Here is a 72,089-nt window from a genome sequence, read left to right as displayed (position 1 = left end):
GTACCACACGAGAGCCATGAGTGTTCAAAGAGATATTGAAAAGTTACCATGGCTTCTCAGTAACCTTACGTATGATCTGCGTCCTCTGTTCTTCATTACAGATACACAGTAATTTTTGCACAAGGTAATTTCCCGAAGGATCCATCATAAGTTCCACTACATGAGTAATGGTCTCATTAAATATATATTGATCATTTCCTGGTGTACCCTCATCAATCATTCTTTTCAGGGAATCTATGCGCCCTCGAGCTTCTGCTAGGGAATTACTTGGTCCTCTCCCTGAAGAATCATTTTGTTTGTTTGAAGATTCAGGTTGATCGAATGCTTGCGGCTCATTCTGGTTTACGTTGACATAATCATGATTGAGGCACCTTTCTTGCTCACTTACTAGAGAGAGGACTTCGTGAATACCCGGGAGAGGGTCTATCATCATCACCTGAGAACATACATGAGAAAATTGTTCTTGATTAAGACCCTTTAAAAATCTAATAACGCGATCCCTTTCTTGCCTGTTCTTGATCTGATTGAGAAGTACTCCTCCACAGGAACATGCTGGTTGGCATTGACACTCGGGCATTGGTTGTAAACTATCGAATTCGTCCCACAAAGACTTCAATTCATTGAAGTATTCTTCTACTGCCTTCGTACCTTGTTGCACTTTCAATGTGTCATCATGAAGATCCAAAATTCTGAAATGGGAAAACCTTTCTTGCAAGTCTTTCAAGATATCTTCAGCTTTGTCCATCCTCAAGACAGATTGCAAGATTGTATCAGAAATGGAGTGTTGCAACCATGACACCACCATTGTGTTGCATTTCTCCCAAGCTACATAGGATGGATCATTGAGTTCCGGCACGGTGATAGTTCCATCAACAAAAGCAAGTTTGTTTTCGGAACGTAGCGCATCCTTCATATCTCTCAGCCAAGTATGAAAATTCCTTCCATTTAATGGAGGTGATATAGGAACCAAAACTGGGCTTTCATTGGGGTCAAGATAAAACGGATTATTCTCAGGTGAATTGGAGTTCTTATTCTGGGTTGCCATTTTTCTCAGAAAGAAACAAGAACAAAAAGAATAAAATTTTCTACCAGAGTGATAGAACGAGACTTGGTGTCTTGAGAATCACTGAATAATGGGCATGTTTGCCCCAGCCATGGCTACTAAGGTTGTGTTGAAAATGAAAAGCATTGTTTGTTTGTTATGTTAATTACTTTGGTCATGAGATCAATATTTTGTGATTGATATGATAAGGGATAAAGGATTGGGTCAACAAATGGCAGTACAATAGTTAGGGGTTGCCCCCTTTTGACTTAAACACAATCTCCGCTTACCATCTAAATTTTCTCTCTTTTTCATAAATTAATAAAAAATTGTTCCACTCCAATTAAGCAAGTGAATAACTACTTTCTTTTAAGAACATTTATTGGACCCATAGACCCTCCTTTCTTAATTACTTGCTAAATATTAGAAGTTAAAGGGATAAGGTAGGGGTGTTTGTAGTCTGGATTTGATAAGTTTTGAAACAAAAATCATCATATCCAATCCTTTTGGTTTGATTATTTAATCATCCATTCAGCTTGAATTCTTTTTTTCCAATCCGATCCAATTTTATTCAGTTGGGATTGGATCGATTTTTGATTTTTCGAAAAGCCTATTAGTCATACAAATCACCAGCTATATCAAAATAAAGTCATAGAAAGTTACAAACCATTGAAAAATTCAAGTCTTCAAACTAAAAAAAGTCCTAAAACTCATGAAGTGTTGAAATAGAGTAATAGACAATAAAAAAACTAAAATAAGGCAGTTTGCTATCAATAACATCCAAGATTCAATGTTTACAAAATAACAAGATTCTAAGTCACCATCTTTCTGTTCCATACTTCACTCTTTCATCTTTCTCAACGCTCACTTTGTGGTCTTCAAAGCAACTAGCAAGACAGCAATTCTTCAAATTAAAACAATTTAAAAAGAAAGTACTTTCAAGAAATGCAGAAGTTTTCTGTTATATTATTCTTCAACAATCAAAAAAGTGCCCTCTCACATTCTTCTAACAAGCCTTTTAAGCAGGCAATACAGAAAGTAACCAACACTGAATGACCATCAATGGTCTTAAAAACTGATACAAAATGGAAATAACCATAAACCAAACATAAAATCATGCAAACCGAAACGTTTGCAATTATTAAAATTCATAAAGGGCCTTAAAATTGAATCATCTGCAATTATAATAACTTATGGTCACTCAAGTGCATCATCCTCTCCTGCTAAGAAAAGATTCGCCCTCGAATTTGTGTCATCTTTATTGATGTCAACTTCTTCAGGTGGCAATCTAGGCGGTAACTCTTCCGGCATTACATCAGTGAATTTTGTCAGTAAAGATTCAATTTCCACGGGAATATGTGGTCAATTATCAATTCCTTCTATCATCACCAGTGCAAATATCTCAGTTGCACTAAATATCTCAATTTTACCCATGAATTCTAAAATTTCTGCCTTGGACAACACAGAATTCTTCGCTTCCTTCCTCCAAGCTAAAGGTGCTAGTGTATTAAGGTGACCATCCTTCTCGAAAGTGTAAGTATTTTTGAAACCATCATGTTTTGTCTTCCTATCAAATTGCCACGGCCTGCCTAATAAAATGTTACAAGCATCCATAGGAACGACAGTGCACTATATTTCATCTGAATATTTTTTCCAAATTGAAAAACACACGAGGCATCTTTTGGTTACCTTCACCTCATTCCCTTTTTTTAGCCAAGACAACTTATAAGGTTGTGGGTGTTCTTCTGTTTTTAGCCTCAATTTTTCTACCATAGTGGTAGAAACCACATTTTCACAACTCCCACTATCTGTAATCACGCTACATATTTTTCCCTCGCTAGTGCATTTGGTGTGAAAAATGGTATGCTGAAGCCACATTTCATCATTCACTGTATCCTCATTCAAGACCCTCCGAATGACTAGTGATTCTCCAGTATCAGCATAGACAATCTCTACCTCTCCAGATTCTGCTTCTTCTTGTTCATCTACATTGTCATAGATTGGATCTTCATAAAAAATTGGAGCCTCTGCAAATGTCACAATCTATTTATTTGGACAATATGCAGTAAAAGGTCAAATCACTTGGCACTTGAAACATATCTTCCATGTACTACCTCCTTTGCTCGACCCCTCCGTGTTTGGAATATTTTTTTGAGGCATAGAACTCTTTCCAGCAGGTGAAATTGTTGATGAACTCACTGATTTAGCTAAGAATTTCTTTCTAAGAAATCTTGATTGAAACTTCAAACTGCCACCCTTTCTTTTACATTGTCCTTCCACTTCAAGGACAATTTGAACATATCTTCATAAGACCAATATTGTTGTAGGTACACAACATCAGAAATTTCATCCCGCAATCCACCTAAATATCGAGCAATCACCTATTCATCTTCTTCGACCATGTCATAACGTATTCGAAGACGATCAAATTCAATGGTGTACTGTTCCACCGTAAGGTCACGTTGCCTGAAATTATGATATTCAATAAATGCCTCTTGTCTGTATTGAGCGGGCAAAATTTTTTGTTGCAATAATTTCTTCATCTTGTCCCATCTTTGAATCTTAGACTTTCCGTCTATAATTCTTTGTTTCTTGACATGTTCCCACTTGATTAAAGCATGCTTTCTCAATTTGATTGCCACTAATTTTACTTTTTGCTCATCTGTGAGGTCTTTTAAATCAAAAATCCTATCGACGGTGTGTAATCAGTTAATGAATACATCAGGGTGAGTTGATCCCTCAAATTCTTGAATCTCGATCTTCATCCCAAAATTGGATGTGAAGGGTTGATCACCAGTTTGACCTCTCCTTGGTCATTCGCGGTTCCAAAATGGATTTTCGTCCTCCTTTTCCTCTAGAGATGATAGTTCAGATTCTCGTCTCCCTTCTGACCCATGTAACTGTGCCTCTACAAGAAATTGTTTGAGTTCTTGGATCTGTTTGTCCTTTTCCTTAATTTCAGCATCTCCCACATCAGTATAATAATCGTCATCGGTAGGTTGATCGCATCCTCTGCCGCCATGACCTCTTCGTCCACGACCACAAACTCTGCGATTTTCCTGCTCAGCCATCTATAAGACAACCTGAGCTCTGATACGAAATGATGCAGAATTATAGGGAAACTAGACTTTCAAGTAAATGCAAAAGTTTTCTACTATATTATTATTCTTCAACAATAAAAAAAAGCCCCCATCCACACCTTCTAACAAGCCTTTTAATCAGGCAATAAAGAAAGTAACCAACAATAAAGGACCATCAATGGTCTTAAAAATTGATACAAAACGAAAATAACCATAAACCAAATATAAAGTAATGCAAACTGAAACGTCTGCAATTATTAAAATTCATAAAAGGCCTTAAAATTGAATGATCTGCAATTATAATAACTTATAGTGACTCAAAGTGCATCAAAAAGGGTCATTATATGTTCAGGCGCCAATATATAAAGATAGTCTTATAATTGAACCCAAAAGTGCATACTATTTGAAACAAAAATCATTAAGAAATCCAATAAGCAGAAATCATATGGGCAATGTAACAGCCCGTTGTACACCGGTATTGTTAACATTGATTATGATATTAAACGCAGTTACAATCACAGCAATTCATTTATAAAAATGCGAATAAACTTTTCCCGTTATTACGCGAGGATTTAAAACAATAACAAGCGTAATAATTAAAAGTTGTGACCGTAACTGTAAACTCTTGCGGAATACTTATTTAAACTACTTCTATGTCTTATTTTACTTATCATAAGTTACTAAGGGGTTCCCATAAACCCACTTAGCCAATTACTAACTTTTACGTTTTTACTTACCCGAACATGGTTCACTAATTAAATTACTGCGAATGCAACACAAAAATTCAGATCTTCCACTCAGGTTATATTTTTTTCTTACTTAATTCCCTTTCTAAAAAGCTATCACACGCTATGATCGGAGCACGTTTGCTCCGGATATCGCCGTTTGAAGTTGGATAAGCAAAACAGCCAACCAACCCCAAAACAGCTCAAAACCTCTCTCACTCCTCGAATTACTGCAGAAAATTCACTCATCCAATTGCTCTCAAATTTTTATTCTACAAACTAGACACCTCAATCTTCGATTTGATATATCATACGCTTAATTTGACCAAGAAATGAAGCAGGAATAAAATTCCCAAAACTGGACCAAAACAGCCCCCAAGTGCAGGGCAAAACAGGGCAGTTGTGTTCACTGACTTCCACAGGGCTGCGCACAACCTATAAAATTCTAATATTTTTACACAATGTAGGGGACATCTCAAGCTTCAAAACGGCGTATGGCACGTCCCTATCGGACCTCTATGGAGGGAGATATGCTCTCCCGAAGTTCACCTAAAATCTGCCAATTCTACAGAAAATTCGCCAGAGTTTCCTTTGTTTTTCCTTAAATCCCCAAATTTACATAAGCTTGCTAATACCACAAATATACCTAATAATCCAATGGGTGGCACACACAAGGACCAGCAATGCCTTGGGGCTCTTACAACCCACAATATACAACAATTTCATATCATATACAGTAGTATACATACATGATCCATAACTCTATATATATCATATCAAAAAGGTGGCTCTGTGCCATAACTACAACATCCTACATCAACCTACATAAACATAATACATCACAGTGTCACAAATATATACAACAGACTCCCAAAATAAGCAGGCAACATCTATGCTCAGATCTACTCATCAACCACGGGCCTCTTGCCCCGAGAACGATCGTCAACTGCTGCGATACCTGAAATATGTCCCCATAACGCGGGGTGAGAATGAATCTCAATAAACTTGGGGTTTATGGAGCAGTCTCCACCCAAGAGTCCACTTCCTGCAAGAAAATATCAAGTACCAAGACATAGATAACACCATATAATCCATATTAGAATTTATGTATCATATATCTTTTCTGATAATTCTCATTTATTCTTATAACGTACTTTCTATTAATCTTAAGTATGTTCATGTCTTATGTATAAATAAGGCTTTCATCTTATATTCGTAATATCGTATCACATTCAATAGCATACTCATAATGATCAGAGAACTAAAGTTTCCTCGGCTATACCTTATGTATACCGTGATCATATCCATAATTGTTTCCTCTGTTCAGAAACCATAACTACACCTCCAAGGCTTTATTTCATTGAAGATCATATCATATTAACTTATCATAACATAAATAATATCATATGCATGCACTATATGAATGCAACTACGCAAAGTATCAATATTAACAACAATTATATCCATACGGAAACCATAATCGCCACTGATCATGGCGGAACAAAAAGGCTGAGAAAACTCCTAAACCGAAAGCTTACCTGTCACCTCTTTCCTGCTGCTAACTTGTTATTTAATACGCTGTACACTTGGTTGTCTCCAAGTTGTTCGTCCACCTACTTCGTTTGATTACACTCTGTTACCGTATATATAAAAGTACCATTAAGTTCCAATGAAACATACATTACTTGAAATCCAAATAATTATATTTCATATGTTAATTTCATAACCAACTTGACAATTTTATTTCCCTTGACAACTCATGCCATACCACAAATCTACCACTTAATTTATACTTCATAAATTAAACCCTCAACTAGTTAATTAACTTACCCTTTTTATAGTGGAATTTCATACACTTTAACATAGCTTCACATATCATAACCCACTTGAATCATACTTGATTATTCTAGGCAAATGCTATTAAACATTCACTTTAATTGAAACCACATAATCTATGCCCATTATTTCTTTATGGTCGAAGCCTATATATAAACATAATACACAATTCTTTTGTTGTCATGTTTAACCAATTAGCTTAATTCACATGCAACTATTCTTGACATAGAATTTCTATTAACTTGACCTAATCAACACCACATAATTTAAACCTCACATGATCGTAAAACTTCTTTCAATGATCATGTATTTATTTGTTCCCCAATTTTCATTAAACCTTGTATTAATCCACACTAACATATACCATGTAGCTATAAACCACATTAAGTCACTTTAAACCATCTCTAACCTTCTTTAATGCAATTTCCACATATTAACCTAATCCTAACTCACAAGGTTACATCTTTGTTTTAAGTGAAATTCTCACAATCCAAATTATCAATACTAAATCATGATTTATAATTAACATTTATGTCCATCAAACCTCAACTTACACACTCATTATCTTAATTAGCCTAATAGGCATATAAATGGATCCAATGACCTTTTTATCCTTTTCTCTCAATTAGGAAATATTCCATATTGATATATCATATCAAGTGAACACTAAACAACATTTAAATATCAAGAAACTCAATTCCAATGCTATCCATTCCATGTAGTCCGAATTATGACAACATAGATTTTTATAAAACATAAATTTTTCTATCCTTTTTAGTCACTTGTTTATCATTTATTCAAGTTCCAATCATCATTAACTTAATGAACAACCAATTAATAACTTCAAACCCAAAAATAGGCCATAAAGCCAAGACACCTCATAGAGAGGTAAAACGTGATTCATTTCCAATTTAAGCCATAGAACCGTTATATAGCTCAAACACATGAATCTTTAATCTATCATGATCTTATTATAAACCCACAAATTCACTTCCATACACATTATCATTCTTAGGGAAGATTTGCCTTAAATAGGATTACACTACAATCTTGTGACTCAACATCATTTTCTTCATTTAAATCATCCTTAGGTCACTTAAATTTTGGTAGTTCTATTTAGGCATTTTATCAAACAAGTGATTTGCATAATTCACCACTACATGGCTGATTTGTTCTTTGTATATACAAGGTTCCTCTATTTTTATTTTCAATAATTTCATGCATAACAAACTTCAAACAACATAACAACTAATCTTCACACATATATCTCATCAAATAGTCAATATACAACCCAACAACAACAGCCCCAACACCCATCGTAGACTAATTTCCATTCACCATAAATAAGATATATTACCTTCTTTAGCTTCTCACACAACTATTCATCAATTTCCAAGCTTTAGAAGTGAAGAAGACCACTTGAAACCCCTTTTGACAGCATGTGTATCGCATTACAGGGAGAGGATTTTCTCACTATAGAGAGTTTCTTTCAATGAACTACACCTAGGGATATGTTAACAACATCGTAACCTTTACTTTCTATGAAGAAACCTAAGTAGGAAGATGACTAGAAAACAAGTTGCACTCTTGCCCTTTTCTTTCATAGAGGTTCGATGCACATGGAGAGTAGAAAAGAAAAGAATGAGCTTGGGAGGCCAACATAAGAGAGCTGTCGACTTATGGGGCTAGAATAGCAAAATATATGTATTTTATATCAAGTTCCTTTTTGACTTATCCACACTAATTCTTATTGACTAACTTAAACCACTGGGACCTTCTTTTTTTTTTAAAAAATAACGTTAGCTGCACATTAAGGGATAAAATGAATAAAAGAGCATGAAACACAAAGCTAAATGTAACTAAATTAATATTTCTTCTACTTAGTAAAACTTTGACTTTTCAAACCTTATTCTTATTGGTTCAACTATTTGTAACTTTTATTGGTTACTTAAAACACACAATTAAAAGAATGTAGCATGGAATGGAATGCTACAATGAAAAACAAAACTACTTAATAGTCTTAAAAGAACTAGATGATTGCATTTTTTTTAAAGCTTTTTGACCTTTCACCACTTAAATGGGTACCTATTAGTCTCACCAAAAAATAAACTACACGGGCCATTCTAATTTCATAGCACAATGGGCTTCACCAAAAATTCATGTGAACACCAATAATTTAATAACCAATCCACTAAGTTTAAAGATATCTCATAACTTGTTAATTCACACAAGTAATTTGACCTATTTAAAATTCCCTATTAGTTGATATTAAATCAATTCCAACTTAAATAAATAAATCTCTCTACACATTATTGGATCAAATTAAATTCACATTTATCCCACTAAATTTACTAGATAAATTAATTAAATCATCTCATTCAAGTTTCGACTTAATTTTGCTAAACTATAAAATATCCCTTAATTCCCACTATATATATTTTTTCATATTCTAATTCATATTTTATAATTATATCTAGGTCATATTAGACTTGTCTAACATAAACTGTATATTCCCATTAATTATCATGAACCCACATTATTTTAATCTAATAATTTATCTCACATAATTTCCTTGCATAAGTGTTTAATCTAATTAAACACCTAATTAATTTCTTTTCTTTTAATTTACTAATGAGGGTTGTTATAGGCAACAACATTTAATTCAAAGAGTAAATACCTTTTTTGATCTTTAACAAATTTCATGATACCCGCTTTAGTCCCTAGCACATAAAAAGGCTATTTGTGGTCCCTAAGAAATTCAAAATGGACTCATTTAGTTGAAATCGTGGTCCATCACAAATTCAAAAAAAAACTCACATTAGTCCCTCAAAAGGACTAAAATGGGTCCATTTTGAATTTCTTAAGGACCACGAATAGTCTTTTTATTTGCTAGGAATTAAAGCGGGTATCGTAAAATTTGCTAAGAACCGAAAAGGGTATTTACTCTAATTCAAATAGTTTAATATCTAACTTCCTTCAAAATAGTGAGACAAAGTCGTCTAATAAAACAATATCTATTAAGGAAACCAATAAGTGAAAATTAATACCTTCCTATTCTGGTTCACCAATGAAAACACGTTTGATGTGTGATATTTTAGGGCAGTCTCGTCCAATTTTTTCCAGGCATCTTCTGCATAATTTAGGACAATCTTGAATTTCTATAACTTCAAGGTCGGTGTGGCGATGCATGTCATGAGTAGGGGTGTTCAAAACGTCCAAAAGAACCAAACCAATCCATAACCAAACTGCTTCATATTTTAAAAACCGATTATTTTTAAAAATCGGTTTCATATGAAACTGCATTTTATTTTATAAACTGGTTATTTACCAAACCATAAAAGTAATTGATTATCCAAGTGCTTTACAATTAAAGAACAATTAATTTGGTTGACGTTTGGAGAGACGTTGTGTGCAGTTTTCATGCCATTGATTGGAATAGCTGAAGCTTTGTTTTTCTGTTTATTTGGTTGCTTCGATTTCCATCGTCCTAAAAAGAGTATCTCTTCTTCTACATTTGACGATATTATCAACCTCGCTAAGGATTCTCCATGTTCGTCTCCTTTCTTTCTTTCATTTTTCATTTTTTCAATGTTTTGATTCTTTCCCTTGTATTTCTGTTGTTTAGGAAATGCCAATTTTTTTATATTTTTCAAAACCTGATTTCTGGCATTGCGGTCTCGCAGTTACTGTTAATGAAATTGAGGCGTTGCGTGAGATGTTCAAGAAGTTGAGTAGTTTAATCATTGAAGATGGCAATTTATCAAAAACTGGTTTTGAATTTGTTAAAAAATTGGTTTTGAACTTGATAACCGGTTTATGGTTCATAACCGGTTTAAAACCGGTTTTAAATCAAAACCGGTTATAAACTATAAACCGATTTTGGAACCGGTTTCAAACCAGTTCAGAAAAATTAAAAACCGGTTTTAAGAGAAGAAAACTGGTTCGGTTTGAAACCAAACCGTTTAAAACCGGTTTGATTTTTGTTAAAACCGGTTACGAACCTCTCCATGCACACCCCTAGTCATGAGTGAATTAAAATCGGTTTTAAATCAAAACCGGTTATAAACCATAAACCGATTTTGGAACCGGTTTCAAACCAGTTTAGAAAATTAAAAACCGGTTTTAAGATAAGAAAACCGGTTCGGTTTGAAAACCAAACCGTTTAAAACCGGTTCGGTTCGGTTTTTGTTAAAACCGGTTACGAACCGCTCCATGCACACCCCTAGTCATGAGTGACGGAGGGAGTGAAAGCAACTTTGGACAATTGACAATTATAAGTGTTTTGAGGTGAATCAGAGTTGACAGCCACTTAGGAAGCTCCTCAAGATTGTCACTGCTTGAAACGATTAAGCAAAGTAATGTATTCGCAGATGTTGTTATCCTGCATGTGTTTATCAAATAGTATAGTGACATTTGTTGCAATTATTTGCAAATTAGAAGATTGTAACTTGTGAGGATTTTGTTTTAATGTGGCTTACCAATTTGATAATTATCTTTGTTTCAGATGTTGTTCTTGAATAATATCATTCAACAGAAAAGTCCTGGTGAAAGTGTAATTGTCAACAACACTTCTTTCAAGTGGTAATCGGTTGTTATTATGTTTTCTTAATAGGTTATTGCTAAAAAATTTAAGGTTCCCTGTTCAACTGCAAAGTCAAAGATTAATAATACCTAGGATCTTGATTTTAGGTAAACACTCCTGACCTATTTTCCTGGAAATGGAAAACAAAGAATTGAAAACTTCACATGGATTGATTAACACAAACAAATTTAGAAATGGTGGTTTGATTTCTGGTTTGTGGGCTATGCCTCGGATTCATGGTTTGGGTACTGGGGGAATTACCGATGGCTGCTATTGTTTTGGTAATTGGTATATAGTTAGGGAAAAACTACTCTCCAGCGACAGGAGAGTAGTCTATTTTCATCTAGAGACATGGACTTTTATGTTTTTTGTTTTTTTTTTTTTTTTTTTTTATAATTATGTGGGCTCCACCATGTGATTGTGAGAGTGATAGGAGATATTCTTTCTTGTTGCTGTAGATTAGTATAGCCCATATAATTATCCTCATTGGTTAAATACTTAAGTTTTTGGGTTTTATAAGAGTTATGTTGTAGGAAAAGTGATTGTGTATGTTATAGAGATTCATTTTGCGTGTCGTAATTTTTTTTTTCTTTTTTCTTCAAAAAATGTGGGTCCCACAAAATGTTGTGTGTGTAGGAAAGTTTGTTGTGTAATATTAAATGACAAATGCAAACCCCTAAGCCTTTTTATGCAAATAACTTGTAAATTTGTTGTTTATTAGTTGCACGATATTTCTCCTGATCTGGCCCTCATGCAAAGTTTGTCTCTTGCAATAATCACCTCGAAATTATTTGCCAAACTCCATTCCTCTTTTCTCATATTTGGGTTAATTCAATTTAAGGCACTACAAGAATTAATGTCATTCAACCAACTCCATTAAAAAAAAATAAAAAAATCAGGTAATACACGTTAATGCTTTTTATTTTGTATTCCTATCACTTCTAAGTTCTAATCGTCTCTCTCTCTCCTTTAATAATTCTAAAATGATATTTATTGATTTTTAAAACTCTATTCTTTTTTGTTTTTTAATAGGTACCGTCCTCTGTTTGCCAGGTGACAAAATTCCCCTAAGATGGCTATCTCTTGTGTATATATTTTTCTGTGAATTTGTTAGTTAATTCAATTATTCTATCAGTTACAAAAAATTGGATCCATTTTGAAATTAGAATTAAATTTATTATTATGCAAAAACTAGACAAAGCTGGAATAGCTCAGTTGGTTAGAGCGTGTGGCTGTTAACCACAAGGTCGGAGGTTCAAGCCCTCCTTCTAGCGATATATATTTAAAAAGTTTTCAACGTTCTTTTTCTCTGATTCACATTTTCTCTATCTTTAAAACTTTTCGACATTCTTTTTCTCTGATCCGGTGGTTGGTTTGGTGCTATAAAATTTCAATATCCCCCCTCACATTTTCTAACCTTTTTTTTGGGTATTACTTTGTAAGAATATTTAACTTAGCGAAAGATACTTGTCTTTTGATTCTTAATTTTTTTTCCAGCAAATCTTCAGTCATATAAGCCTATTTAACCTAGTTAAGATAATTGTTGACATTCGTCTGTAATTTTATAGTTAAAGAATTAACACTTCATGATAAAAATATCCATGTCACAATATCCTTCTCTCATTATCTTAGGTTCGTTAGTGAAAAATCCTCAAATAATCTTTTACTATTCTGATTCATTTTTAACCAACACCTTTCAATCAAATTACTCAATAGTTTCATTACATATCTATTCTCATCCTTCTAGATTCGTTAGTGAAAATCCCTTTAATATCACTCTAATTGTAAAGTCTCCCCTCTACCCTACTACGATTTAGAGCTTTTTTTTTTTTTTTTTTTTTTTGGAGGTTACAAGGAATTGAACACAACACCTTACACTACACACACTCCTAGCACACACACCCCACACCACTAGGCTAACCCTAGTGGTTCGATGTAGAGCTTCTTTGAATGGGCTTCTTCTATCCATAAATTGCTTCTTTTTTATTTATTTATTTATTTTAAAGTGCTTTTAAATATATATTTTTTGGCTGTTTGGATTGAGCTTTTAATAAAAGCAAAAGCAGTAAAAAAAATCAATTAAAATCTTACTTTTTTTTAAAAGCTAAAAATTGTCGCGCCAAAAGCTACTTTGACGCTCTCCCGCTTTTGGGATTGGAATCCATTTCCATTGGAAATAGTGGAGAAAATGGAATCTCAAATTGCAAGTGGATAAAGACCCAAACTTTTCGAGTTTGAGAACCAGAAACAATGGCCCAAAAGAGCATTAAGAGGATGGGGGAGGTTGAAATGGAAATGGGTCTGACCAGAGTGGGTTGAGAGAGAAGTAGCTCGCTGGGTGAGAATCACTCGCAAATTGCCATCGGCACCTTCCAAGACACAGATCAGATCTGCAGCTCTCTTTGAATTGAATTGGATTTGGTTGTGCATCGAATTGGAATTGCTGGGGTTGTTGGTTATCGAATTCGAAGAGCGAAACTGATCAACCAATGCTTGTAATCTCTGTGAACCTCGTACCTCTGGTCTATTTGAACTCATTCCCTTCTTCAATGGAAATGGAATTAAATTAAATTGACTTTTAGTGCGTGGGAATTGTCGTGAGCGGAGGAGAGGACGATGTCAATGTGCCATGGAAATGGAGTGAGTAACAAGGGCACAATGGTCATTTTATATTAAAATGTGCATTTATATTAAAAAGTGTTTTTTTAATGATAGTTTTACTTAAAAGCAATTTTTAAATATTGCATCCAAACACAAAATAACTTTAACTTTCAAAAAAGATTCTTTTAAAAAAAGCAACTCATAAAAATCTTTACTCCTCTGAATTTTTAAAAGCAACTTATAAAAATCTTTTAAAAGCTCATCTAAACGGACCCTTAGTTTCAAAAATACACTCAAAATATAAATTTAATTTTTTGATAAATAGATCTTTACTCCTCTGAATTTTTGTTTTAAAACATCTTTAAAACAATTTACTAAATTAGTTTCATTATTTTCCAATTGTTATTATTATTATTATTATTATTAATATTATTATATAGGAGAATGATCCGTTTACAAACTTTTTTGACAAAATTTTACAAATTACAGTGTCTTCTCCCGGGAGAACATAGGGAAACCTAGTGTTCTCCCGGGAGAAGATAGTGTAGTTTGTAAGAGTTTGTAATCAAAAAAGTTTGTAAATATAACCTACCCAATCATTATATATACTAAGGGAATAAACATCAATGGAAAGTTTAGTGACGTGTCACTCCCACATTTAGTTTCACCAATGTGTTCACAATTGAGAAAATTTAAAAACTTTCTTCATTTGGTATTTTTGTTAAATCGAAAATGCAGAGTTAATTAAAATAAAATAAATGTTTTTCTTATTTTTCACCAATGTCTTCCACATCTTTATACATTGGTAATCGTTATGTGCATTGAATGTTATAATTTGAATTCAAATAAGAAAAGAGACTTTTCAAGTCCATTTTGGAAGTGGTGTATAAATAATGATGATGATTTGTCTGACTTTTCAATTTTTTAATTACTAAAATCAATATTCGAAAAGTTTACTTAAATGATATAATACTTATACAGGTGATAAAAAGTGAGCCAATAGTGATAAAAGAGAGATTGACGTCGAATTCATGTCAGAGAATTATAACACCATTAATTTTTTGAAAAGTTAATTTTTTAATTAGTAAAATCAAAATTCGAAGAGTTTACGTAACTCTTAAATGATAGTGCTTTGGAACACGAAAAGCTGTTTTCGAGGAGTCAAAACAACACTCTTAAATTGCTGACAAAATATAACTATGCAGTTGCTCCATAACCCAACTCCGTGCCAGTTATCCGTTTGCAAGTTCACAGTTATTATTCAAAAAACTCACATTTAAAACGATAAGCGTACAAACCAAATGAAACTCTAATTTTTTTATTACTGAAATTAAAATTCGAAAAGTTTCCATAAATGAGGGATGCATTGGAACACGAAAAGTCGTTTTGAGAGTCCAAGCGACACTCTTAAATTGCTGTCAAAATATAACTATATAGTTTCTCGATAAGGGAATAAACATAAATTGCTCTCAAAACATGTGAGAGAGTTATAACACCATTAATTGCTGGATTGAATGTTAATTAATGGTTAGTTGGAGTTTTTATTACTTGCGTTGAATTGAGATTGGTTTATAAAACGTTGAATTGATATTGACTTATAAATGAGAGTGTGTAGACTTGACAAAATCCTCACATTTAAAACGATAATGGTACCAAAGGAATATTTAATTTTTTAATTACTAAAATCAATATTCGAAAAGTTTACTTAAATGATATAATACTTATACAGGTGATACAAAGTGAGCCAATAGTGATAAAAGAGGGATTGACGTCGAATTCATGTCAGAGAATTATAACACCATTAATTTTTCGAAAAGTTAATTTTTTAATTAGTAAAATCAAAATTCGAAGAGTTTACATAACTCTTAAATGATAGTGCTTTGGAACACGAAAAGTTGTTTTCGAGGAGTCAAAACAACACTCTTAAATTGCTGTCAAAATATAACTATGCAGTTGCTCCATAACCCAACTCCATTTCACCATTCCGTTTGCAAGTTGACAGTTATTAACGTTGAATATACTTGTCAGAGTAGTGCCATCAAATATCTTTTTAAATATATTCATAAGGGAAATGATCGAGTTACAGCTGCCATACATCATTCAAATTCAACTCATCATGGAACTCGCACAAACGATGAAATTAAAATGTTTTATGATTGCAGGTACATTTATTCACGTCCAGTGTCTTCTGTTGTCGAGCTAACTTTGTAAAATTTTATCTGTTTATTTCAGTTCATTGCTTTTTAAACAATAGGTATGTCTCTGCATGTGAAGCGGCATGGCGTATTTTTGGATTCGACATTCATTACATATACCCTCCTGTTCAAAGATTGCCTTTCCACCTGCCCAATCAAAAGAGCATTGTTTTCAATGATTGTGCTTCAATCTCTGATGTAAAGACAATGGCTGAGTCTAGAAGAACAATTTTCGAATCTTGGATGGAAGCAAATAAAAAATTTCCAGAAGGGAGAGATCTTACTTATGCAGAGTATCCAACTCATTTTGTTTACGTAGAAGACGCCCAAGAATGGCGTCCGAGAAAAAGAGGATTTTCAATTGGAAGAATTAATCGTTTCTCATCAAATAATGGAGAAGATTCCTATCTTCGGATCCTGCTTACTTATCAAAAGGGTTGTACATGTTATGAAGATTTGAGAACAATCAATGGCGTGCTTTTTCCGTCATTCAAGGATGCATGTTATTCTTTGGGACTGTTGGATGATGACAATGAGTACATTGATGCAATTAAGGAGGCAAGTTTCTGGGTGTTTGCTTATTATCTTCGAAATCTTTTTGCTCTATTGTTATTAAGTAACTCAATGACGAAACCTGAAAATGTTTGGGATAAATGTTGGAATTATCTGTCCGACGATGTTCTTTATAGGCATAGGAAAAACACCGGACGTCAAGGTACGTGTTGTTTATTATTATTATTATTTGGTATTATATTTTAATTTATCTATTCGTGTTATCTTTCTCATTGTTGATTTGTTTTTTTTTTTGTAAATGATTTTATTTTCTAATGTCAGTGCATGTCATGAAATAAATCAGAAGTGCGCAATTGTAAATTGTGACCGTACAATCAAAAATCCGAAATATATTAACAATGATTTTTAAGTTGGATGGTTTTTTTGTAGAGAATTGGAACATCATTTCGTCTTTCCATGTTATCTATCTGTTTGTTATTTTTTCTTTCTAACTCTGTAATGTGTGTTATCAGATGCGGTACTTGATGAAGAGTCAATAAAAAACATAACACTTGCTGAAATTGATAAGGTACTGCAAAGCAATGGAAGGTGTCTCTCTGATTATCCAACAATGCCCCGCGTAATCAGTGAATCTTTGTTTGATATGCCAAATAGATTGGTTTTGGATGAATTATCATATGATAGATCTTCTTTGATGGAAGAGCATAAAAGACTTAATAGTTCTCTTAATGATGAGCAGAGAGTTGTTTATGACAAGATCATTTCAGCTGTTTTAGCAGGTAAAGGGGGATTTTTTTTTCTTTATGGATATGGTGGTACAGGAAAAACATTCATCTGGAATACTCTTTCAGCTTTCGTTAGATCAAAAGGGGAAATCGTGCTAAATGTTGCTTCCAGCGGAATTGCTTCCCTTTTGCTTCCTGGAGGACGAACAACTCATTCTAGATTTCGTATTCCTATTCAGATCACTGAAGATTCAACCTGTAATATCAGGCAAAATTCTACTCTTTCTGAGTTGCTGTCAAAAACAAAATTAATCATTTGGGACGAAGCCCCAATGGTACACAGATTTTGCTTTGAGGCTTTGGACAAAACACCAAGGGATATTCTGAGATTTTCCGATACCGGTTGTTTTGATAAGCCATTTGGTGGAAAGGTAGTTGTTCTGGGAGGTGACTTTCGACAGATATTGCCAGTTATTCCTCATGGCAGCAGACAGGACATAGTCCATGCAACCATCAATTCTTCATATCTTTGGACGCATTGTCATTTACTAAATTTGACCAAGAACATGCGTCTTAATTCTGGAGGTGGCGTTCATAATTTAGTGGAAATAAAAAATTTCTCTGATTGGCTTCTTAAAGTGATGGTGACATTGGAGATAGTGTTGATGGAGAATCTCTCATAGCAATTTCACCTGAATTATTGATTGGGGAATCTGAAGATCCACTCTCGGATATGGTTGATTTTGTGTACCCGAATATCTTGGATTATATTTTAGATCCTGCTTTCTTCAAAGAACGTGCAATTTTAACTCCCAGATTGGCAGATGTTTCCATCTTAAACGAGCGCCTCATGTCTTTGATTCCGGGAGAGGAAAAAACATATTTGAGTTCGGATAATGTGCTGAAGCAGGATGCTAATTCTCAACTTGAGGACAACGAATTCTCACCTGATATTTTAAATACCTTCTCATGCTCGGGTCTTCCTGAACATAAATTAACTCTTAAGGTTAATGTGCCAGTTATGCTGTTGAGAAATATTGATCAATCAAGAGGTTTGTGCAATGGCACAAGACTGCTCATTTCACGATTGGGCAGTCATGTTGTTGAGGCAACTGTTCTTACAGGAAGCAATATAGGTGAGAGTGTTTTGATCCCTAGAATGACGATGAGCCCATCCAATCATACATTTCCTGTATATTTCCAAAGAAGACAATTCCCTTTGACTGTTTCATTTTTCATGACTATCAACAAGAGTCAAGGACAATCTCTTTCTCATGTTGGCATTTATCTCCCTAGACCTGTCTTCACTCATGGACAATTATATGTGGCACTATCTAGAGTAAAGAGTAAACAGGGATTGAAGATATTGATACTTGATGATAATGGTTGTGTTACAGAGAACACCTTTAACATTGTCTACAAGGAAGTATTTCCGAAATCGGTGTAGTTCTTTTTGTCCACTGTAAGATTATATTTCTTTTATTCTATTTCTTCTGCATCTTAAAATATAAGTGTTATGTGTTTAATGACCAATCTGGGATCTGTAATGCGATCTCTAATTTTTTTTATTCCTTGCTTGCTATATTAATTTGTAATTTCTCTTCTCAAATAGTGTTCATCCAATATAATTTATGGTTGTTTTGTTTTTGGTTTTTGTAGGTTGTTGGACGTGTTCTTTTTGCCCGAGGAATGCAAGATAGAAAAAAAAAAACAGCGAAAATTTATTGGTCGCACTGGCTGTATTCATTGTCCTGGATTCTGTAGCATTTTTTACTTCATTCAATAAGATGGCATGTTGTTATTTTCAAAGTTCTGCGTGAATGCTGTAGTTTTTTCAAGTACAAAAATACCACGATAATTTTTTTCTATTTCAGATATGTCTCAAGTAACAGGTATTTTTTTGTGTGATTTTTGTTATTTTTCAAAGTTTTTGTGTATTTTTTCATACATCTCCAACATATTATAATTCAGAGCTTTACGCTAAGATGAAGGTGTTGATTTACAAACAGCGATGATTAACCAACGACGGGCGACAACAATTTTATTATTTTTTCCCCGGGCATCGCACGGGTAATTGACTAGTATATATATATATATATGGATAGGTTATTTTGCCTACTCCAATTTTACCTACCTTTGCCTACCTCTTTCATTATCGTTCTATTACAATATAATCCAACGATCCATATTTGCAAAATAAAATAAACCCTTTTCCCCCTTTCTTTCTCCTCATTTCCTCTCTCACCCTTTCTCTCTTCCTCTACACCATACCTATTATTTTTTCCTTCATTGCTGTGTCTGCCGCTGTGGACCTCTTTAACCCCCCACCCTCTCCAACTCCATGTGAAGTGAGAAGCTTTTCAACTTCAGAAAAAGAATTTGAAAAAAAAAACCCAATTTCAATTTATCAATTTTTTCCAAATGCAAATCATCTATCTATGTTTTGACACCCTGTTTTAATCAATAATTTAAGAGAATAAGCATTTGCAGGAAAGGTGACCTCTCTTTTTTTAGAGAATAACCATCGTAAGTATTGGGTTCCTCCATTTGGTCGAAAAGAATGTGGGCATATCGAATGTCTCTGGTATGGCGTAGAGGAAGAGAGAAAGAGGAGGAGAGAGAAAGGGAGTGGGAGAAAATGAGGAGAGAGAAAGGAGAAAAAAAAGGTTTATTTTATTTCGCAAATATGGACCGTTGGATTAGATTATAATCGAACGATAATGGAAGGGGTAGGTAAAAGTAGGCAAAATGGAAGTAGGGAGAATAACCTATCTCTCTCTCTCTCTCTCTATATATATATATATATATATATATATATATATATAGAGAGAGAGAGAGAGAAATATTTCTCCAGTAACTTGAGATAAGTTTTTCTCCGACCACCCCAAAACTACGTCGTTTTGTTTATTTATTTCTTTATATTAATTGATTCACCTTAGAATGATTATGATCCTCTTTTTCTCTCTCTTCCTTTATCATCATTGAACCATCTTTGTACAGTTATGTTTTAGTAGCCGTAGATAAATTTATCTCAAGCAGCTTGAAAAACGATAAGCCCGTATATATATATATATAGGCAGGATCCTTTGACACCGGTGTCAAATTTAAAGTTTGACACCTGACCTGAGAGCCGTTAGATCAAAAAATATCAATGGTGTCACATGCTTACGAATCAGAGTCGTTGATATATTTTGATCTAACGGCTCTCAGATGATGTGTCAAACTTTAAATTTGACACTGGAGTCAAATGATCCTGCCTCATATATATATATATATATATATATATATATATATATATATATATATATATATATATATGAGAAGGGATATATTTACAACCCAAATAATTTACAAACTCTTACAACCATATCTCAACCGTTGATTTCCATCAATCAACAGTTGTCATTTATTGTGAATTAATAATTAATTAATAAATTTGATTTGAAAAATCTTACCCGTTAATTGATGAAAATCAACGGTTAAGCTATGATTGTAAGAAGTTGTAAACGAAAATAAATTGTAAATATAACATTTTCCTATATATATATATATATATATATATATATATATATATTGCGAAGTAAATGAAATATAAGCAAACTTTACATAATTATATAACGTTTTATTAATATTTTAAAAAGTAACCGATACTGATAAATATGAATCCAAATTAAACATAAACCCCTAAAATAATTCCATTTTGTTTTGTTTTTTTAACTCTTGGACGATGATAACACTGGACCCACAATGCAAGAGGTTATAAACATTATAATTTAAAGAATATATTAAATTTAAGGGAATAATGCATCTGTGGCAGAAAAAAAAAAGTGCCACAGATAATAAAAATAAAATAAGTTCATTATTTAATCAGTTTCTCTTTCCTTATGGGTTTCTTTTTCTTCGATTTATTCTTTTTGACAGAATTTTTTTTTCTACCACAGATATTCAGTAAATTTAATCACATCATTACATGCTGGGTTGTTTTTATAATTGGGAAGAGTATCACATGATTGTCGTGTGCTCAACTTTCTCGATATTAACAATAGAAATACTTTACTATTTTTGTTAAATCCTTGATTCTCGTGGTAGTTTACAAGTTATGCTTCTTTCTCGCTTTTTTCAGCATTTAGGATGTGGTGTGAAAAGTAGTGTGCAAATATAATTTACTTTTATTTTTTATTTCTCCTCAGGTGCAAGTATAATTTCTCATATTTCAAAAGAAAGATACCATTGAGCAGACATATGAACTCTTTGCTGAAATAATTGAAATAATAGCATTTTTGTTGCTTCAATGAAAGTTTCAAACCCAATTCACTTCAGGCAGACCCTTTTATTCTTCAATTTAAATCATCTTTTCAAGAGCTTTAGTACATCTCCAACCAAATGCAGAGAACCAGTGACAAGAACCTGAAACCATTGGTAAGAAATGGTTCTCAGCATGCAGGTCGTATAGGGGAGGGGGATAGCAAGCTGGAGAGAAAATAAAAAAAATAAAGGAAAAGAAAAAAACAGAGATGTGATTTAGGGGCACACAAACACTTCTCTCTATCCTATTAATGTCTGCATCAGCATATGAACCTGCCTTGCAAAACATGACCAAGAGGAAGGAAAGGAAACAGAAAGTAAAAGGAAATCTAGTGTTATCAAACTGGACAGATCATCAACTCAATTGGGGTACTAAGTCACAGGTTCACCCAGCTGAATCAAATATATATAAAAATGTGATAAATATAATAATAGAAACATTATAACAAATATATAAGTGTTGCTTATTAGTTAATGTAGCATGCATGTATTATTTGCAAGGGTATGGGCTTGAACTCTATATGTATAAAACCAGTGATGATTTGTACCGGTTCAACCTGATTAAGAGCAGGTTCATTGTTTTTCAGATCAGTTCATTACTTAACGGTTGAATTGATGGACTGGACCTGTTGGCAGTTTGATTCCTGATTGAATCGGTGCGACTGGCCAATTGATAACAATGAGGAAATCACCATTCTCCATCTTCGAAAGGCAATTACGGGCACAAGTGATCACGGGTTTCTGTTACTATCTCAAAACAGAGTCTAAATTTTCAAAAGAGGAAGAGCTGAAAAACAGAGAAGAGAGAAAGAGAAAGAATACTTCTATTTTGATTTACTGAATCACAAATAAACAAGGAGAGAATTTTAATTCTAAGGGTTTTCTCCTTTTATGATAGAACGAAAAACACAGACAATTAATGGTGAAACAGATAAGGCAAGGAAAAGATAAGAACAAACTAATCCAACCCAAAAGAATTAAGCTGACCTACAGGAACATGACAGTAGGATAAGAGAAGATTGGGGATAAAGGACACACCTTTGCAAAAGGGAAGAAGAGAAAAACTGAAGCAGTTAATCTAGTCAATTTCAGAATCAAGTACCATCGATACAGTTAGTTACCTGAAGTCTTGTGGATGGGTGTTCCTTAACACAGTCCCTTACCCATTTTATTGTCAATGGCAACGAAGGTATTACTGCACTGCGCACAAAATGATCATGGGAAGGGCAGCCATTTGAAGCATTATCATAAAGAAATTCATAAGGTGGTAAGATCTTGCCATCTTTCTCAAAATCCTTTTCAAGCATAGTGGTCATTTCTGCAAATAAGCAATATAATGCACAGGTCAGAGAAGAACTTCAAGCTTTGCCGCTAATATTTGGTCCTCTGGGACAGCATCATCGCATGAAAATAAGGAATTCAGCTTTGGGCTTACGAAATAATTTCATCAGACTATCCGCAGTAATTACATTTATCTTTATCTCAACATAATCCAAAGCCTAATAATTTTGCAGAACTTAGTGACAGCAGTGTTGGTTGTTAAATTTTAAAAGAGTTCCACAAATATCTCAATATCTCATCTTTTGGCTGAATTTGCAAAGGAAAAATTTCCACTTTGTTCACAAGATAATAACAGAAGGAAGACCAACACTGTAATCGAATAGATTTACTCTTTAAACTCTAACAATACATATTTCAACTGACAATATCAGGGCAAAAATATATTGATCATAATAAAAAATTCTCCTGGATGCATGCCAGCATGATAAAGCACCTGAAATTTTGGTATTTTTCTGAAAACAAAGCTCTACTTTTATGTCAAATAAACTTATAGTCCAACAGGTTAGTATATTCCATCATCCATGGCACACCTAAACAAAAGAAAAAAAGAAGAAAAGAGTTGAGCCTCTTCAAATCTTCCAAAGAATATGGTGACAACAAACAACCAAAATTCATATATCTGACCGATTTACTGCCCCGTGATGCTGAAAGATACATTTACTATATGAAAAGCAATGTGACCGAGACAAGCTCAATACTATGAAGTCTCTATAGTGAGAAAGAAAAAATTACAAGCCGAAAAGATGGAGCATACCTTTCCCATGCATAATCTTCTCCCAAATTCTTTGGAGGTTGAACTGCCATGATAGGTCAATGCCACGGAGATCAGAGGGAATAACTGATGCACCAGAAGTAACCTTAGTATACTTTGACATACTCGGGACAAAAAGTGCCCCTGAGAAATGAATACCTAAGCAAGGTTTCAACACATTCTGAATGCATTAGTACAATGCAACACATAGAGATGCACAAAAAATTCTCAGATAGCAAAATAAGAAAATATATAGAAAAGCTTGGACCTCATTCGTTTTATTTTTAATATTTCTTCCAATAGATTATCTAATCACAATAGACCATTTCATGTAGAATACATATTGCAAACACATTTCTCCACCATATGTCAAGAGGGCCAACTTACTTAACTCATGCTAGAAGATTAAATATGCTATCTAATTAATTCTTAAATCCAGGTAAAGTCATGTGTAATAAAAATAGTTTTTATTTTTTTTAGTAGAAATTGAAAATAACAGATTATCAGGTGCTTTTGAAACAGGAATACCTGAAGAAGCACATGTATTCACTAGCCGAGGAAGTAAAATTTGAGGACTTCTCACATCTAAGCAATTGAATAGAAGAATCTACAATTAATCAATGCTGAATATCAGGAGGCAATTAATAATGAAATGGAAGATGCAAAGAAATTCATCTGGTATTTTGTCAGATTCAAGAATTTTCAGCAACAATTAATTATAAAAACAACCCAAAGCAGATAGTGTTAAGGATTGCATTGATATAGTTGAGTTGAGAGACACACCCCTACCTAGTATGTACTTGAAAATGGGGAAAGAAGCATCCAAGAAAAGATTACTATGTTATCACAACAAAATTGGTTAAGCTCCAGTTACAGCTGGAAAATTATTTTAAGAATACTTACCCGCCTAAAAGATTTCTCAAATTGCCCCAAGCTCTTGCTTTCTTGTAGGATATGACCATTTTCTGAAGATTCCTCTGCATTTTCTACACAAGAAGATGAAAGAGATGGAGTTTTATATCCGCTTACTGCAGTAGAGAACCACTTTGCACAAGCCTCCATGCTTTCTGGACTATGAGCTCCATCCAAATAAAATATCAACTCTCCACAATTTTTGGACACGGTTTCTGAGCTGTCAGATTTTGGAGAAGAGTCATAAACAATCTGAGCCCTCCCAGAAAAATGAGCAGTTGAAAGGCCTCTAATAAATTCATCTGGCAAATAAGAATTCTGAAAATCCTATTATACAGTGAAAAAAGTTAGGAAAAATAGGTATATAATGAAGACAAATATATCCTTGATACAAGATCATCAAACAATTAAAAAAGGGTAGTTTGACTATTCTTAAAGTGGAAAAAAAGCAATTACTAAACACAAACACACATAACGTGGAAAAAAAAAATTACTGGCTAATGCATTCAAAAGTATTAAAATCTGACTGTCATCTGTGTGTCTAGAAAAAAATAAAGCACACCAACAAGGGACCCATTTTGAAATTCTCATACAGATCACATAATTGCTGATATCATAATCATTGCTAGTACATGATAGATTCCAAAGAATCACGATGGCGTTGCACAAATATTTACTCAGATGCATCCATGAGCCAAGAGTAGAATTTTAACTAACATTTTGAAAAACAATTTCCCAGTTTCCTGTTTTCTGCAGCCAGCATCTAGAAAGTGAGATTGCAAGAGCAGCATTATAGAACTGGTGATCACCAGATAAACGAAGCTTTAATCCCTTCAATTGTTTACAATCAATAGGTTCACAGACTTCCAGCGGAACCTGCAGCCATTGAAAATAGGCAAACAATTAATGGTATTAACAATAAAGAGGCTCATTTGCTCGTGTGAGATTTTACACGTTCGTGCATGCTTGTATGCTTGCTGACCTATTTCCTACTAAATCATAGTTCTCAAATAAAGGAACTACTTGGTTACATAAAACTGGAAGGCTAATAAAGGTAATTCCAGACAGTCAAACCACACCTAATTATATGGTTTCATTAAAAGTTAAGTTTTTAATTTATATATGGGAAAAGTTCATAAACCCCTCTATGATTTACTCTTTTATCACTTACACCCCTATGCTTTTTTTCTTATCAATTACCCCACTATGGTTTTTTTCCATCCAAGTTCCCCTTTAACACCATTAGTAATTGAACTAACTTAACCATTTTACCCCTATTTTACTTGTTAATTAATCTGATATAAAAATGTTGGGCACGTAAATAAGTGAAGTTTAGGTTCATTATAAAGACACGAAAAACGATCAGGTGTCCTATCCCTTTCAAAGATTTCAGAAAATGAACAGAACATAACAAAATAATTTACACATCACTTATATTATTTTCTTATAATTTTATACTACATTTTTAGGTAATAATAATATATATATATACATATTATATTTCAACATTTTTTCTATTTTTGAATATAAAAAAGTATAAGAAATCAAATAAAAAATATGGTGTATAGGAATCGTTTCTCGTAATATAATACTAAGGGAAAAAAATATTTAATGTTACTTTAGATAACTTTGTCTAATGTTCATTGAAACGACGTCGTTTTGGGGTTGAAAAATAAAAAAATTAGAATGATAAAGACTATTATAACCCTGAAATAAATTAAAATTACAAAAATACCATGATTTCCGCCCCAAAACGACGTCGTTTCGGTGAACATTAGATAAAGTTATCTAAAGTAACTTCAGAAAAACAAACCCTAATACTAATATTAAATTGTATAGATAATGCTCTTTGGCTGCTTTTTTTTGTAGTTAATGTGATTTCCTTCATTTTGTGACATCTAGCTATAAATTGCCTCCAGTGAATTTTTTCTAGTCCCCCTTTCGACAACTATTCTTCTCCCATCTATTACGTGTTGTTTTTTCTAGTCATAATCAAGTAAACTTTGCCACCATTTTTGTTTTTAGGGTTAGATTTTATTTTTGATAAACAAAACTCCAAACATAAAATAAGGGTAAATGGACAAGTTAGTTTTATTACTAACAGTATTAAAGATGGATTTGGATGAAAAAAAACCACGCGGGGTAATTGATAAGAAAAAAAACATAGGGGTGTAAGTGATAAAAAAAAGTAAACCTAAGGGGGTTTATGAACTTTTCCCTTTATTTATTAACTAAAGACTCAATCTGCAAATTAATTAGATTAATAAAAGCTTGTCCTTCAAAACTAAGTTTCCCATATGAATGAAAACATCATTTGGTCCTGAATTTATTTATAATCTCACATTCGTAAACAAAGTATCAAAATAAATACAGTGACAGACCAAGCTGAGATTCAGATCAGATTTAATACAGTAACTAGAAATTTGATGTTTTAGGGTTTCCAGTAATATTTTGACGAACAACATCTTGAGTCAGGGCGAGCTTAAGAGCTTTTGACCATACAAACTCTAGATCCGTTTTTCTCAATTTAAAAAAATTGGTATTGATAAGAGACAACTTTGCAATGCTCTTCCTAAGGCAATTTATAATAGTTGATGGTATCGAGAACAATGATTACCATGAGTTCTTTGGCCCTCTCAAGGATAACATCCATTGCTTCAGGAGGTTGGGGTACTGTGAAGGCAGGAACTTTAGGCTTCAGGAACAGGGAAAACATTAAAATTCTACAGAGGATAAGGAAAAAAAAAAGGAGGGGATGGGCTTCCAATTCAAATAATAATTAGAACAAAAGTACTACAACAAGTAGTCTATCCATAGAAACCAATTTTCATGTTTGGATGCACAAGTAGAATTTTCATACCTTAAAAATCCCTGCCTTGTGCGAAGCTATCAGCCCAAGAGTATCTCCTGCATAATTTTAAAAAATTCTAAATATGTCTTTGGCATGTTGTGGTCAATTGCTGCTGTTGAAGAAAAACCACAGAAATTGAAGTATATAATGAGAGTTTACTTAGATGATTGACAGCACATTGCCAATGCAGGAACATGTCAAGCTCTTTCTGAGTAAATTAAATGCAAAAACACCAGAAAAAACGTTTAGGCAGTAGGAGACATACACACCCAATATCTCAGTATGATCCATCCCAAGAGAAGTAATGCCGCACACAGTAGGTTCTTTAATCTGCTAAGTTCAAATGATACAGTCATACGCAATTATTCTGACACTAGCATATCCACAATTTATTAAAGGATTAAAGAAAAGGTAACAATTTCTTTAATCAATTTGCATCTATTAGCTCAAGAAAACATTTTAAACCACAATTGTCGTAAACAACAGAAGTTTAAAGAAATAAATCTCAGTGATACCCTACATCAAATGCATACCACATTTGTTGAGTCTTCTTTGCCTCCAAGACCAACTTCTAGAATGGCAGCATCAACCTATGAATGGGAACCATTTTAATAAAATATTAGTAGTGAAGGGAAAAGTAGGTAAAATAAGAAGAATATAGTAAGCATTTAAACTGCAAGTAGAAGTCAAAAAATTTGTATGATCTAGCAGCATATTATACTTAACTAAAAGTAGCAGCATATGAAAAGTAAAGGGTTGAGTTAGGATTACTGAATTAAAATATAATAATTTATCAAGATGCAGATACACATGTAAGAACAAAAGAACATCATTATGATCGAAAAAAATAGAATACTTGCATTATTTCATCTAAAATGATTAGCAAAAGATGAAGAAAATTGTTTGGCTTCACAATAACCTCATTTTCAGATAAAAGTAACAAATGCTAGAAATAAATAGCAGCAGAATCCATCCATGTAGAGAAAGAAAAAATTCCTTATAATTAAACAAAAAATTCTCACTGAATTGTGTTCTTTTGTTTTGTATTTTCTTGAATAGTTTGTAAGGTTACTACAAGCAGTAAAAATACGTGATATCTCCTTTATGGAAACAACATTTATCAAAGAAGGAAACAGTTGTTCGGCAAAGGATTATACAAAACCGGAAAAAAGTTGGTTCATACTTCATAGCAGAGTACAAAAAAGCATGCTGCAGGGAGAGAAAGATAATTATGTATAGTAGCAATGACATAAGAAATTTCTTATAATCTAGAAAGCTTTGGCAAACTGGTTTGAGTTCGTACTGCATTATTCTGGAAAAAATTAATTAGCACCTCCAAAACAAATACAGTTAAAGGAATTTTGTAAACATCATTGGCTGGTGGACTATGAGAATTTGATCCTGGAAATGACAAGTTCATCACATCAAATCTTCCGCAATGGCTACTGCAAAGAGGGATCTATAGCTTTTTTGCAAGGATAATATGTTAAGAAACTCAAATACATGGCTTGCCTTTTCAGATATAAATATTTTGAAGGCCAATATAGTAAGAAACTGAAACAATGGGGGCATTGGAAGCTGCTCTGTTGTATTTTCCTGCAAAATTAAGCTTCAGGAATTTAGAAACTGCCACCAGAAGAATTCAATATAAATGGATACTATATTCATGTTACATTGCTTCTTCTAACAACGGTTTCACATCAGGAAAATAAATATTTAATGATCTGAAAATTGAAATATACTCTATGAAGGTTACAACAATTAGGATATATTTCCTGATTTATGAGAATCAATTAGGATTAGTTTCTGTTTCTTCTTAATTAGGACGGATTTAGTAATTATCGTGTTTCTTGTTTTTAACAAATAGGTTACCAGTATATTGTAACCTCTCTCCTCTCATTGTTGAAAATCAAGTCAATACAAAACAGTATTCACAAATCCTCATGTAATGTTCAGTCAATCTTGTAAAACGGCTTATTACAAGAATTTCCACTTTGAAACTAGGAACAATTTATGAACAATAAATAGCCATGAAGCTTGTTAAGAATTACAATTTTATCTTTTCAATCACAGATCTTTCTCCCAATTGATCTACAAGACTAAATTTGTTGAAGGTATTTAGAAGATCCAAAGGGAATAAAGAACAGGTATGTGATAGACCACCTGTACTAAGGTGTACAATAGCAAGGAAGCAAATAGCAGCAATGGATTAGAGGCTGTTATGAATAGTGTACGAGGGAAGTATGATCAGCACATTGTCAGGTGCATCATAACAACCAGCCCACAAGCCAGGTGGGGCAGGAAACAAATTTGGAAAGTGGGATAGGATAAAGGAGAAGAGAGGAGAGGAGACAGGTAGGAAAATTGTGAGGCTCAGGAAGGGAGGAAGGCACTTAAAGTGCTTGCAGTGTTTCTACATTTATTTCCTTTTCTGTTTTCTTGAGAGTTTTCCTCTGCTCTTGTACAAATCCCTATCTGAGATGATATCTTCTCAATATCAGCCATTTAGAAGGGATTTTAGCCATTTTCTTTCATTAAAAGTGTGCTCTATTTTTTAGTACCTATCAGTAACTAGTCACACCGTCAATAGGCAATAGCCAACAATACTCTAACAACAGCCAATTCTTCTATTCAGTTTCAAGAACGAACAATGATGCTGCTCAAAGCAATGTTTGGATGTGAGAAATACATATTAGGAAAATAAAGTCCAAAAGAATCTCTAAAAAATGCAATACATAATACCTCCAATTGGTTCCAACAATCCCAGAAATACTGTAAAAACTTATCTTCAGATATGTCAATCCTACAGCAATAATAACAATTCAGAAGTTAATGCTATCGAAATTGACAAAATTAGTGCAAAGAGCATGAATTTCAGCTACAGCTAATTGCTCTGTTGTACAAAGTACAAACATAATAAAGTTGGCACTAATTAGTTTTCATATAAGCATCCCCTGAAATCCATTTGCAAATCTTTATTTTCTAATCTAGCCCTGCTTTTCAGAAGGAAAACATCATCGCTTTTCATCAAAAAAACAGGCAGCCCTAATTTCTTCATCTGTTTGAACTTACAACTAGGGGAAGGGTTTATTAACATGATAATGTGAAGTGTGCAGGCCAAGAATGTTCAGAGATGCTCATATGGACTACCCCTTCAACTCTTCATGGACTAAAAGGCACAGTTTTTCCTCATGAAGCTTTGTGAACATTAATAATGGAAATATTTTACTATTAAGCAGTCTGTCAATACAGTTATGTTCAAAAGATATTATTATAACACAGAAAAAAATAAGAATAGAACCTGATCAACTGAAGTCTAGATGTATTTCAGTCATCTGGGTTCATTGTTTTGAGAAACAAGTTTTGAAATGTTGTAATATTGTATACCAGCATATATCTGTGATGTACATTCATGCATTCAAGTGAAGATAAGATAAGAAGAGTGTGTGTGTGTTTGTGTGATGGAATGAGAGAGAGATGCATAAATGTGAATATATTAATGAAATGCTGATACGGTGTCTATATAAATGTTAAGATTAGCCATTATAGACAAGTTAGTCCATTCAACTACTAACCCATCTATACGAAACCGTTCACGCACGTCAATTAAGTGGGGGGATGTGAAAACTCCAGTCCGAAAGCCACACTCCCTTATGATTGCCTCACAGAATATGCATGTTGAGCCCTGAAGTAATCAATTAAAAAAATGGAAAGGAGAAAGAGAGAACCCGGGGGGGGGGGGGGGGGGGGGGATGCTGGATGAACATGAATGTATTGGCAACATATCTGTTGCAAGTTCAGAACAGAAAAAATAACCAAACGTAATAGAATGCAAGAAGAAGAGGAATGATGATAGAGAAAATGAATTTTTATTGATTAGCAATCTATGAGTATAAGAGTAAAGCTCTTACAAGGGAGCAATTCCCTTCACATTGAGTCAATACTCTGATACAAAATTTGGGAGAAACTCACCCCGAAAGCTAACTCGTAAGGTAAGAGAGCCCAAAGTCCATATAAACCCCACATTAGAACCCAATGTTTCTGATGTAGGACTCCATCTCTCATACCTTGCAATTGGATCGTAACATACTCATTCAATGAGAATTTTCTAGATGATCGCCAAACACCCCCTTCGACCGACTATTTATACTGCTGACTATTTACTAATACTCATAATACCCACCACGCAACTAACTATCTTTGTTTCTTTGTGGAACTACGGGAATACACCCTCCAAACCTTTGGAGAATGCTCTGTTACATTAACACCTGTAACAATAACCTCTTTATTTCAACCATCTTAACATGAGCACCAACTCTTTTTATGGATATAATATAATGTTTGTAATAATATTTAGTTCTTGAATCTTGAAGCGAAGAACAAAAATTGAATTTTCAACAAACGGAAGATAATTGACAAAATTAATCAAGAAAACATGACAAATTATGAAATGAGTACCTTCCCCTTTGTGCCTGCCACATGAATGATACTGAGCCTATTTATGTCTTCTTCCAAATCCAGTATCTGTATAGAAAACATGTATTATATTTTTCACTATTCAAAGAAGTCACCTGAGGCTCTAAGCCCTCGGAAATATGATAAGAATCAGATGATTCAAGAAACATTTTCAGCTACTAGAAGGGTATTAGGAATATGGTTCCTAATGTGACGAAGAACAGAACAAGTGAAAGGAAAATTCTGGTTTATTATTCAATGCATGCAAAGTCTTGCTATATGTATAACATCTGTCTTTTAACCTCCCTGTTATTATGACACCTGTCCCTTAGCTCCTAACTATCCTAACAGCTGTCTAACCAACTAATTACAACATATGATCCTATGCTACAAAGTTATCCAACCGAGTGGAGCTTCTCCTAATTCCATGAGACTTCCGCACCGTAACATTCCCTCCTCCTTGACAAGGAACCTTGTCCTCAAGGTTCAGGTATGGGTAAGCACACAACAACTGATCTTCAGGTTCCCAAGATGCATCTTCAGGAACAACATCAGACCATTGTATCAGAAATTCCCGTTTGTGCTGATCACCATCCTCAATACGTCTAACTGCTAAGACTGCCAAAGGATCCTAGATTGGTTTGTTATCCGTAGCAGCTAATGGTAAGGAAGTACCCAATGATGTAGCTGATCCTTTGAAGGGTTTCAATAAAGAAACGTGAAATACAGGATGTACCTGACACCCTTGAGGCAACTCCAACTGATAAGCTACAGGTCCAAGAACCTTAGAAACAGGAAATGGGCCAAGGAATCTTCGAGCTAGCTTATGATTGGAACGTCTGGCTACTGACACCTAGCGATAAGGTTGTAACTTGACCAGCACCTGATCTCCCACAACAAATGACCTGTCCTTGTAACTCTTATCATGTTAAACCTTCATTCGGTTCCTAGCACGTTCCAGTTGCACTTTTAACTCAGTGAGCACCTCATTTCGTTGCTGCAACTGAGAATCGATAGCCTCCAGCTTGACTAAACCCTTAGGATAAAAGGGAATCATCAAAGGTGGCTTGCCAAACACCGCCTGATATGGGGTGATGCCAATTGAGGAATGGACTGCTGATTATAGTGAAATTGAGCCCAACAGAGAAAACTGGACCAAGAATGAGGACGATCGAGACAAAAGGAGCGTAAGAATTGTTCCAAATATCGATTGGTTACCTCCGTTTGGCCATCCGTCTGTGGATGGTAAGAAGATGATGTCCTGAGTTTGGTGCCACTCAAGGTGAATAGTTGAGTCCAAAAATGGCTTAAAAATATACTGTCACGATCAGAGAGAATAGAGCGAGGGAAACCATGATTTCTCACTATCAAATCACAAAATAAAGCTGCTACTGATGCAGCTATATAATGGGTAGGAAAGCCACCAAAATAGGCAAACTTGGAAAGCCGATCAATAACTACCATAATAGTTGTGAAATTTTTAGACGAAGGCAAACCAGAAATGAAGTCCATGGTTAATTCTTCAAAGACACCTTCTGGAACAGGCAAAGGTTGAAGAAGCCCTGAAGCCTTTGTAGTCTCAAGTTTTACCTGTTGGCAGATGGCATATTCACTGACCATTTTCTTGACATCCTTTCTCATAGATTGCCAATAAAAGGTGGAGGACAATCTCATAAAAGTGCGTAGTACACCCGCGTGACCCCTAATGGGAGAGCAGTGAGCTTCATGAATCAGATGTGGAATAAGAGATGAAGATGGACTCAAGAGATACCTGTTTCTATGGAACAGGATCCCTCCCCTAACTGATATCTCCTTATCAACAATGGTATTATCACAAACCTGTTGAAGTAGCTGCAACAAGTAAGGATCAGTTTGGTTTAATCGTTGTATATATGTCACAATATCAAAAGAGGGTAGGGAAAGAATAGCATGAAAAGATCCTTCCTCATAAACCCGTGAGAGTGCATCAGCAACAACATTGGAACGCCCAACGTTGTACTCAATTTTAAAACTATACCCTATGAGTTTACTCAAGTATTTCTGCTGTTCTGAAGTGTGTATGGTTTGAGTCAAAATTTCTTTAATACTTTGATGATCAATTCAAATGGTGAAATCCGAACCTAGCAAATATTGCCTCCAGCGTTTGACAACAGTTGTAATGGAAAATAGTTCACGTACGTAAGTGGAAGCATTTGACATCCGGATACCCAACTTCCTGCTGAAAAATGACAGAGGCTTGTCATTCTGCATCAGCACTGCACCAATTCCAGTGTTAGAAGCATCTATTTCGATTATAAATCTTTGTGCAAAATCAAGAAAAGCTAGGATAGGTGTAGAAGTCATGGTCTTCTTGAGGATCTGGAAGGCCTCCATGGCAGCTTCAGACAAGCAAAAAACCTCAGATCCTTTGAGCAAATCTGTCAAGGGTAATGCTAAGGATGCATACCCCTTCACAAACCTACGGTAGTACCCTGTTAAGCCAAGGAAACCACGAAGTTGTTTTAGATTCTTAGGTACTGGCCACTGCAACATGGCATCAATCTTCCTTGGATCAGCAAAGACACCTTCCTTGGAAATCACATGTCCCAAGTAATCAACAATATCCACCCCAAAAGTACACTTACTAGCCTTCACAAAGAATTGATTCTGATGTAGGCACTCTAAAGCTAATGCCACATGGTTAACATGCTCCAATAAGGACCTGCTAAAAATCAGAATGTCATAAAAAAAAACAATTATAAATTGTCGAAGGTAAGGCTTGAAAATGTGATTCATGACAGCCTGAAACGTGGCTGGTGCGTTGGTTAAGCCAAAAGGCATAACGAGGAACTCGTAATGACCTTCATGAGTCCTAAAGGCTGTTTTTGGCACATCAGCAGGCAACATCCGGATTTGATGGTAACCGGCTCGTAAATCTAGCTTGGAATATATGGAAGAGCCTCCCAATTCATCTAATAACTCGTCAATTGTAGGTATTGGAAACCTATCTTTGATGGTAGCTGCATTTAAGGCCCTATAATCAATACAAAGCCTCCATGTGTTATCTTGCTTCCGGACTAAGAGAACCGGAGATGAATATGGGCTCTGTGAATGTTGAATAAATCCTGTTTTGAGCAAAGCAGCAACCTGATGTTCTATTTCTGTCTTTTGGGCATAAGCATAACGGTAAGGCTTCACATTTATTATAGGTTTGTTGTTATCCAGCAGGTGAATTGAATGGTCCCATCCACGAAAAGGAGGAAGGACAGAAGGAATAGCAAAGACCTCTTGATGTTGTAGAATGACCTGCCATAGATGTGGATGGATCTTGTTTTCTAGAGATGCAACTTCAGAGTCTATGTTGAGTTGGTGGGATGGCTCAGTCGAGAGTTGCATGGAACAACAAGTAGCACAATCAACCTGAACACAATTTAGTATAGAATCTGCCATAGATTTCGGTTGCAATCCTTGCAACAAAATATCACATCCTTGCCAAGTAAACTCCATGGTTAGTTTGCTGTAATCATGAGTAACTCTACCCAGTAATTCAAGCCATGGCATGCCAAGCACCACATTAAGCTCAGCTAATTCAATTACCCAAAAATCAACTAGAAAAACAATATCTTGTAATTGAATAGGAACTTGCAGGCACCTTCGGTCAGAGAGGAGACATTCACCATTTCCTAAGAAAACTCTTAGCTTGTGTGTGCGTGTCATAGGCAGATGAAGTTGCAATGCTAAACTTTTCTGCAAAAAATTGTGGGTGCTTCCTGAATCTACCAAAACTGAGACAGAATTACCTCCCAAGTTTGTCAGAAATGTCAAGGCATGTTAATGCTCTTTCGCACATAAAGAATGCTAGAAGGCATCATTTGGTATAGAAGTAGGTTGTTTAGGTGGCCAAAGAATCTGTTCTTCATCAGGATCTGGCTCCAAGCATTCTTCCTCACCTATCAGCAGCATAAACTTGCCTTTGCATCTATGTTGCTTAGTCCACTTCTCATCGCAGGTATAGCACTGACCCAATTCCCTCTTTTTTGCCAAATCAGCGTGGGAGAAACGCTTGATGTTTGCGTTAGATGGTAGAGCCAAAGGTTGACTGTGGTTAACAAGAGGAACGGAGTGAGGGGTATTTTCCAAAGCAATTGGGGTGCGAGGAACAAATTTCTTCTGGACACCAGAAAAAGATGCTCTCAATTCCACATGGTGATCATCATAAGCCATAGACAATTGAACAGCCTGATGAAGGGTAGTGGGTGTCCTCAATTGTACTGCGCTTCTCAATTCCGATTGCAAACCCGATATGAAGAAATTCATCAGCAGGTCATCATCCAATTCTGGAACTTGGTTAACCAATGACTCGAAGCGTTGAACATAATCTCTAAGCGTTGACATCTGGGTTAATTTGGAAAGTGTGCCCTTCAAATTAACAAAGGTTGATGTACCGAATCTTTGACGCAAGGCTATCGTGAATGTTGTCCAAGTGTTCATCGTACCACCCTTATACATCCATTGGAACCATGTCATTGCCATGCCTTCCATTCGAATTCCAGCCAGAGGAATTTTGGAATCTTCGGGAATGTGTTGTAGATGAAAGAATAGCTCAGCCTTAAAAATTCAGACATTTGGCTCTGTGCCATTAAAAATGGGTATCTCCATACGTACCCCCTTGAGTAATGAACGATGCTTAAACATGTTGTTCGAGTTCGTGTGGGGCTGCGAAGACGTTGATTCATTGTGAAACACTGGTGGAACTGGCGGAGAATTCCTTTCCGGTGGTGGTCGTGCTAAGAATGCCTCTTGGATCTGCTGCATTTGGGTGACCAGCAAGGATATCTGGCTTTGGGTATCGGTAGCTTGAAGACGAATCTCAGTAATGTTGTTGTCCATGTGCTGTTGGATGAAGTGACTTCCTCTGCCAACTCCTGAATCCTCATTGTTGATCGATATGAATCTTCAAGCGTGGGTGGTTCAAGATGAAAGCACCAATATTAGGAATATGGTTCCTAATGTGACGAAGAACAGAACAAGTGAAAGGAAAATTCTGGTTTATTATTCAATGCATGCAAAAACAATTGTGTCTTGCTATATGTATAACATCTGTCTTTTAACCTCCCTATTGCTATGACACCTGTCCCTTAGCTCCTAACAGCTGTCTAACCAACTAATTACAACATATGATCCTATGCTACAAAGTTATCCAACCGAGTGGAGCTTCTCCTAATTCTATGAGACTTCCGCACCGTAACAAAGGGGCTCCTAGGAATTTGAACATTTTATTTTCCCTAATTTGTAAAATGCATACAAAATTTCAAGCCTGATGATTTCCAATATCATAACCCATTTCTGTTTTGTTCTATTTTCTTCCTTGAACACAAACGTGGGCATATCGATTGGGAGAAAATTAGATTACACCTCTGAAACTAACCAAGAAAAAACTATGCCACAACCAATCATAAGGTATAATTACATAGTATTATCTGTCATCAGTCATCACTATGACTTCAAAACTCTGAGAAAATAGAACCATTACCTTAAGATACATCGACATCCTTTCTAATTTGTTAGGGACCGGTGGCTTCTCCCCACGCCTTTGGCGAGTAATAAGAGATGAAAGTTTTTCCATGGCCATTTCATATGACGACAATGGACAATTTTGCAGTTGTCCATTGGTGACGACATTGCTTCCTTTTTCAAAAAGAGCTTCAGATGACATCTTATATACAAATCCTAAAACATCAAGCCATAAAAGACTTTCAGAAACTCAAGCTTAAGCTTTTGCATGCAGTGCAGTGTCACACAAGCACCAATTTCCACACTTTCTAGATTGATTAAATCTCGGAAAACAAACAAGAGAAAGTTTGTGCAAGTTTGCACCACATGATGAAAACTGAAAAGCAATTAATATTTGAAATTGAATAAAAAACGGCGAATCTCAGTGCACAAAACTCCTCGACTTTGCGAGAGTATGGGTGATAGTCGATTGTACTCGGGCTTACCTTTGCATTATGCAAAGACACATTTTTTCATATTTGAACCCGTGACCTTGCGGTCACAAAGGAGCATCCTTACGGCTGCTCCAAGGCTCACCTCCTTTAATATTTTATCGAATAATAAAAAATAATTGATAACTAAAATGCCAGTGCAGTGCACGATTTTAAAAGAAAATAAAGGCAACATGCATATATCTTATAACACATTATGGTAGAACAAGAAAATGGGATAAAGACACTTCTAGTAATTCACTTGGAACAAGAGCTTACTTTTTCCATTGAGGTTATGTATGCTTGTAAATGCAGGTAAACGAGTAGAAGTCCATTTTGTGGATTTCATATGCCGCCGGGGCAAATCTGAAATTCCAATCATACCACACTTTGGGTAGATGTTGGTACTAGTTATCCTCAACATATCAACCCTAAAATGCAAACATCACCCAAAATCAAAAGCTACAGGCATAGAGTAAACACATGAAGCCATTCTGGTTGGGAAATAAAAAAGTGAATTACAAAGTGAAACATCCTTGTGATACACTATATTATTTTCCCTCGTTTTTACCCATTAACTTCATATATTGTTACCTAAGTTAGGGTAGTAACCATATCCTGATTTTATTACAAACCTTATATTCACTTATAACAATAACCAAAGAATAAGATTTAGGAGCAAATCCAATCCATCACTTATTCTATGCTAGGAACAATTATTCATTTAAAACGAAATGATTTAAAAATAAAATAAAATCGAAATTGTTGGGATTTGAAAATCATGAATGAAACAGGTACGTATTGAAGAGATTATATAATTTCATAAAAACTGAGATACATTTCAAAGAAACAGCTACGTATTGAAGGTAGGAGAGAGAGAGAGAGAGAGAGAGAGAGAGAGAGAGAGAGAGAGAGAGAGAGGGCCCACAGTGAGAAGAAGAGGGAAGGGAAAAAAAGCCATAATCTGAATGAAAGGTTGGTGGTGGATGCGACACTATGGATGGAATAGAAATATATATCGTTGGTAAGTCGTACTAGCGGCAATGGCTCAACGCCTCAACTCAAGTAGTCACTAGTACAAAATTGGGTTCATTCACGCATTTTGGATTGGACCTCTTCCTTTTCGGGCCGGGTTCTTGTGAATTTTGCTAGAGATATATGAAAAAAAATAGAGTAAATACTCTTTTTGGTCTTCAGCAAATTTTACGATACCCTCTTTAATACTTAGTAAATAAAAAGGTTCATAGTGATCTCTAAGAAATTCAAAATGGACCCATTTTAGCCCTTTTAAGAACTAATATGGATCTTTTTTGAATTTGTGAGGACCACGATTTCAACTAAATGGGTTAATTTTAAATTTTTTAGGGACTACGATGGGCCTTTTTATTTGCTAGGGACTAGAACGGGCACCGTGAAATTTACTGAGAACCAAGAAGAGTATTTACTCAAAAAAATATTTGATCTCTTAAAGAATAATTATTTTAATTGAAATTATAATTATTTAATTCAAATTTAAATTAAAAAAAATTCTCATTTTTTGCTTAAAAATTTTCATTTAATTAAAATTCTCATAACCATACAAAGATGAAAATAAATATAACCGTTGGATCAACATAATCGATCTAACGGTGAGATTGATTGTTGTTATAATATCTTTTCCCTATATTTATTTCATTTTAGTCTTATTTCTGTTAGTCTGTTACTATCTAATTCATTATTGTTGGATTAATTTAAAATCAACGATAGTTAATTTTTTTTTTATTTTTTTAACTGTTGATTTCAAATTGATCTAATGGTAATTAATCAGATAGTAACAGTAGTAAAGCTTAAATAGTAATAAATATAACCGCGAACTAAAAACATACAGGGATTTGTTTTTTTTAAAGGGTTCATGGTTTCTCCATCAAAAGTAAAGTTATCTCTATTAACCTCAAAAATACATTGTTTTGAGAATTTGAGGAATTAACGAATATTATTTTAATAAAATTCATATAACAAATAAAATTTTCAAAACATCCTTCATTAATTCTCTCAGCTTTCAAAACAACGTAATCTTTTCTAGATTATAAAATAAGAATGGATTTAATTTTAAAATCGTTTTGTTTTAAGATGTTTCTATGTAAATATCTGCTCATATCACAAATTTATGTACTTTTATCTTTACATATAATTAGGGTATAAATAGACTGATTTGGATTAAATTTTAATCTAAATAAAATTTGTAAATTTTGAGCGTACCCTAATCTCTTCACATAATATAAATTAAATTATACGTCTGTTGAAGAAATAAAAAATTTGACCTTGCCCATTAAGCAATCAAGTTTATTAGGCCTTCGAGGTCTATCTAGAATAAAAAAAATAACTACAAAAATAGAATTTTATTATTTGACACTATTTAAATAATTATTTATTTTACTTTATTTATAATAAATAATATAAACTTAAATAAGCATATGATCAATTTTTTAAGCTTAACTTCATTATATTTTACTAAATATAATAAATTAGATCATAAGTCGTGGAATTTATTTACACCTGCACATATAACTTACCAATGTGGTCTAGTAGCCAATCCCCGAAACATGCCATCAGATAAATATTGAAATTTTGGTTGTGTAATGGAGAGGGCATACATACCATCACCATAGGAATAAGACACTTTTATTTTCTTAACTCTTATCCATCGAGGATATACTGAGAGACACAAATCCTATCACTCTTTTTCTTTTCTTTTTTAAATCATAAATATCTTTTACGAAAGGCAATTCTTTGTGAGAGATAATCATGTTCAAGCGGTGAACATCCATATTATGATAGGGCTAACTCGTTTAAAAAAAAATTACATTTACAACAACTTAAATCCAAGACTTTAGTTAAGTGGAATCAAATATGTACCTTAAATCAATTCCCTTTCCTAAATCCCACCAATTTTCTTTCATATGAATATTGAGGCGAAGTATTCAACTACACATTTATCTCCCAGTTGCGTGTTCCACCTTATTTTTTCAATAAGTTGAATGCTAAAGTACTCGCAAATAATCACTACTTCATTGAAGTTGAAGATCATGGAGGAACTACCCTCAGCAACTTTCTATCACCTTAACGGAGAAGACTTAGAAGCAATACCTCAACATATCCATATACATTGGGAACAACCCATAATAATACAAGCTATTTGAAATTGAACTATTGACATAACCATCATAATTCAATATGAAAACTTTATTATTTCAGGATTAAGTTGGACTCAGTGGTCGAGTCATTTCAGCCAAAAAGTCATATTTGTTTAACAGAAAGCTACATTTATTGAAATTCCGTCCAAAGTGAGGTCCAAGATTTATCAAATTAACAAATAAGAAATCCCGAAAACTAGCTCATGTAGCAACTGAGCGTCCAAGGATTTGCTTGAGACAAGATTTGAAAAATCTTTGGAGATAAGATGACATACTCAAAAAAAAAGTAACAATAATTTTTTTTTTATAACACCCAATTAAAATATTATATTTTTAAAAATTTGCTTAAAACTTAATATTTTAAGCAATTAGAAGGATGATCTTAGGAACGGACCTAACAATTAGAGAAAACTAACAAAAGAGAAAGTAACATTTGTATTATTTCTTGCATAAGCCTTCTGTACAACACATTCCTCTTTAATACAGCAGTAATCAATACCCAAAAGTCACATGTCTACATCCTACTGACAACTATTAAACAAACTGACTTAACAACCATAACCAATTAACAACTAACTCAATAGAAACCCCTTTTAACAACTATACCATTTCCAACTCTAACAATTCGTATCAGATGAGGAAATATTTGTTAAAGATGATATAATATTACTTATACTTATATACCAAAAGCATATTTGTTCGTAAAACAAAAAGGATTTTCTAAATAATTTATACAAATATTTCGAAAATCGTTTAATGTTGGATCTGTTAAGAAAAACTAGCAGTTTGTCTGCAACCGAAGGGGGGAAAAACATTTTGATCCAATATTTAGAACTGAAGTTATGGAGAAAGTTATCCAATCCATGAGAAGTAAATTTTCTTTTCACTACCGATAATTAATCTCAGAATGACTTATATCACAGACCCAAAAAAAACCCCACTGAGTTCCAGACATAATTTCAACCGTTGAAATATGTTGTACCAAAAAAAAAAAATAGTTGAAATATGTGTTTGAGGATAGGAAACTCTGCCTATAAAATTGCCACACTTTTCCAAACAAAATAAGTGCACACAAGAATCAAGAAAAAAGCAAGCAAATACCTTGAATCTAATAAAATGTTCTTTACAGTGGCCTAGAGTTTATGGTCCTGTGCAACTCAATTGGGATCGAGAAATCTCAAGAATAAAATAAAACGTTCCTATAGGAAAAAATTAGAACTTCTCAGTTCTCACCTGATTTCAGCCAAATCCACCCGAAGAAATTTATGGAGTTTCTGGCTAAATTTAACAAGGAGCCAGCTTTCATGGTTAGCAACTTAACTTGAGTGTTGTATAAAACTTGTCATGAAAAATGCATCAGATTCTCAAATTACGTTTATAAGTGGAATGCTTTAAAAGTAGAGGCTATCCTTAATCCACATAAATCTAACTTGTTAACTGTTTTGATTAATATAAGAGTAATAACAATATCCTTTAAGCTCCATCATTCGCTTCCATATTTTTTTACTCTTTCCTCCCTTTTTCCTTCACTGTTCTCTATTCCCATGTCAGAGAAAATTGGAAAATCTGCTCTGAAAAGAACTTCTGTTCGACCCCTCACATTTAAAAAAGAAGCTTACCATCACTAATCAAGACCATTTAGATATGACTTAGCTTTGGGTAATAACCAGCAACTTTTTGTTCACTGAATGTACTAATTCCATGTGAATTAAATAATTTGGTTGCTGCACATGATTTTATCCTAGGAGCTTTGGTTAAGTTAGCTACAAATGCAAATGTCATCAACGATGACGAAAGAATATTTGAATGGTTTTGCATGGAGATCAACACTTGAAATGGAGAGTAAGATTCTTATTCTTACAAGGGAGTCAAAAGATCTTTTTCCATATATATATATATATATATATATATATATATATGAGGTAAGATCCTTTGACATCGGTGTCAAATTTGAAATTTGACACCTTATTTGAGAGCCTTTAGATAAAAAAAGATCAATGGTGTCACATGCTTACAAATCAGAGTCGTTGATCTTTTTTTATCTAACGACTCTCAGATGAGGTGTCGAATTTCAAATTTGATACCAGTGTCAAATGATCGATCCTACCTCTATATATATATATATATATATATATATATATATATAATTTAATGTTTCTCCTTTCACATGGGATAAAAGTTTTCTCTTATATAATCCCAAAACACCTTACATTTTTTTCTCCAAGATCCAAAATGACATTGTTCGTTTTGAGTCATAGAAGATAAACTTATCTCTTATAATAGGAGAAACATTTTTCCTATGTATATATAAATAATATATATAAAAAATTAAAATATGAGGCAATCTTAATATTATTACTTGTGATCATGTACATAGGTACAATTACTTTCCTAATTATTGAGCTAATTCTAGGAAAACAAATGAGGAGTAAATCATACCTATAATCTGTCAAATAATTTCCCTATAATCTTTCCTATCATAATCTGCCTAATAAAAAGGAAAATAAATCAAAAATACTTACACAATTGTATATTCATTATTTACAACATATATTTTTTAGAGAATAATGCTGTTGACATTTAACTCATCAACAAATATGTCAATACAGGCCAAATTGGATGAATTGCTACTCTATGTGTGTCGTACTTTTTTTTTTTTTCCCTCAGCACGATGGAATTGAAGTAAATCCTGAAATTTTGCAGGATTGAAAAATTGAAACTATGAAGTCTATCATGCTAAATAATCATAGGATAAGATTAAGAGGGGACAGGAAACATGGATTTAGACCTTATGACATGACCCTTGAATTAATATGAGCTGCAATAAGGGGTCCAATATTCCCATCCAAAACAGAATTTAGGTCTGGCACCTCAATGCCTGTCTTTACATCATGTACTAACTTGTATGGATGAGTGACATACCTCCTAGTTTCTTCTTGCCACAGATTGACAATGTCATCCTTCCTTATACTATTTATACTTGCAACTCCTTGTTCCCATGCTATCACCTGAAGTTTAGCTTTCAATCTGTTTAGTGCTTTCATCTTATTTGCAAAGTGGCTCCTCTCACCTCCATAAGGATAAAATAAAAAATAAAACATAGTTCAGTAGAATCCCCATTTTTAAGCTTCAAAAGATTTTTGAAAATGCTGAAGGGAAAAAGAAGTGGGTGGTTATTTAGTTCTATCAAATGAATGTCAGGGGATGTGGTTAGTAAGGAAATGATGAATGAACAAAAAAACTAATCAACTTCTTCCACACGCACTGGCTAGTGTTTTCCAGGTGTGAAATTAAAACAATTGCAAACTCGATTAATTTATGGCAAATTATTAAGAGGATGCCTGTTATAACTTATAACCTTTTCGTCTCTTTTGGCTGCCAAGTCAAACAATTTTTACAGACCTCAAACCTAAATCTCAACTTAAAACAAGAATTATGAATAGGCCTGAGAATTTACAACTTCTTATATCAAGTTATAATGGTGACATTCCAAGGTAGGGGATCAATGTCCTACTAAGCTTCTTAATATCTTTTCTACTTATGATTTATCATTAATACTCAATGGAAAAATAACAATTAGACTATCAGATAAAAGGGGCATGACATATGTGTGTATTTGAAATCTTGCAAGCAGACTATCACATCATCAACGGCCAATAATATTAGCACATCATTTGGAACATTGCAATTTTATTTGCAAATTCTGGCACATGATATTCAATGTATAATGGAAAGAATAAAGAAATTAGAAAATTAAAGAAACAACCATTTTAACACAAACATCAGCATACCAGAGGATTGGACACTTATGCAAGTAGGTAGATGCTGAATGCAAACTGCAAGCTCAGTTTGTCTCTTCTGTTCTCCATGAATCAAGGAAGATGAGATAATCAAATCCTCGGAATCAATTTCTAGATCACAAGCATTCTCTAGGAACATGGGAACAACATCTACAATTGCTGCGCTCACCTGCAAAATTTAAATTTTGCAAACAAAAATGTTTTCATCAAATTTCAATACTTTAGTTCAACAAAAACAACAAATAAAAGTAAGAAAAGATTACAGAAAAATAAATAATAATATATATATATAAATAAATAAATAAATGAAAACAGAGAAAAATTAAAAAATTAAAATTAATTATTTAACGAGAGAGTAGAAGAAGAAAAAAATAAAATTAATAAGCACAAATTTTATCCATCCACAATGCTACTAGCTTTCCTCCCCTCTGTCCTCAAAGAAACTGCACGTCAATCTATTTTGCACTCGATTAAATCTTGTTTTGCTACAAATCACCAAATAAGTTGTGCTGACCTTTTCCTTTCTTCTTGTCATGCTTTTGGTAACTAATTTCTTTTCTTACTTGAGCACTAAGGGTGTTTGGTAGAAGGAAAAATTTTAAAATCTTGGGAAAGTGAGATTGAGAATTCGATATATCTACGTTTGGTACGAGGATTGTAAATTTTTTTCAGGAAAAATCGGATTTCCTGAATTCATTTTTATGAAGAAAAATTATATCTTAAAATACCACCAAATGGATGGTATTTTGAGAATCCCATGTGATGAGAATATTTGATAATTACTTTGGGACATAATTAACCTTAATCCACATTTCCAGCAATATTTTACAATCAACAAAACATAACATCAAGAAAATTAACGCAACATTCCCGTGAATATTTTGGGCTACCAAACAACTTTTTTGTAACATTCTTGGGAAACTCACTTTTCCACCATATTCCTAGGAATCGTAATTCCCGGGTATTTTTCTTTTTCCCTCTACCAAACGCCCCCTTATCCTAAACTATCTCATCCAATGTTCTCTTGTCTTTTCTTCCACTAGTACTACTCAAATTTTTCGTTGAATATCTTCACTCATAACTTGTCTATACTTATATGACCACACATCCACCTTAACATCCTCATTTCCCCTACTCTCATGTTATGATTATGTCGTCTCTTTGTTAGCCAAACATTCAACTCTGTTTAGCATTGTAGACCTTATCAGCATTCTATGAAAATTTTAGGATCACACATGAATACCGATGTACTGCGTGATTTCATCCAGCCTACTTTGATTCTATGGCTTACATCCTTGTCAAACTCTCCTCTTTTTTCCAAGATTGATCCTAGGTATCTAAATTCATCTTTCTTGGGTACTTCCTTTCCTATCATTATCACAAATTTTTTATCTCCTCTTCTTGTTGTGTCGACCTCACACCCATGTATTCAATTTTACTCCTACTTAACATAAATTTTTTAGACTCCTACTTGCTTCTCTATAATTCTAGTTTAGTGTTAACACCTGCCTCTGTCTCATCAATAAGTATAATATTGTAAAAACTCAATGTTTTATTCATCTTCTCTAATGTAATGAGTTTTTCAACATATAATAAAAGCATAAGGGTAAAAAATGAAAGAACCTAAGTACCATATGTAAAACAACAAAAGCTATGTGGGTTAAACCCATAACTCCTAATTTCATGAATTTCCCACACTCCCTCTCAAGTTGGGAGGTAAATACTGATCATTCCCAACTTGTCTATTAAGTTATCAAAAACTTATTTGTTTAGACTCTTAGTAAGAATGTCAGCAATTTGTTCTTTGGTAGAGATATTACATACACACAATCCCATCATTCAATTTCTCCTCGATGAAATGACGATCAACTTCCACGTTTTATTCTATCATGATGAATAGGATTTTGAACAATACTGATGGCTGCTTTGTTATCATAATACAACCTTAATGGTAAGGAAAATGAGATCTTTAGTTCATCTAGAAGTTTTCTTAACCAGACACCCTCACAAACTCCATGAGCTAGTGCTCGTAATTCTGCCTCAGCACTACTCCTTGCAACCACTATTTGCTTCTTGTTTCTCCAAGTTACTAAGTTTCCCCACATATAGGTGCGATAGCCTAAGGTTGATTTTCTGTCTACTGATGAACCTACCCAATCTGCATCAGTGTAGATTTCAATCATCCTATTATACCCCTTTATGAAGAACAATCCCCTTCCTTGTGTACTTTTGAGATACCTTAGGACTCGATAAACTACACCAAGATGTTTCTCTTTGGGTGAATGCATAAATTGGCTAACCATGCTTATTGCAAAAACAATGTCAGGTCGAGTATGAGACAGGTAGATCAATTTTCCAACCAATCTCTGATATTGCTCATTGTCCACCTCTTTCCCATCTTCTATACCCAACTTAACATTGGGTTCCATAGGTGTTTTAGTTGGCTTGCATCCTAACATGCTTGTCTACTGAAGCAAATCTAAGATGTGCTTCTTTTGAGAGATTTGTAAACCCTGTCTTGTTCCAGGCCACTTCTATGCCAAGAAAATATTTTAGGACTCCAAGGTCCTTCAATTCAAAATGACTTGCTAGATATTCCTTCAAGGAATATAACTCCTCACAGTTGTCACCAATAATGATTATGTTATCCACATAGACTATAAATGGAAACCTTACCATCCTTAGAAAGTTTGTTGAACAGTGTATGATCAATTTGGACCTGTAAGAAGCCCTTCCTCTTGAACACTTGAGTGAATTTATCGAACCATTCTCTAGGAGACTGTTTGAGCCTATAAAGAGACTTCTTTAACTTACACACCAAGCCAGCTCCTTTTTTGAAACCAAGGTAAGGATCTATATAGACTTCTTAATGTAGATCACTATTCAAATTAACATTCTTCACATCAACTGTTGTAAGGGCCCATCAAGATTAGCAACCAAGGAGAGAAGAACTCTAATAGTGTTGAGTTTGGCAACAGGAGAAAATGTTTCTTGATAATTTATTTCATACGTCTGAGTGTACCCCTTTGCAACTAGTTTGACCTTATATCTATTGATGCTACCATTTGCATTGAATTTAATGGTGTACATCCACTGGTTTATTTCATCCAACTGTTGTAAGGGCCAATCAAGATTAGCAACCAAGGAGAGAAGAACTCTAATAGTGTTGAGTTTGGCAACAGGAGCAAATGTTTCTTGATAATTTATTTCATACGTCTGAGTGTACCCCTTTGCAACTAGTCTGACCTTATATCTATTGATGCTACCATTTGCATTGAATTTAATGGTGTACACCCACTGGTTGCTTTCCTCTTGGTAATTCCACAATATCCAGTGTATTATTCCTTTCCAAAGTATCCATTTCCTCAATGATAGCCGACCTCCAATTTGGATCATCAAGGGCTTCTTGGATATTTTGGGAATCTTCACACCATCCAAGACAGTGTTGAAGGCAAGAAAACCTCGAGACAATGTATTATAGGAGACATATTGAGAGATAGGATATAAAGTAGAAGACCCGATTCCTTTCCTGAGAGAAATTGCAAATGTAAATCCTCATAGGCATGTCGGGTTGGATCCGGGTTGTTGGAACTAGAACCAAAAGTGGAATCCTGGCAGTGCAAAGGGTGTGGATTATTTACATTTTGAGAAGGATGTCTCCGACTATAAACCAACAATTGTTTTTACTGATTGTTGTTTCCATCTTTTTCCAACTGCTCATCTCTCCCAGTTTCCAATTGTGGTGAGTTCTGTGATGAAGGGATAGATAAGGAAAGAGGTAACCTTGCAGGTTCCCATGATTGATCTTCATCTAGAAGCTCCCCCTAAGAAGAAAGCGGGGAAAAGAAAGATTGAGTCTCAAAGAAAGTGACATCTGTAGAGACAAAAACCCTTCGGAGAGATGGGAAATAACATTTATATCTCTGTTGAGTAGAGAGTATTCAATGAAGACATACTTGTGAGATTTAGGATCAAGTTTGGAATAATAACACACAAAAATAATTTTGGAGTAAGTAAAGATATGGAGCTAATAAATGGATAATTCTTTAAAAGACTTGACAGCAGAGAAAGAAATTGAATGATACGAGAAGACATTCGATTGATGAGGTAGAAGGTAGTTAGAACAGCTTCCCCCACAAATATTTAGGGACATTCATGGTGAATATAAGAGCACATGAAGAGTATCATGACAAGAACTCTGATAAAGGATGCCATGATGAGAGAAGTATTCTCCAAGGACAGAATTAAAATATTCTTTACTATTGTCTGTTTGAAGAGTTTTTATATAGATGCTAAATTGGTTTTGAACCATGGCATGAATTTTTTTGAAAGCATGAACAACGTCAGACTTTTCTTTGAGAAAGTAGACCCAACACACTCGAGAATGGTCATCAATTATAAATCATCTTAAGTCAGAAATATTTGTTACACGAGATAGACCCCATATGTCACTGTGAACAAGAGTAAACAGGGAAGATTCTTTAATCTTCCCTGTGAGATAACCCATTTTGCCCCTTCCTCTAATAACTAATTGGACTGATTGAGACCATTGGAGGAATTTTTTCCATTCAACTTGTGATTGGTTATTTGAAGGGACAAATTTTCACCATATACCTACGAGTTGAGAGATGAAGATGTAGCGGTAAAGCTGGTGGAGAAAGCCATGAGAGAAGACAAAGGTTACCTAGGAAAAAAATGTCTCCAATCACTGTTTTGAACCCTCAAACAGATAGGAGAGAGGAGGACGAACCAAACGAGACAAGTCCAGAGCTGAACTGCCTGCACAGCAGCGCGTGGCTTACACGCGCTGAAGGAAGTCCGTGCGTGGGCACACGCAGGAGTGAGTCACCGGTCTGTTTCTGGCACGTATAGGAGCGTGGCAAGTCACAATCCGGTGGGACTTCTAGGAGCTTGTAGATCGGCATTTTCTGACAGCAGCTGATGGTGGTGACAAGCTGAGATTCAACCGGTTTTGACCTTCTACAATGACTGGCAACCTTACATTTGTTGTTGGGGCTTTGTAAGAGGGAGAACCATCCTTGACAATGGTTGATCTCAAGGTTTTTGCTGCGATGTGTTGCCGGATTTTCAGTTTTGATGGTGGCTGGGCTTTCTCAGGACCATGAAAGCTCTTGATACCATGTAAAAACTCAATGTTTTATTCATCTTCTCCAATGGAATAAGTTTTTCAACATATAATAAAAGTATAAGGGTAAAAAAGGAAAGAACCTAAGTAGCATATGTAAAACAACAAAAAAGCTATGTGGGTTAAACCCATAACTCCTAATTACATGATTTTCCCACAAATATCATCTAAAGTAGTATACACTATGGTGTCTTGTCTTTGATATCTTTAGTTAGCTCACCGTAACTAGGGCAAAAGGATAAGGACTCAGTGAAAAACCTTGGTGTAAACCTATAACAGTTGGAAAATGTCAAAATCTAAATATGTAGAGTTACTTTACTATTATGTTGATTACAAAATGCCAATATATACCAGGAATTGGGGAATGAATTGTACAATAAAATTAGAAAAATAGGAGTTACACCTAGTTGTGTACCATAAACTATGTCTGTCATTGTTGCTTGGAATCTACCATAAGTTATGGAAAAGATTTTGGCATAAAATTTGGAATTTGTCACCATATATTCTGTGACAGATCCTGCCACAAGTTCTAAAAAAGATTCTGTCATAAAATTAGAAACTTGTCACCACATATTCTAGAAGAAAATAAAGAACAAAATCCACCATTGTCTTGAATTTCTGCCACAAAGTCAAGACCATGTTTTCTCACACTCCCCCTCAAGCTGGTGAATAGGCATTCTTTATTCCCAAATTGGATATAATATTATGAAATACTGGACTATTTAACCCCATGGTAAGTACATCAGCCAATTGTCCTTGTGCAGTCAAATAGGATGTGCAAATTACTCCACTCTATTGCTTTTGCTTGATAAAATGTCTATCAAACTAAATGTGCCTTGAGCAGTCATGTTGCATTGGATTGTGAGCTATACTAATTGTTATCGCACTAGAGTCGCATTTGTCCCTCCCACTTAATCTTTAAGTCTTCAAGGATAATCTTCAACCAAAGTAGTTCACAAATATTCTGAGCCATTGCTCTAAATTTTGCCTTTGCACTGGATCGGACCACAACATTTTCTATCATCTTTAACCCTTTGTTAAGTAACTAATTAAGGACATTAGACTTCTAAATCATCACCATTTTCGATCATCTTCTTCTCCTAGACGACTTAGGCATTGTTAAGAAAGCTTGGAAACACACTTTGAGATACAACCATGGAAATCCTTAGTTGTCGTCATGAAAAATGTTTGGAATCACCATAGGATCATAACCTAACAAATTTTTCCCATCAAGAACCATCCTAGGTGGAGATGTTTCCCCTGAGAAAGTTTAGGAAAATTTGGTGACCTTGGTGTTTTGAGGAGTTTTTGGATTGTTTCAAGCTAGGGAAAGCATCCTCTCCTCATAATAATGTGTTTGGTGGTGAGTAAAATCATTTTGATCCAAGTTTCATGTATTTTCAAAAAGTTAGGTTTTCATGGTGTTGGATTTTCGAAATTTGTTATATGATGATGGTTTTGGTTGATTGATGATATGTTATTTGATGTTATAGTGTTGCATCAAGTGATATTGTGGTGAAAGACTCTCCAATGGAACTTTCAGTTGATCAGAACTTAGATCATTGATTTTGAGCAAAGAGGGTCTTAGAATCATGTATTTGTGAAGTTGTTTGAGACAATGACTTGGTATTCGTGTGTTAAAATTAGTATTGATCATATTTTCCACCATTTTACATTTTACAGTCAGACAACATTTTCAGGAAGTCTACATCAGGTAAACTTCTGGACCTTAGAGTTAGTCCTCTTGTGTGTTCCACCATACTCTGTTGGAGTAACAGTTTCAGTGATATGTTCTGCATATAGTTGTAGAGCATGACATAATGCATTTCAGTGAATAGTTGAATGATATGTATGTATGTTCACTATATTCAGTATGTTCTATGGCCATTAGAATTATATGCAGTAGTTAGTTTCCTTTGACACAGCCTACGAGATCTCTTTGGGGCTTAATGCCTATGAGACTCAATTTTCGGGATATCTCATGAAAATAACTAATCAATAGGAACTTCCATTGGACATAGCCTTTGGGACCTCCATGGGGTGCAGATACGTAAGAGACGCAGCCTTCAGGAAATCTCTTGGAAGTTTCCTCAATACAATATTTGTCAGATTATCATGTATGATGTAATGTGTATTTTACTGCTTCTGCACAGTAAGTGAACCATAAGGTGGAGTGATCTTCCAAGGACCCTTAGTTTACTGATATTTTTATCTCACCCCACGTTACGGGAATACATATCAGGTACCTCCTCAGACAGAGTAGAAGCACCACATGGCAAGGGGCCACAGATAGCCTGTAGTACATGTTTAGAGACTGATTACTTTTTTTTTGTATAGCTTATAAATTTTTTATTTAAATAATAAATAAATAATAATAAAGAGATTGATTACTTTTGTTGTTATGTAATCAGATATTGCAGACAGTTTATCATGTTATGTATATAATCATTTTACAATGCAATTATGTCATTTTGTATCAGTCATATGTGCATTTGTTAGAAGACTTTGTATAAAACTTATGTAAACTCAATTATGTTGATGAATGTAATTTGAGATGAAGTTATCATGTATATAGATTTAAGGTTATGTTTATGTTCAATGAGAATTTATGCAATGTTTCATGTATTTCATGAATGACAAGTCTAGTAGTATGGAAGGAATAAGATATTTTAAGTTATTACATGAGTTACAAGTAATGCAACATGCAAGAATATGCCTAAGAATGGCTATATGATTTCATGAGCTTTTAGGTCATGGATGTAAGCAAAGTTATTAAGGATTACTTGGATTACAAGACATGTTAGGGATGTATTACTTGAGGATCAAGAAACATGTCTGGAATGATGTAATCACAATGAAAGAGATTTTTTTTTGGTGAAAACAATGAAAGAGATTTAATCAAGTATGAATGTGATATTGGATTGTTTGTCTGGTCAATTAGGTACCAAAAAACCAAGCTTTTCCTCAAGGTTTATGTCAAGATACAAATAGAACCATACAAGAATAGGGCCTGCTTGCTGGCTTGCTCGCTGGAGCGAGCAGCCGAGCAAGCAGTTGCTTGGGATGGAAGAAATCCTTGTTAAGCTACTGCCCTGGAAATATATTGCTCGCTGGCTTGCTCGCCCATGCGAGCAGCTAACGAGCAAATTAAATGCTTGGTAGTAGCTACTGCCTTGATCCCATTTTCCTCGCTGAGTTCCTCGCTTTAGTGAGCAGATACGATCTCCTCACTAGCATGCTCGCTTCAGCGAGTAGGGCTAGCGAGCAAGCATAAAGACAACCCTGTTATTGTCTGAAAAATATATTCCTTGCTGACTTGCTCGCATCAGCGAGTAGTCTAGCGAGGAGCAGCAGAGTTACAAATCATGACATTTCAAGTTTAAATAAATAGAAAATGATTCCTATACCCTTTAGGTTTATGGTATTACTGTATAAGGGTTTGTAGGTTAGTATTATACGTTTCTGAATCATGTATACGTTATAATTGCTGTAATTGAACTTAATGAATACGGAAATCAATTTATTTTCAGAAACGGAAAGGAAAAAATTTATCCATCATTTTAATCAATTACTGTGTTTGTAGTTGCCTTTAATTCCATATGTGATGTTAACAAACCGGTCTAGAACGGGGTATTACAATTTCCTCCAAGGAAGCTAAAATATCCAGTAGTAAATATTCACTAGGTGCAGCATTGCATCAGTATATGCATCAAGCACTACTCCTACCTTTTCCCGATGTCCCCCTTGAGATACCCAAGATGAGTTATATTCCCACGATGAGGTTTTCAATAATAAAATTAATTATGAAAATAACACAGTAAACCAGAAAAGAAAATCAGTTTACTATTAGGTACGATGAAAGAAATTGTTTAAACCTCAAGCTGAGAAGATTCATCCAGAGAACCCCTTATCAGGTAGTGAACTCCTTTTTCCCCAGAAAGATATCCATAAGCACACTCAAATTCAAGCTCTATAGTTGCTGAATTGATTCCTCCATTCTTGAACAGACACCTGTCAACAATTCTTCCTTCATAACCTTGTTTTTTGGCCCATTTAAGATACATGCTTTGGAGCTGTTCTGCCCAGAGCTAGATTTATGCAAAAGTAGGTCAAAGACAGCAGAACAAATTTACATAAATAGTTTGAGAACAAAAGATATTGAATCATACAGCGGACAATCAATAACTCAATCTTAAAAAGTCTTGATGAAATATATAGATTCATCATGAGTAAACACTATAAAAATTGGCATATTTCATATGTTTTAGTACTTGAAGAAAATGCCTCAATACTTAAGCTCACATATGCGTGAGAATGTGCTAGATAAACCATAGGCCTAACTAATGGAAACCTTGTTTGCTTATTCCTGCTTCAGGAAAGAGCAAAACTCAAAGAATGAAGTAAACTTAAAACTTCAACACATACTACACCAGTAATATCATTATTTTAAATTAAAAATAACACATTCATCCATTAAAGTTGATTTCTATTAATTTCAGTCGCAGATGGAACTTGATTTCTGTAGAAATGAGAGGAGCTTATTGGCTGGTACAGCAACAGGACAATGGCAAATTAAACATTTCAATTGTAAATGAAAATAACTTATTTGTAAGAGAACAAAGATGATATTTAACTTCCAAATGTAGTTCACAAACAATATTCAATTAAACTTCTGAAGAATTGCTTAAGTGAAAAATCAATTTTAGAATGCATCATAATCAAAGTTATTTTTTTACTGAATATAGCAACACAATTTCTCATACATCAACCAGATTCACAAGTCGTAGTTCAGACAATCATAATAAAGTTCAAACATTATGTCATCAAACCTTTGGATAGATGCCTCTAGGTCCAGATTTTATAACCAAACAAGCTCCCGCCAGATCAAATGGCCCCTTAAGAAGCTTAGACATCTCATACTGATCCAGAATCTTACTCACATCCAAAGATGCATCATATGCTTGTTTATAAAGCCCATAATCAATAGCATTCATCTCAACCAATTGCGTGATCAGCTTTGCTTCCTCAACCTGCAGGACATAAAAAAAGGCATCACATTCTCTTCATATAAGACACAAAAAAAATAATTAAATAAAAATACATAAATAAACTGGCATGGCATTCTGTTAGCAGGCCTCTAATTAAAAAGGTCTATGTTAGGAAGGACAGGGGTAGAGTAGGGGATTGAAACCTGTTGAGATATATAGTCCCACATTGGTTGTATGTGCAACTAATGTGGAGTTTATAAGGCCTTAGGCACTCTCACCCTTTGAGCTAGCTTTTGGGGTGGTGTATCTCAAGGTTCTTAACATGGTATCAGAGCGTTCGAAATCTCACCGCCTCCCACTTTCTTTGTAGTGGAATTTCCACATGTAGATGGGCTTGTATGTTGTCCACCCTTCAAGCCCAGTGGGCTCTCGTGTGAGGAGGCGTGTTGAGATATATAGTCCCACATTGGTTGTATGTGCAACTAATGTGGAGTTTATAAGGTCTTGGGCACTCCCACCCTTGGAGCTAGCTTTGGGGTGGTGACCTCAAGGTTCTTTACATGGTATTAGAGCCTTGCCGCCCCCCACTTTCTCTTGTGGCGTTTTTTAGCACAGGTAGGCTGGACCTGTTGCATGGTATCTCAAGGTTCTTTACAAAACCCAAGCCTTTACTATCAGCAAAGAACTGTCTAGCGGATAGGTAAGGCATGAACAATTAATTAGGAATAAATGGGGATAGGGGGTTAGTTAGGGACAGTTATTGATTAGTTGAAGGAAAGAGGAGGGAAGACAGGAATCTAGAATATATTGGGGTAGGAGAATAGTGCTTCTGTTATCCAGCACTAATTTTTATCTTCATCTCTGATTTGGTACACCATTGATACAAATCCAGAGATAGAAACTTCTGTCAATAAACGTTTCATTTTGTTCAACATTGTAATCGAATTCTATGACATTCATTATATGCTCTTAGTGGTGATAGTAAAGATACTTCTTGAGCAAACATATATCATTCATCACTTTTGAGAAGTATGGTGGACCAAAGGCAGCAGGAGTGCTCAACTGCACAACTGAATTTTACAGTGGCTAAAGGTAATATAAGGTAAAGCCATTCACAAATTCAGGGCTATCTCTGAGCTTTATTGAAAAGCTATCAACCTAAACACTATACTTATAATTATCCCAGACATAGAAGCATTCATTGTCTGCTTCTTTCTTCGATGTAATTGCCACATTTTATTTTGTTTTTGATCCATGGCCAATGATGGAACCTGTTAGAAATAATATTAATTTATAATATTAATTTATTATTATTAGAATAGTCTAGAATAGTCTAGATTGTGGGCTTGGCCCATTAGGTCATTCCGTTAGGTCTTTTAGTGTCTATAAATAGAGAGCCTCCTTGTACAGACTTATACACTTGAATATACAATATATTTCAGATTCAATTTGGTATCAGAGCTCTCGATCTGAGGGCTCTGCTTCCACATATATATCTTTTCCTTTCTTTTTACTGCCGTGCATCATACCGGCAACCATCCTTTCACACCTAACCCTTATTCAGTCACAAATTTTTTTGTCCTCAACCTCGTATCATCAAGAAAAAGATCGTCAGCCTCCGTTCATCGCCGGAAACCGCCAGAAAACCACCGTCCGCCACTGTTCACCGCCGTCAGACTGCTTTTCCGGCGACTTTTCCGACCAACCACCACGCGATCAGGAGCGGCTCAGGGAGGCGACCCCGTCTGTCCAAGCCGTGTGTTGATTGGAGCATCCACGCGCCGCCACGCGCCGGTGGAAGTCTCCGGCGGCCGAACCACTGTTCCGGCGCGTGAGCCACCGTCCGGCCACCGTTCCAGGCCGGACCACCACCATCTTGCTCGCCTCCTCACCCTCTTTCCAGATCTGGTCTCCGTTCGTTGTGGGTCCCATCCGTTTGAAAGATATCAGTGAAAAACCCGCTGTTTGGACACTTTTGTGCAACGTTTTTGCGCGATTTCTTGCTTTCTTGTAGTTCTTTTCTATTTTCTGGTCATCTCCTTTTATTTTGTGATGGAGGGCTCAAATAATGCGTCCAAAAACATGACTGGCATCATCTCCGGTACTACCCCATCTCCATTCTTTTCTCGGGCCCGTGATTCCAATTGGAACAGTGCGGAGGCAGAATATCGGTCAATGGCAAATGCAACCTGTGAGCTCATCTGGCTGAGTCAATTGCTGAAGGAACTCCATCTCTGTGAACAAAGGCCTATGAAGCTCATTTGTGACAACCAAGCCGCTTTGCATATATCCTCTAACTCAGTCTTTCATGAGAGGACCAAGCATATAGAAATTGACTGTCATTTTGTTAGAGAAAAGATCCAGTCAAGGGAGATCGAGACAGCATTTGTCAATTCCAATGATCAACTTGCGGATGTATTCACTAAAGCTCTTAGAGGTCCTCGAATAGATCATATTTGTAACAAGCTGGGAGCTTTTGATATATACGCACCAGCTTGAGGGGGAGTGTTAGAAATAATATTAATTTATAATATTAATTTATTATTATTAGAATAGTCTAGAATAGTCTAGATTGTGGGCTTGGCCCATTAGGTCATTCCGTTAGGTCTTTTAGTCTCTATAAATAGAGAGCCTCCTTGAGCTAGTTTTCGGGGTAGTGATTTCAAGGTTCTTAACATGGTAGCAGAGTCTCGTCGTCCTCCACTTTCTCTTGTGGAGTTTCTTAGCACAGGTAGGCTGGGCCTGTCGCATTGTCCACTCTTCAAGTCCAATGGGCTCTCGTGTGAGGGGGCGTGTTTATAAGGTCTTGGGCACTCCCACCCTTTGAGCTAGCTTTTGGGGTGGTGTATCCCAAGGTTCTTAACAGAACCCATATATTCAATAGCAATTAAACAGAAATACACAAGCAAAATAGAGAAATAACACTGATTGTATTGAAATAAAACGATCACAGATTGCCTAATTATTGATTCAAATTGAATCGACTGCATCCTATCACACTGTGACAGGGTTACAATGATGTTAAGAACCAATTTAACCCAAAAGCTTAAGCTGTTGGGTGAGGCAACATTAATAGTTTTATATATTTCAACACGCTCCCTCACATGAGAGCCCACTGGGCTTGAAGGGTGGATAATGCACAGGCCCACCTACCTGTGCGAAGAAAGAAATTCCACTGGAAAGAAAGTGGGGGCAGTGAGGATCGAACCCGGTACACCGAGCCTCTGATACCAACTTGAAAATAGAAGAGAATTGTAAAGAACCAATTCAACTCAAAAGCTTAAGCTGATGGGTGAGGCTACATTAATGGTTTTATATATCTCTAAGACGCCTCCTCACACGAAAACCTATTGGGCTTGAAGGATGGACAATGCACAGGTCCACCTACCTATGCTGAGAAACTCCACAAAACTTAATTAATTATTAATTAAATAGGGGCGGTGAGGATCGAACCTGTGACACCGAGGCTTTGATACCATGTAAAGAACCAATTCAACCCAAAAGCTTTCGATTCTGAAGGCTTTGCTTGCGCAATTACCGCCATTAGAACTAAAACTTTTTTTTTATTCGCCTCTCGCCGCCATTAGCCGCCACCGGAGAAACTTTCCGGGGACCTTTTGGACTGAGAGGACCTGTTGATAATAAGTCCGTTATTTGTATAGCTCATAATCCAGTTCAACATGATCGAACTAAGCATATTGAGGTCGATCGCCATTTCATCAAAGAGAAACTTGATAACGGGTTGATTGTCACTCCATACATTCCCACTGGGCGTCAATTGGCTGATGTATTGACAAAGGGACTTCCTTCAAATAGATTTCAAGAACGTACTAGCAAGCTGAGAATGATAAATATCTATTCCTTAGCTTAAGGGAAAGTGTTGTAAATAATAATATTAATTATTTATTTGTTGTATTAGGCTTAGCCCATTAGGTCATGTAGTCTATTTAAATAGAGAACCCTTTGTACAGTTTACACGTAACTTAATAATATATTCTCTTCTATTTTCAAGTAATGAAATAAGAAGTTAAAACACCAAAAGACCTCACTCACACTCAAGCCAAAATACCTATGTCAAAGAGATCCCAAGAGATCCTTTCCCAAAACCCAATTCACCAAATACTCAATATCTACCTATCACACTACACAAACTCCTTTTATTCTAACTCAGAACATGCTAGAAGCTTTCCTAGTTAACTAACTAACTAATTCAGGCCCATTCTAATTAACTCAGGCCCATCAGCCAACACAATCATCACACCATAAAGCTTTATATAGAATAAAAGACATAATTTTTTCAAATTCAAGTGAAACTGATGGTAACAGAATATCACCTTGTATCTCAAGTCCTTAAGAGAATCAACCACTTTGGCACTGGTAGCCAACTTGACAAGAATGTCGTTGGACTTAGCTGGATCATCCCAAAGATCAAAATCGCGTATCATTTCTTCCTGCTTGGTCCACTTTGCTTCTTCCATTTCCAAGGCTGTTGAGGCAAACATCTCAGCACGAAGAACTGCATCTTCAATTTTCCTTCGTAGCGAAAATAAACCTGATCATATTTGAGTGACTGATGATTAAAGGAAATAGTAAGTGAAATAAAGTAGAAGGTATAAAGCTTATAAGTATAATGGTCATTATACCATCAAAAGTCATTATTTCACATTTACTTTGATCTGGCTCATTACAATTGCAGAAGAGTCATTATATTATCAAGAGTTTTCAATCAACTTATATTTTGCTCTGAGGGCTTGCTCAGGCTATCAAACTCAGAAAGAGGAATACAAAGTAAACAAGAAAGTGAATATTTGTGCATGACAAAAGCCACCATTATGGCATCAAATTTAGAAAGGGAAAAAAAGATATTTATGGTGATCCCTCATGATCATAGGTGCAGCATGAAGTATATAAGTGAACAATAAGGAGAAACATTCTTTTACCAAATTTACGCAAATAAGTTATTCTGTTTATAGATAATATCATAGTAAACACTGTTTCTCTTCTTTTACTATTGATCCAATTTTCACATGCCTTTATTTTTATCACATCATATATCAGAACTACCGAGATATCTGAAAAGAGTACATGATAACAAGTCTCCCATTAATACCAGAGACATTTTTTCAGAATCAGATAAGTGGGCCATTTATCCCTTAGGCACAGTTCTTTGTAACCTTTTTTTTTTTTTTAAAAAAATTTCTCAACTTATTTGGGTTGACCCGGGCAGGATCACAAGGGAGGCAAGTCTGTCTACCAAGTTTTTATCATAGGGTACCCAGGATTCGAACTAAAAATCACTAGTTAAACTGAAACAACTGCTTCCACGTGCTTTGGACCTTATCTTCACGTTTTCTTGAAATTAGGCATACAATAATATATTGGACCTTACAATTGAAGTCCCACTATATCTGACATTGGTGGTGTAAAGAACCATTTCATCCAAAATCTTAAGCTCTCAGGAGTTGCTATATTAATGGTTTTATATTATATTTCTTTAAAAGGTGGAACATCTATAGCCAAGAAAAAATATACCAATTTTCAACCAATTTATCATCATCAGAATTTTGAAATAACATATTAAAACCAAAAAAGAAAATGTTCTTGACTGAAAACACAAACCTTCAAATAAAAATTTGATGTTTCTTTAGATTTATTCTGTATCCAAAAATACCTCTTCTAATCTCAATCCTCAATTTTCCACCTTACCCTTTTCACTCATATAAAGCAAAAGGGCATTGACATATATATAGGAAAAGAAGCCATACCCACCACAGCAAAACTACATTGAACCACTAATATCACCTTATTCCAGACATAACAGAAACAATAAACAAAAGCAGCACATGCTAATCACCAAAAAAAAAAAAAGCATTTTGGAACAGACCCACTTGTTTGTATGCATCCTTATTGTTAGCAATGGGATGACAAGCTCTAATTCTGGAAGAAAATCGAAGCAACTGAACATGTGGCTTCTTCCTCATTAGAAATGACTGCAAATTTGAGTCGAAATAAGATGCAATATCATGAGCTGTTCTTGCACAAGCAGGTTCAGAGACAACCGTTGCCATAATCATTAGGAGAAGAAGCAGACAACTAATTGCAGCACAATGTGAAGCTGAAGAAAACCTTTGCAGCACAACTGTTTGTGTTAAAAGCAAAATGGAAATAGTGAAATATTGTTCCACTTTTTTTTCTTTCTTTTTTTGCCCCTTTTTTCGTTGCATTATCTTAAGAGGGAAAATACTTTTTAGAATTTCGTTGCGCTGAAAATAGGACAAGTGGACTATACTACAGCCACAACGGTTCAGATTTTGGGGAAATTTTTTCTCTCAGATTTATCCAGTTCGATGCATTTTTTATTTCTAAATAAGGAAATTATTTTTCTACTTATATCTTTTTATTTATTTCCACTAAATTTATTTTGATTGTGATATTATACTAAGCCCAACTTCTTTGTTCTGTTGACGTCATTAGTTTATTGTTAGAAATTGGAAAAGTTTGTAAGTATATTATTTCGATAGGAAAATCAAAATAGTTTGTCTTGAAGTTTGACAATCTAATATATTTAATATGTTAAAATAAAGTTTATGACTCTCGATTAATTGAATATATAATATATAAAGGGTTTTTTACAACCACCGATAATATAGGGGTCACAATCAAGGAAGCACGGACACTTGTAAAAACAGGAAGAGTCGGGTCCGAATGCTCCGACACGGTGTCGGACACGCGGTTGACTTTTTTCGACACGTTGACCATTCCGACACGCGAATTTGACCTTGTCCGACACGGTCAAATGACATTTTCGTAATTTTTTAATTTTTTTTAAAAAAAAATTACTTTTTGTAAAAGTTAAAATATATTAATAAAGCTTCCACCTGATCATATCAATTTTATCTTTTTGTCTTTTTTCCCCTTAAGTAGATAAGAGATCATCTCAACATCATTGTTGGCAATTCCTATCACGCTCTTGTTGTATCTTCTTCTCTCTTCTCTCTCTAATATGATTTGATCTCTCTATCTGAAATTATATCTCTCTCCCATCCCAGTTCTTATTTTTTTATTAAAACTTTCATCTTTATAACGTGTTAATGGGTATTATTAATTTAGTTTCATTTTTTTGTTAAATTATTAAATATTAAATGAAATATACACTATATAAATTAAAAATATTTTTTAATATTAAAACGTGTCCCAACGTGTCGAAATCCATAATTTTTTAAGATTGACGTGTCGGAGTGTCGTGTCATGTCGTGTCACGTGTCGCGTGTCGTATCGGTGCTACATAGGTCACAATCTTGAGTGTATTTTGTGGAAGCATTACAAAAGATGAACTGCAATCTCTTTTCGCAAATAATCAGTTGAAAGATAGTACAAAACAATACATGTAATGGCACGAATCCAAAAATTTGTTGTAACTGAATGTAAGGTATGCGTAGCTAGCTTAAGGCAAAAACAAATATTAGGATAACAAAATCCCTATATAATAAAATTAAAATAATAAGAATTATTAATTTAATACTGTTCCTGAAGATGGAGTGAACAAATTTTGTACACCCATCTTGCCAAGGAGAGAAAGGAACTCGGTGTGTGTGTGTGTGTGGTGGGTGTGGGGGGGGGGGGGGGGGGATGAAAAGTGGATTGGCAAGTAAATTCGGGTCTAGGGTTTAGGGTTGGCAAATAAATTCGATATCACAAAACAAATGTGCAAGAGGGGGGATATGGATCCAACCTTCAAGAAATGATAAATCATATATATATATATATATATATATATATATATATATATATATGTGTGATAAAATCATTTCTGCAGTCACTTTACGTACAACAACGACATGTGTATGGTTATGATTTTCCACATTTAATGCTTTCATCATTTGTATGGTTATGATTCTCCGTATTTAATGCTTTCAAGTATATATATGACAAGTAATTGATTGCTACACATACAACAGCTGCAGAAATGTAAACCCCTATATATATGTGTGTGTGTGATAAAATCATTTCTGCAGCCGCTTTACGTACAGCAACGACAGGTATATTGTTATGATTTCCCACATTTAATGTTTTCATCCTTTGTATGGTTATGATTCTCCGTATTTAATGTTTTCAAGTATATATATGACAAGTATTTGATTGTTGTACGTACAACAGCTGTAGAAATGTAAACCTCTATATATATATGGGAAAAATGTTTCCGCAGTTAATGCAGAGAAGTTATCTACATTTATTCCCAAAACAACGTCGTTTTGGTATTGAAATCTTAAAAAATTATAAATATAAAGACTATTATAACCCTAAAATAAATTAAAATTACAAAAACACCATGATTTCCGTCCCAAAACGACGTCGTATTGGCTTACTGCAGAAAAAGTGAACTCTATATGTATATATATATATATATATATATATATATATATATATATATATATATATATATATATATCATTTGACTCCAAAGTAAGACTTATAAATCTTACTCATCATCCTAGCCATTGATTTTCGTCCATCCAACGGTTATAGTTTAAGAAGTTATATTAATTAATTATTAATTATAAATGACAACCGTTGATTTTCGTCCATCAACGATTGAGATGGGGAGTGAGATTTAAAAATCTTACTCCGGAGTCAAAAGAACCCTCCCATATATATATATATATATATATATAAGAGACTTTATTATTTATTTAAATAAGTGCCGAAATAAACCAAGAGACTCATTATAAATACCATGTTACTAAACTTTCGATCTTATATATAATATATATCGCTCATTTCAGCCCATATTATTAAGTCATGTATATTAAGAGTACATATAATATTTGATTTATTTATACTAACAATAATACATTATAAATAGGAAAACTAACTATTCTTCTACTTCAAAAGAAATAGTGCAGTAATTGATAATACGAACAACATTACATTAAATAGAAAAACTAACTATTTAGTTAGGAGATCAGCCTAATTATTAAGAGGAATGGAGATGAAAAGTACTGGATTGGCAAGTAAATTCGTTATCACAAAACAAATGTGCAAGCGGGGGATATGGTTCCAACTTTCAAGTGATTTGAGAAATTATATATCATATATATATATATATATATATATATATATATATATATATATATATATATATATATATATATAGAGAGAGATAGACTTTTATTTATTTATTTAAATAAGTGCCAAAATAAACCAGGAAACTCATTATAAATACCATGTTACTGAACTTACATACATCCGATCTTATATATAATGTATATCGCCCATTTCAGCCCATATTATTAAGTCATGCATATTAAGAGTACATATAATATGCGATTTATTTATACTAACGATAATACATTATTATTTAATGTAATGTTGTTCGTATTATTAATTACTGCACTATTTCTTTTGAAGTAGAAGAATAGTTAGTTTTCCTATTTATAATGTATTATTGTTGGGTTCGTTTTTTCTGCAGTTACTGATGTTTTATCGTTTTGGGGCAGAAATCATGATTTTTTGTAATTTTAATTTATTTTAGGGTTATAATAGTCTTTATATTTAAAAAAAATTTAAGATTTCAATACCAAAACGACGTCGCTTTTTGGAATAAATACAAATAACTTATCTGCATTAACTGCAGAAATATTTTTCCCATTATTGTTAGTATAAATAAATCAAATATTATATGTACTCTTAATATACATGACTTAATAATGTGGGCTGAAATGGGCAATATATATTATATATAAGATCGAATGTATGTAAGTTCAGTAACATGGTATTTATAATGAGTCTCTTGGTTTATTTCGGCGCCTCAAACTCTAACATAGTGTCAACTACATGTATGGTGGTCCTAATGACACTGAGTTCCAATATTTCGCAATTGATAAATACAAACACAAATATGCAATATATACAATAACAAAACTCAATGCATTATCAATTGCTCCATACGAGATTTGTATATCAACTAAATACCAATTATGTCTGTAATAAATAATTCAACATGATAAATAAATAACAAAGAACTCAAACTCTCACTAATCGATCACATCAAAGCAACTTACAATGTCTATGTTCTTCACATGCATTCTAAATATCATAGGCCTAATCCTTCGATTAGAGGGTTAGTCAATATACTTAACAATTAAGTTATCCACAAAACAAATAATTAAATAAAACTCATAGCCAATGACTTGAAGAGTTTCATTGTTTTCCATCACTAAAAATATAATAAAATCCAAACTGATCCAAAAAGGGTATAAAATTCAAAATCCATCTTAAAAAGACCTTATAGAAAGTTCATTTCAAAATAACTCATATCCCGAAGTCAAAAACTAAGCAAATATCTCTCACTGACTCCACAATAACTTCAAGATCACACAAAATCAATTATACCTCTCCGACTAAAGAAATGTCAAGTATACTCTCCACATTAACTATAGAAGAACTTTAATGCAATGCCTTATCAAGATCAAAATTCATAAGGAAAATTTATATCTCATCTCTATTCATTATAATTCAATCCAATCAGTAATTCCATTATGACATTGTTATCATTTATATCAAAAGTGTATTTATTACATTAAGTGCAGTTATATTAATTATGGGAATAAAGTAACTTTATAGAAATAATTAAAATATTATAAACTCTCATTTGGGCAAAGTATATGATATATAATTGTTGGGATCGTTTTTTCTAAAGTTACTTTAGATAACTTTATCTAATGTTCACCGAAACGACGTCGTTTTGGAGAGGAAATCATGGTGTGTTTGTAATTTTAATTTATTTCAGGGTTATAATAGTCTTTATCATTCTAATTTTTTGATTTTTCAACTCCAAAACGACGTCGTTTTGATGAACATTAGACAAAACTGTCTAAAGTAACATTAGAAACTTTTTTCCCATAATTATTTCACATTATTTAAATTTTTTTCTCAATATATGTTTCAAGGATTACTGCATACAATAACCCCCTTTGAATAAGTAATTGCAAACGATGACTTTTATCAATAAAAAACTCTAACAATTCACAAATAATGTTCCGAATAATCATGCCTAAATAATATGAAAAACCTTATAACGTGTTTTCAAAATTCATATTGCTTAATCTAAACTATCATTTATGCCACAAATTCCAATCCTCAATATCAACAATAACATATCTTATCTCACAAATCAAATTTTATTAACAAAGTACATAATGTTGGACAAGTGGCTTCAATACTCAAGAGGGGGGTGAATTGAGTTTTACAAAATATTTTCGCAAAGTGCCTCCTTTAATATTTCAAATTCAATAAAGTGATTTAATAAGAAAAATCTAAGTGTGATAGCAAGTGTAAGAACCCGCACCGTTAATTAAGGAAGTTAATTAATTAATTATGAGAAATTAGGAAATAATTTCATAATTGACCTTAATAATTGTGAGAAGGCTTAAATAAATATAGAAAGTAATTAATAATGCTGAAAGTCGCTTTTCTGACGAAAAGTGCAGATACCGGTTCTGCTACTCGGTATAAATGCGTACCGATGAAGTATCCCGGAAAATTATAATAAGTGTGGGAGTATTACTAGAATAATATATAGGACTTGTAAAACGCGTACCAGAAAGGTGATGCGAAAAATAAAATAAAAATATGACAAATCTTAGAAAAATGAGTAGGTTCAGAATCCTAAATTTGGGATTAAAATGCTAAGCGTAACATTTAGCGCTAATACAGTGCGATTAAGACTTAAGTGGCCTATATAAGGCCATGGCACACATTTCTAGGTCAGATTTTGTTCCTCCTACGTGAAATTCTGAGAGCTTGGCTGTTGCCACCCTTCTCCTTGGTCACCTTGCATGAGAAAAACCTCTAAGCCACCTCCTTTCTTGGATTTCTTCACCTCTAAACAAGTAAACACTTGGGTGTGAGCATTGGTGAGGGTGAAAGGTGTCATCTTCTGAGTTGAGGGTGTTGTCTTGTGTGAGGGGGTGGGGCTGAGATCCTGTGGGCAGGTACGGCATGAGCGCGTACTGTGTGGGTAATAGACGTATTCCTGCACTTCTCCGGCCAGTATAATAGTTATAACACACAAGGCATGAATATCTGTTGCATTTCATTGAGCTTTGGAACTTATATCATATACCTGCTTTTGAACTTATATTGCATATGTAAGTGAGCTTGAGGTGGAAGATCTTTGAGGACCCCTTGTCTTACTGAGATTTCTGTTTAGAGATCTCATCCCACGTTTGGGGCACATATTTCAGGTTCAGGTAATGCGGGGGTTGAGACCTCTAGCTGCAGGAGGCCGGAGCTTAGCTGATATTACTGTTTATATGATGATTATGCTTGGATGCTGGATTATGCTTGTTGCTACTTGCTGTTAGCTTTATGATTATATTGCTATTGTTGTTGAGACCTTGTTTGGCTATGTTGCCTTATTTGGTGAGCATGGGGATTGTCCATGCCACATTGATTGACTATGTCTTAGTTAGATTTGAGTTGCAATAATGTATCAGGATTATGTCCGGACTACGTGTTGTAGTTCCCTGATTTTAGATACTCACTGTTAATTATATATTGAGGTATTCCAGTTAGCTGTCTTTTGCAATTTACATACAGGAAATGTTTTGAAAGAGGATTTTAGTAATCAACTTGGCTAAAGATAATGACGTCATAATTGAAAAGAAAAAGATATTCTGCATTTTTAATTAAGCGTGGCTTAATACAATGACATGCTAACAAACCGGGTATACACGGGGTGTTACAGCAAGTGTGTGATCAATAAAGTAAGCAAGCAAATAGATAAACACAATCTAAAAATGCAATTTCAAAACTAAAGTAAGGAGTTTAAAGTTAGAGAAATTGCAAACTAGATGTATCCTGGTTCGATCACCACCTCTGTGACCTACATCCAGACTGAAGCCGCTCGATCAAACTTTTTCACTAACTATCAAGCTTGGGGTGCTTGACAAACCACTATAACCTTTCAAGACTTTGGGCTCTTAATGCCTCACAATTTTACACTTCAAATTTTCTTAGGAATTTGGTGACCTTTTAAGTGTAAGTGTTCACTCCCCTAACTATTCAAGAAATCAAATGGAGGTGCTTAACACTAGCTAAGTGTGACACCACCCCCTGTAAGCATCCAAGGGAGATGCCTGCTAAACCGATTAGAGTCGCAGCGTTTATGTATTCAATTAAAGAAATTCACTCTGAAGTCACGTGATAAATATTTGTATTGAAATCGAAATTTCGTAAGTAAAACAGTTAGGAATAAAAAACTATTGAAGTTGAATTCGTAATTGCTTTTCAGAAAACCTGTCTGTATTGCAAAATTCATATAAAATCGAAAATACATGCGTTGGTTATGAATGTTTTATAATCTGAAAATAGACATCTGGGGCTTTACGTACATATAAATTATGTCTCATTCGGAGGTCCGTAGCCCCAGAAACAGAACTCGCAAAGTGCTCGTTAATTCAGTTTAAAGATCCGAATTTAAATCAGGTAGAAATTGTTTTTGCAAATCGAATACTAGAGTTACACAAGTTACATGCAAAACATAAAAATCCAAAATACAGCAAAATAAGACGCGGTTCCAACATTTATCGGTCTCTCAAAATATTACATCAACTTCGAATATTCAGCACACAACAACAGAAACAGTGGACATACAACAGGGTTCCAAACAGCAGAACTTAAACAGAATATATCCAAAACAAATACTTCATCAAATGCTTCTTCGTCCTCCTGCAATTTTATAAAAATTGATCCCCAAAAAGGGGTGAGAAAAATCCCAGTAGTGTGATAGAAAAACCAACAGTGCAACAGTATTAGTCTAGATATAGAATTTCCAAAACAGCCGCATCATCAAATACTTTCCGAACAGATACTAAAATGCAACAGATTGCGTATATAACGCCAGATTAATGTATGTTCATAGCACTACAGTGCACATACTAACTAACTCAACGGAGATTCCATTTGGCCCTAACAGAGGGGAATTCCAACTGAGACCTATGCGAACTGAGCCACGGTTCCTTCTCCCTGGTACCTGAGGGATGCCTATATGATGCATGCTCAAACAAATGTTTCCTTTCATAATATTTACGGTTTCCAAAACTGCATGAATATTGATGCATGTCATGCTATGTTTTGTTTCGCACGCACATGAAAAATATGTGGATTTATGATGTACATGAGCATGACAAAAATCAAAATCAGAATACCATAGTTCTCATGGATTTTTGACACCCAACATTTCGAATAACATGTGTCTCCAAAACCGAATTTCAACAAGTCCGAGTACAAGGGCAGATTACAAATATTTTCTAGCAGAATATATACATATAGTGGTTCACGTGAGCAACAATTCAGAAGTTCAAGCACTAGCTAATAGTCACAAAGGTTTAACTACCTAACACTTACCTTGGTGTGTCCAAATTCTCAACCCAAGAAACACCAAAATCAGTCACCTTTGATTAGAGATTTGCGCACCTAATTCAAGTGTACAACAAGTCAGAATTTTCGTTCAAGCTTTCCTATAATTCACAAGCAATTTCCATGCCTCCTAACCCTTGGTGTTAATCGAATTACCATGATTCTTACACTAAACTAATTTATGACTTCATATTAATTTACCAGCTTGTTAACAGTGATAAAATCCAAAGTCTCCAACACATACAAATTCGGTTTTTAGCATTAAAAAGATGCTCACGATATTTATTTACATATCCAACTCTACTAAGCCTATGGGTGCGCTAGGGGGATCTATAAGCATGCTGTACATTTAAGTTTAACTCATGCAAAGCTAGACACATCAATCTAGTCCAACAAAACAGTCTAACCAACGATGGAGGCTATTTTCCAAGCTCCAAAATCAATTCTTTGTGCTTGCAAGCACTAGGTCTAGGCGGTCCAAAAGGGCATAAGCAAGGAATTCGAAACGACAAAAATCTAACCCCCCCTAAAATACACATGCAAGCCGAACCAGTGAGGAAAAAGGGAAGCTTGAGGTCCGACTCATACCTGCTTGTGTGTACCCAAATAATCACCAATCGACCAAGGGGGTAGCAGCCAAGGAATGAACAACACCCTCAACCTTCTTATGCTCCAAAATTTCGTATTTTAGCTGCATGCAAACAGTGAAATGGCTCCATCAAAATCGAGTGGAGTGTGTAGAAACAAAGAAGAGGAAATCACATTACCTCCTTGCTAGATGAGGTTCGGCCAACAAGGAAAAGAGAAGGAGAATATACTTAGGAGTTTTGTGGTCTTCTCATGAGGCTCACGGTTTGAAGGAGGAGATGAATGGAAGAAGATGCAAATTTTGCTTTGTGTTGTTTACTAATGAACTTGCGATTTTTGGGAGGAATAGGAGATGAGAGGCTGAGTTATGTCCTTGAATATAGAGGATGAAAGAAACCAGCTTTAAGGTTCACTAACTAACACATAGAGGGAGAGAGAGAGAAGGGTTTGAATGCTGACCCAAAAGATGACACAATTCAGTTTGCTTAACACCCATTGGTTGCATAGTTGGCAAGGCTGGTTGAGTTTGGCTACTACAATAAGCAATCAGCTTGCTTTCTCCCTACTCCATGCGCATGAAAGGGGATACAAGTTTCGGCCAAACAAAAATTGGGGACCAAAAATATTCAAGCCCAAAGGTGTACTACTTAGGCACTTGCCCATGAAATCAAGAGTTCCCCAAATCTTTTAAGTATTTTTAATTTTTCTATATGTTGCTATTAATTTATTCCTACATCTTTTACTAATGTTTCACATGCCTAAAAACAATTTCTCACCTATCATTGTAATTCAAATAATTCCCTAACTCAATATTAATTCTATACTAGTAGCCATATAATTCGAAGGTAAGGCATGTAGTGCACATAATTCGAATCTAACATAAGTATCCATATTCCTCATAGCAATATATATGTATATTTTCCTAATTACGTGAGATGTTACACTCTCCCCACCAAAATGGAATTTTGTCCGCAAAATTAGACTTACTTACTAATTAAACAGTTCCAGATAGCGATTCCGAATGTCATCTTCTCCCTCCCAAGTGGCTTCATATGCCGATTTGTTGTTCCACAACACTTTCACCAGTGGTATCTCCTTGGAACAGAGTTGTTTAACAGATCTCTCAAGAATTTGGAATGGTTGAACATGATACATCAGATTTTCCCTTAATTCCACTTCTTCCGGCTGTAACACATGAGATGGATCAGAGAGATATCTCCTCAGCTGCGACACATGAAATACATTATGAATCCCTGATAAATTAGGTGGTATCGCCAACCAGTAAGCTGATTCTCCAATCCTGTCCAAGATAAGATATGGACCCAAGTACCGCGGACTTAATTTCTTTACTACCATTCTCCGGCCGAGTCCCGATTTGGGTGTGATTCTCAAAAATACGTGGTCTCCCACTTCAAAAGATAAGGGCCTATGACGATTGTCATAATAACTTTTCTGCCTCGCCTGGGCCCGCTGCATGTTTTCTTTAATCTTCTGTACCTGCTCAGATGTTTCTTGAATCATATCGGGCCCCAAAATACTCTGCTCGCCAACTTCAACCCAACACAATGGGGATATACATTTCCTCCCGTACTATGCTTCATACGGTGCCATACGGATACTGGAATGATAACTGTTATTGTATGCAAACTCTACCAAAGGAAGATATTTGTCCCAACTGCCTCCTTGATCTAAGATACATGCCCGCAACATATCCTCTAGAACCTGAATAGTGCGCTCAGTCTGGCCATCGATTTGCGGATGATAAGCAGTGCTCAACCTCAAGTGGGTTCCGAGAGCTCGCTGAAAAGACTCCCAAAACTTAGAGGTGAACTTGGGATCATGATCACTGACAATACTAGTAGGAACTCCATGCAGCTTCACGATCTCAACATTTCATTCTCATCCCAAACTACATCTTGGACACCAGCCAAATTATGGATTAGTTCCTCATCCCTTTGAGCCCTCTTGATTCTACGGAGTAACTCATTCTCTATTTTTACGTTGCCCATCCTTATACTACGCCTTCTGACAACAGACAGATTCATGTCTCGAAAAGCCTCAAATAGTTTCAGTTCTTCCATCATCAACGTTGCAGT

At 34.7% G+C, this 72,089-nt stretch overlaps 6 protein-coding genes and 1 non-coding gene across 10 annotated transcripts in view; 3 read left to right on the top strand and 4 right to left on the bottom strand.

Annotated features, from left to right (window-relative positions):
* Nucleotides 1–1,045, bottom strand: part of LOC133294915 (putative pumilio homolog 8, chloroplastic) — a 1,713-nt gene extending 668 nt beyond the window's left edge. The window contains exon 1 of the mRNA XM_061493686.1: nucleotides 65–1,045. Coding sequence (XP_061349670.1) covers nucleotides 65–1,045 — 981 coding nt within the window. The remainder of the gene's footprint in view (nucleotides 1–64) is intronic.
* An 11,420-nt stretch (nucleotides 1,046–12,465) lies between these two features.
* On the top strand, nucleotides 12,466–12,539 carry TRNAN-GUU (transfer RNA asparagine (anticodon GUU)). Its single transcript has one exon. It is a non-coding gene; the product is annotated as a tRNA-Asn (tRNA).
* Nucleotides 12,540–15,813: 3,274 nt separating this feature from the next.
* LOC133294914 (uncharacterized) lies at nucleotides 15,814–17,982 on the top strand. Its single transcript, XM_061493685.1, has 3 exons — nucleotides 15,814–16,028; nucleotides 16,121–16,776; nucleotides 17,087–17,982. The coding sequence occupies exons 1-3, from the start codon at nucleotides 15,814–15,816 to the stop codon at nucleotides 17,980–17,982; spliced, it is 1,767 nt and encodes a 588-aa protein (XP_061349669.1).
* Nucleotides 17,983–18,032: 50 nt separating this feature from the next.
* On the top strand, nucleotides 18,033–18,746 carry LOC133294913 (uncharacterized). Its single transcript, XM_061493684.1, has one exon. The coding sequence runs from the start codon at nucleotides 18,033–18,035 to the stop codon at nucleotides 18,744–18,746; it is 714 nt and encodes a 237-aa protein (XP_061349668.1).
* Nucleotides 18,747–21,489: 2,743 nt separating this feature from the next.
* On the bottom strand, nucleotides 21,490–38,883 carry LOC133294908 (folylpolyglutamate synthase). 3 transcript variants are annotated; one of them, XM_061493675.1, is made up of 17 exons: nucleotides 38,806–38,883; nucleotides 38,157–38,308; nucleotides 37,427–37,623; nucleotides 31,918–31,983; nucleotides 31,035–31,144; nucleotides 30,202–30,262; nucleotides 28,972–29,055; nucleotides 27,993–28,049; nucleotides 27,729–27,789; nucleotides 27,469–27,515; nucleotides 27,226–27,303; nucleotides 25,326–25,484; nucleotides 24,600–24,935; nucleotides 24,225–24,303; nucleotides 23,700–23,855; nucleotides 22,726–22,922; nucleotides 21,490–21,706 (listed from the first exon to the last, which is right to left on the bottom strand). In XM_061493675.1, the coding sequence occupies exons 2-17, from the start codon at nucleotides 38,299–38,301 to the stop codon at nucleotides 21,647–21,649; spliced, it is 1,893 nt and encodes a 630-aa protein (XP_061349659.1). In that variant the 5' UTR covers nucleotides 38,302–38,308; nucleotides 38,806–38,883; the 3' UTR covers nucleotides 21,490–21,646. The 3 variants fall into 3 exon arrangements, with proteins under 3 accessions (XP_061349659.1, XP_061349660.1, XP_061349661.1); XM_061493676.1 differs by having other exon boundaries at nucleotides 24,600–24,926; XM_061493677.1 differs by lacking the exons at nucleotides 31,035–31,144; nucleotides 38,157–38,308 and having other exon boundaries at nucleotides 38,806–38,840.
* A 4,512-nt stretch (nucleotides 38,884–43,395) lies between these two features.
* Nucleotides 43,396–61,103, bottom strand: LOC133294909 (peptide chain release factor PrfB3, chloroplastic). Of its 2 annotated transcripts, XM_061493679.1 has the most exons (7): nucleotides 60,869–61,103; nucleotides 59,319–59,536; nucleotides 54,826–55,026; nucleotides 53,872–54,084; nucleotides 44,842–45,019; nucleotides 43,973–44,120; nucleotides 43,396–43,739 (listed from the first exon to the last, which is right to left on the bottom strand). In XM_061493679.1, the coding sequence occupies exons 1-7, from the start codon at nucleotides 61,056–61,058 to the stop codon at nucleotides 43,631–43,633; spliced, it is 1,257 nt and encodes a 418-aa protein (XP_061349663.1). In that variant the 5' UTR covers nucleotides 61,059–61,103; the 3' UTR covers nucleotides 43,396–43,630. The 2 variants fall into 2 exon arrangements, with proteins under 2 accessions (XP_061349663.1, XP_061349662.1); XM_061493678.1 differs by having other exon boundaries at nucleotides 43,603–44,120.
* A 9,880-nt stretch (nucleotides 61,104–70,983) lies between these two features.
* Nucleotides 70,984–71,514, bottom strand: LOC133294912 (uncharacterized). The gene has a single exon (XM_061493683.1). The coding sequence runs from the start codon at nucleotides 71,512–71,514 to the stop codon at nucleotides 70,984–70,986; it is 531 nt and encodes a 176-aa protein (XP_061349667.1).
* Nucleotides 71,515–72,089: the final 575 nt, after the last annotated feature.

Source organism: Gastrolobium bilobum, unplaced genomic scaffold, assembly GCF_033153095.1.
Source record: "Gastrolobium bilobum isolate Gb01-03AN ecotype WA unplaced genomic scaffold, APGP_CSIRO_Gbil_v1 utg23973, whole genome shotgun sequence".
In the NCBI taxonomy this organism is placed as follows: Eukaryota; Viridiplantae; Streptophyta; class Magnoliopsida; order Fabales; family Fabaceae; genus Gastrolobium; species Gastrolobium bilobum.
The sequence above is the reverse complement of the archived record's forward strand: the minus strand, read 5'-3'. Positions and strand labels throughout refer to the sequence as shown.

Coding starts and splice junctions, on each gene's coding strand:
- LOC133294914 (XM_061493685.1), top strand. CDS start 15,814: ATGCAGTTGCTCCATAACCCAACTCCATTTCACCATTCCGTTTGCAAG. Junction 16,029..16,120: donor AAAATGTTTTATGATTGCAG/GTACATTTATTC, acceptor TTTAAACAATAG/GTATGTCTCTGCATGTGAAG. Junction 16,777..17,086: donor GAAAAACACCGGACGTCAAG/GTACGTGTTGTT, acceptor GTGTGTTATCAG/ATGCGGTACTTGATGAAGAG.
- LOC133294913 (XM_061493684.1), top strand. CDS start 18,033: ATGGTTGATTTTGTGTACCCGAATATCTTGGATTATATTTTAGATCCT.
- LOC133294908 (XM_061493675.1), bottom strand. CDS start 38,301: ATGTTGAGGATAACTAGTACCAACATCTACCCAAAGTGTGGTATGATT. Junction 37,624..38,156: donor ACATAACCTCAATGGAAAAA/GTAAGCTCTTGT, acceptor TTGATGTTTTAG/GATTTGTATATAAGATGTCA. Junction 29,056..30,201: donor ATTGTTGGAACCAATTGGAG/GTATTATGTATT, acceptor TTAATTTTGCAG/GAAAATACAACAGAGCAGCT.
- LOC133294909 (XM_061493678.1), bottom strand. CDS start 61,058: ATGATTATGGCAACGGTTGTCTCTGAACCTGCTTGTGCAAGAACAGCT. Junction 54,085..54,825: donor CTAGAGGCATCTATCCAAAG/GTTTGATGACAT, acceptor GCATAAATCTAG/CTCTGGGCAGAACAGCTCCA. Junction 45,020..53,871: donor ATGAATCTTCTCAGCTTGAG/GTTTAAACAATT, acceptor TAAATTTTGCAG/GTGAGCGCAGCAATTGTAGA.
- LOC133294912 (XM_061493683.1), bottom strand. CDS start 71,514: ATGATTCAAGAAACATCTGAGCAGGTACAGAAGATTAAAGAAAACATG.